The sequence below is a fragment of the Hyperoodon ampullatus genome, assembly GCF_949752795.1.
Source record: "Hyperoodon ampullatus genome assembly, chromosome: 5".
In the NCBI taxonomy this organism is placed as follows: Eukaryota; Metazoa; Chordata; class Mammalia; order Artiodactyla; family Ziphiidae; genus Hyperoodon; species Hyperoodon ampullatus.
In genome coordinates this window covers 61,681,535-61,742,482 of record NC_136918.1, presented here as the reverse complement: position 1 = coordinate 61,742,482, position 60,948 = coordinate 61,681,535, and the positions used below count along the sequence as shown (strand labels likewise).

General features: G+C 36.7%; 1 protein-coding gene across 1 annotated transcript; it reads right to left on the bottom strand.

Moving 5' to 3' along the window:
• Positions 1 to 2,767: 2,767 nt before the first annotated feature.
• On the bottom strand, positions 2,768 to 43,963 carry PDCD10 (programmed cell death 10). The gene is made up of 8 exons (XM_079704800.1): positions 43,945 to 43,963; positions 26,199 to 26,409; positions 18,781 to 18,834; positions 13,404 to 13,521; positions 12,103 to 12,229; positions 6,683 to 6,761; positions 6,301 to 6,383; positions 2,768 to 3,254 (listed from the first exon to the last, which is right to left on the bottom strand). Exons 2-8 carry the CDS (start codon positions 26,292 to 26,294, stop codon positions 3,173 to 3,175), a joined length of 639 nt encoding a protein of 212 aa, XP_079560926.1. The 5' UTR covers positions 26,295 to 26,409; positions 43,945 to 43,963; the 3' UTR covers positions 2,768 to 3,172.
• Positions 43,964 to 60,948: the final 16,985 nt, after the last annotated feature.

The following is a 60,948-nucleotide window of genomic DNA, read 5'->3' as shown; positions in this document are numbered from 1 at the left end:
CTCAGTAGCAATGACACGTAGTAGCAATGAGCCTACCCAGCAGCCAGCAGATCTATGTACCTGTTATCATTCCCCAGAGTTCCTTGGAGAAACTGCTGATTCCAAGATCCTGGGACATATTTAAGATAATGTGCTTTAAAAAAAAAAAAAGGTTCTGGAAGCTACAAGGACATATAGAAACAAGGTTGAAATTGAAGGTACTACTAACTGGTCAAATCTCAGACCATTTTAAGTACCTTAAGTACCAAAGTAAGTAATTAATTATAAGCCATTGAAAAAAATAGAAAACCAGGAGTCCAAAACAACAGTAACTATAAAAATTCACGTGGACAGATATGGACTAATGAATGGAAGTACGGGAGAGAAAGGAGGGTTCAGGCTTACAGAGAACGCTGTGTCAACTGGTGCATAAGAAGAAATGCTGGAGTTGGAAAATCACCATTTTGTAACTGTCGAAGTAAAGACTGAGTAAGCAAGAATCATCAATGGATGCTAAATATTGGGGGGAAAATGTTGATGTTAAGCATGGACTTAAAAAGAGCCTTCCACAGATTGCTTATCAGGTGTAAGGTAAAAAATAGTCACTATACATTGGAGAAACTGAACAACACCTTGACCAGTTGACCAAAATTAACAGTGAGGAGAAGATGGGACGTGTAGTTATTCTGACCAAGAATGCATAGCCTGAATCTAATCGTGAGGAAACCCAAAATGAGGAACATTCTATTATTAAAGGGAGGATAGGGGAGGAGACAGAAGACTGTATTTGTCAAAAACAGCTCAACACCATAAAAGACAAAGGTAGCCATGGAAATGACCCAGGGTAAAGGAGATTAAGGGAAGGTAAGCAAATCAACAAATGATAAAATAAAAATGGTAAAATCTTAACAATAGGTCAATCTGTTAAAAAAACAATTAGGAAGGCCTGACTTTGGGTTACTAACCTCATGTTTTGCCAAACAAGGTTATTACAATGCAATCATGAAAAAACCCCATACTACCACCATCTACAATTATATCACTTTGTTTAAAAAAAGTGTGAGAGGGCATATTAAACGTCCCAAGCATAGCAATGATCTTAAATAAAAGAATGGTCCTTTAAAATGAATAAATTTAGATTTATGAAAAAGACATCACATTATCCTAATTTTTCTCATTTCCCTGTGGACCAGGGACAGCTATGTCAGCTTGGTGTTAGGGAATTAGTATTCTAAATGGTGCATTTTCGACAATGGATGAAGTACAGTTCAGTGGAAAGAGCATGGAGTCTGGAGATAAATGCTGAATTCAAATCCTGGCTCCAGCAATTACCAGCTTTGTAACCTAAGCTCTCTTAGCCAGTTTCCTCAATTGTAAGGCAGATGGCTAAGTCACAGAGTGTTAAGAGAATTAAATTAATGTATCTAGAATAATGCTTGACACAGAGGTGCTCAACAAATGTCTCCTCTCTTCCTTTGCTTGGTAGCCACCTTTCTGTTCTCAGGAGTTGTGTATGACTGGGGTCACACTGGTCCTTTCCTCCTTGACCCAAAAACACAAACCCACGAGGATCATGTAAGAAACTGAATTATCCTGAGAATAAGCCTCCTTTTTGGAGGTAAACTTCATGAAAATAGAAGCCAGATATATTGCATAGTAGAATAAAAAGACAGAAGACTTATAAAAACAGATGAGTTGGGGCATGGATGGTAACTGATGAGTTCTCTTAAGGAGATAAAGACAAGAGGAAGAAAGACAGTACTTGTTTATCTTAGAAATGTCTGCTGCTCAAAAATAAGAAAAACAGTATATTTTTTCTTCATATATTCACATGTCTATTTTGCAAATAACCATCCTTCTACTTCCAAGAGTGAAAAATAGCTTATGCCAAAAACAAACAGTATTAAAATCGCCAATTCTTTGTTTTACTAGCTATGTATCTCTGAAGAAAAAAAAAATCAATTCAGTAAAATGTCCATAAATTATGAGATTTCATCCAATTGTCTATTGCTTTTTTGCTTCCCTCCACATATTTCCTGTTTACATCTAACAGGATGATTTCCTTTTATGTTGCTAATGACAGTAATTCTTTAAAAGTCTGTTTTTTAAAATGGGAGAAAGAATTTTAAAAAATAACTAAATTGCATCATAGCAAAAAAATTTATATTGCCAACAGAAATTTAGTTTAACATTTAAAATCTTTATAAAAGATAAATTCTGATTTTTTCCTTTATTTTATCATAATTGAAAAATGAAATCACTTAACATGAATACTTGATACATGATTTTCTTAAAACTTCTCTATGGTAAAACTACATATTTAAAGAGTGTATATAATATTATTAACACTCATGACAAATTCAAACCAACTAGCATTGGTATAGCTTCAACTTACTATTAGTTGTGGCTATTTATGGAAAAAAGGCGCAAAGCTTATTAGGGCCCAGCAAACCAGAAAGACTTAATCTTACATTGTAGAGTTCAAAAGAGGCAGTACAGTGTGAAGACACTATAAACTGCCATCTCCTTCTCATAAGTCTCTTAAAAAAAAAGGTTGGAAAAATACTCAGTACCTCAAATATAGTAACTAACAAAAATATTTCCATTAACTACTTTTTGCTCAGAGTGATTAAGGACAAAAAAAATAGGAATTCTTGTTGCTTTATTATCTGATAAACTGCTAATAAGCTCCCGTTAGAAGTTCTTTAGACATTACACCAAGTCGTCTTGGTCTTCTGATCATATATATATTCACATATATATATGCATTTTTTCAAGTAAAGAAATGTTTAACAGATGTAAACTATTTATTGAATATTTGCCACCAAATATTGTTAAATACATTATCTTGCAGCATATCGCTTTCAAGTTAAAATGTCAGAAACAAACACCAATATTTACAATTCTTTTAAGGAATGTTATATAATGACACATTAAGGCGTAAATTCTTTTGGCTTATAATTCTTAAAAGAATGATAATAGCAAAAGTGATGCAAAATCTTCAGTATGAGATTATGATTAAGCTACATTTTACAAAAATATGGTGTAAGATGGCAATAATCCCATTCAACATCCTGGATTATTAGATCCCTTCAGGAGGGACTGATAATTTATACAGTCAAACTTTAAAATTTACAGATAAAGGCAGTCCAATACTGCCACTGAGAAATACATCTCTTAACATATACAACTTTCAGGCCACAGTTTTGAAGGTCTGAAGTATCAAGTTGGTTTGATGAATTAGTCGGTTGGCACTTATGAACACATTTATTGCCCTGTTTCAAAAAAAAAAAAAAAGAACAATTAATTTTATCCCCCCCAAAATCATCCTTTAAAAATACTTTATACTTAAAATGCCCTACTAGCAGTAGCAATAAAATCAATTTAGGGGAAAAAAAAAAAAAAAGGCTAGTACTGAGTATCATAAATTTTATCCCAGCTTGGAATTGAAGGGTCCTGCATCATTTGAAACTATCTAGGAATTACTGCCCCCTAGTGGTTCTGGCTGGCAATAAGGTGTTGGTGGGCTGCTAATGATGGGTGGCACCTCAACAACCAGAGTTCACAAAAAATAACTGGCCAAAGAAGAGGATTCAAACATAGTCTCCAGCTGCAGTTTCACAAAAGTTACCAAAATAAGATCTGCTAAAACATTATATTCAGTCTCAAAATCTGTATATCAATGGGCATGATAAATACTTAAGAAAAAGCTCATTACTTTGAATCTGATTCATCCCAATCTCTCTTACCTTCTTTCAAAAAAAAACCCTGAGAATTTTAAATTACTTTTAGAATATACTTTTAAAACAAAATAATCATGTGGTTTCAATATTTATGAGTCGACAATATATAAAAATATGTTCTTAAAAATTACTTCATGCTGCACCCTATTTCCTATCAGTCCATCTTCATACGATCTGGAGCACAGAGGTGACGCCCTAGTCCCCTTGCGTGGCCTTATCAGTTTCTCAGTAGCAAAGCTAAGCTTGTACAGTTGTCCCTTGGTATCCAAGAGGGACTGGTTCCAGGACCCCCCACAGGTACCAACATCTGTGGGTGCTCAATACCCTTATATAAAATGGTGTAGTATTTGCACATAACCTATGCACATCCTCCAGTACACTTTAAATCATCTCTAGATTCTAACCTGTAATACCTAATACAATGTAAATAGCTGTAAATACAATATAAATGCTATGCAACTTTCTGGAATTTTTTTCCCCAAATATTTTCAATCCACAATTGGTTGAATTCAATTCACAATTGGTTGAATCCAGGGATGTGGAACCTGCAGATACTAAGGGCTGATTGTATCTTCATCCTAAACATCCCTCAAAAAAGGGGGACTAGGAAGAATTAGATGAATCAATGCAAATTCATCCTCCTACTGAAAAATGGCTCAAAGATCAGGCTCTATTAATAATTTTCAATTCTGAGGAAACAGGGACAAAACTTGTGGCACATTATTCATACGCAAATAATGGTAATTTAAACAAGCTGCTGAATGGAGAAAAAGTAGTAGAGAGCTTGAATAATCCATATGCCTGTTTAAACTGTTAAAAATAACTATGGCACCAAGGCACCAGGATTTTTAAAAACTGAACCCAAGTGATTCTAACGTACAAACAGGAATGAGAGTGAATAATTTCAGATTAATGAAAATTATGTTCCAAATGAATTTCTACCTTTCAATGTGCTTATTCCAGGATAGTTCTCAATTAATCAGTATCATAAATAATTTTCTTAATGCAAATTATTCTTTTAATGTGTTTTTTGGTTATTTGGGTTTAGCAGGGGAGACCAAGGAAAAATAGATGTAAGTTTATTTTCAGAACACACCTGCTAGTTTATTAAACTAAGTCAACAAGGTACATTTCCTCTAGACAACCTGAACAGTAGTATGAAATGAAACAACACAAAACCATTAATAATATTTAGCTCAATATCTTTAATTTAGAATAAAATGTAAATATTTCAACCTGTTTGAACTATTTAAAATAACTATGAAAATCAATATACCATTCTAATGTATTTTTATTATTTTTTAATATTACTACAATAATATTGTAATAGTTTGACATGGATATTGGGATCTTAAAATGTCAATGGTGGGATAGGATGTTAGAGGTCCCTGACAATTAGAGCTGAAATAATCACCATTTATTCTTCTGCTTCAAGCACTGTAGGAAATTGGTCTTGTCCACAAAACTCTACTTGAGGTACAAAGAATTCTCTGTAAGGTATGAGGCTGCAGAAGACATAGCCTCTGCATCAGTTTATACATTATATGTACATGTGTATTATACATAAATCACATAAGATTACTTGGCTTTCTAGAATGTTCTACAGCCAAGTGTATGTAAATTTTAAAATAATGTCCTATTTACCTTTTTAGTATACTTCCTGTCTTATAGAAAGCCCTCCCTATTCCAGGACAGTGGATCACAACCGTTTACAGCATTTTAAAAACACGTGAAGCACTTTTACAAAAACACACCTGAACCCTGACCCCACTCCAAGCCAATGGAGTCAGAATTCTGAAGGTAGGGCCAAGGCACTGGGATTTTAAAACACTGAACCCAAGTGACTGTAATGTGCAAACAGGATTGAGAACCACTGTTTTAACAATAGTGCAGCAGTTCTTAACAGACCTGCAGGATCCATGACATCTGGAAATTTCTCAGAAATGTAAATTCTTGGGCCCACCCTAGACCTACAGAACTAGAAACTCTGGGTGGGACCCAAAAGCAATCTGTCTTTAACAAGCCCTCCTCCAGGTGATTCTGAGGCTATTAAAGTTTGAGAATCACTGCTTCAGGGGTTGGTAAAGTAGGCCAGTAAGCCAAATCTCACTCACTGTATGGTCTCCGAGCTAGGAATACTTTTACATTTGAAACAGTAAAAATTTTTTTAAACATCAAAATATTATGATGTGACAGCTCAATTATAATTCAGTGTCTATAATATAAGTAAGGTTTTGTTAGAACACAGCCACAAAAATGCCACTTGTTTCCACACTGTCTACAGCTGCTTCTGCACTACAAAAGCAGAGGTGAAGTGCCGCAGCTGCAACAAGCCCACCAAGTCAAAATATCTGCCATCTGGCCCTTTTCAGAAAAAAGTCTGCAACTCCTGCTCCAGACTAGAGTTATGGCTGGATTATCAACCATTCCCTTTCTATTTTTAACAGTCTATCTTAGTAAGTTGGTGTAAGTATTAATAATATAGTAAAAGGGTTTAATTTATATGGTTTTAGTATCATATAAAACCACATAATTTTCTAATTTTTAAAAGAAAAGGATGATAAATGACAATACTTACTTGCCATCTTTAAAATAGGTTTTCAGAGTATCACTGAAACTTTTGGAGTACTTTACAAATTCTTTCTTTTGGTGTTCAAGTGCCTGCAGACATCAAAAATAATTTTTAAAAATACTAAATAAGAAAAGAGAAGTAACACAAAAGCCAAAGTCAAAGACAGGAGATTACACAGAATATGAATGTACCTTATATTACAGATAAGCATTTTTAGGAGTATTTACTTAAATATATGTAACAGCATATTTAAATGCAAGGACAAACCCAGTCATTAATGATACAAAACCATTTCCAATAATTCAACAGTCTTATTATTTAATTCAGTAAAACGAGAAGGTAAACCAATATCTAGAGTGGCAGCTTGCAAGGCTTCTACTAAACTTACCCTGCGGTTCTGGTATTGATATTTCTTGAAGACACTGTTCACTGTATCAAGAAGTTCTTTTATTGCACTAGCTATATCCCTGTTGGGTGAGGAAAAAAGAATCTTCTTAAAATCAGTTTCATTTGAAAGAAGTCTACATTTTTCTTTTAAGAATCACTGCACTGTTAACTACCATATGAACACTGTATCAAGCACAAATACTTGACTGGCTAGTTGAATGGGGGTTTTAGCCTGTACCCTCCTGTGATCCCAGATACTCTTGCACTGCTGACAAAACACTGCACAACTAACATCAGCTTTCCCAAATCAGTAACATTTCATTCAGCATTACTTACTCAGATTTATAAGAAAATACCTCTGCCTCTCACCTTTTCTGGTTACGATTCTTCCTTTTTCTGGCTCATGTAGGTGAATTCAAGCAACCATATCATCCACTTTTGCTATTTCATGAACAATTATATGAAATTTTGCTATTACATGTAACTCATTTCTGTACTTAAAACACCAAGTTACAGACCTGATGTAGTTTTGAAACATAGTTTCAAACATAGTTCTGATGTTTAAAATATTTCCTTCTCAGATGTAGCTCTTCTTAAGACACATCTATTCTCTTCCAAACCTTTGCTGACACTATTTCCTTTAGAAAATATATTTAAATTTCTGGGAGACAATATCAGAATATTCTTCTACCTTACTTAACCTTTTCAGCAATCATTCTTTGAGTATATATGTATCAGCACTTTTCTCCCCTTTCTAAAGAAAGAGAGAAGAAATCAATAATTCTCATTTGACTTGACTATTCTTCCTATCCATGTACCATTTTTTAAAAAGTCTTCTTATCTTTTGTATCTATGCCCTTTTCAATTTCCATGTTCTAACTTCATAGTAATATTTTGGCAAACTGAACTTACTGTAATTCTGCATTTTCAAATAGCCTCTAAGGCAAACCTCTTTTTCACATCCATTCTCTTAGCTGTTAATTGCTACAAAAACTTTTACTGTTCAAATGCAATGCAAGTGTGAAGATATGAATCAGTAAAACGTCAACCTAGACCACCCCAAACATAACCTTTTATTACCTACTTTTTAGTCATAAATCTCAGATTTCAGTTATTTCACACCTAAAACATTTCAGCTATACTATTTAAAGAAAACCAAAAAGCTCCGTGTCCAGATTTTTGTGTGTACGTGTGTGTTTCATAGCTTATTTCTAGTAAATAAGCAAATGGAAATTCTAAAAATTACAAATATACAGAATTTTGGTATAAAAAAGTATTTTAGCCTATTCTGAAGTAGTAATGATATTTTTATTAAATGTTTCCATAACTATTTCCTTATTACCTCTTGTATTTCAAATATCGGCATCAGGCTGAAACACTGAAACATTAGATATTCAAACAGGATAATGAATTTACATAATTACATCTGTCCACTCTTTTTGTTTTTTGGCCTCTAGTAATAACAATTTTAAGTTACATTAACTATTCCTTTCCTTTATGTTTTCGAGAAAGTTGAATCCTTCTGTATTGTTGTGATGGGCGTAAGCCCCCTACTGCTTAATAAAACGGTATCATATGACCATCCCATTATGTAAGAAAAATTAGTTTCAACAAATAAAAAATGTCAAATCTCTGAATATGGAAGATTCTTCAAACCCACAGTAAGCTTATTCAAAAGGGATACAACAAAGAAAATTACAGTGATCAGACAGCTGTTTATACACAACCATACCTTGTTGTGTACTTCAACGAATATTGGGAGTCTGTATGTACTTTAAAAGAAAAGGTAAAAAAATCTCCCCAGGTGATTCTGCTGATGAACCAGGTTTGGAAACCACTGCTTGGAAACCCAGAACCTAGAGCTAATCCTTGATCCACTATTTGCCATGGAGCTTTATAAAGACCAAGGCTGTTTATCCCTAGTCCTGGCCTTTTCTAAAACAATCTGCAGCAATTTATGTCAAATATTATGTCATCTGTATGTACATGGATCAGCATTTTCATTTATGGCACTAAGGTTTGCACCAGGGAAGCTAAATTATTTTAGTAACTACCCGAGGGTTTGTTTCCTATAAGAGAAAATACCGGCACACACACACAAAATACTTCAGACAATTAAACAAAATAAAGAACTGGGGAAAATCTGAGGGTAAAATAATTATAATGCAATTATATGCAGTTTGGAGTTAATGGATTCTGTGATACGGGACATATAGTATGTGTAAGTAGGAAGGAATTTTAGCAACTTGCAGGTTGCTAAAGGGGTTAAGGGGGCAACTCTGGGGAACATATACGCTGAAAGAGAGGACCACAGGCATCAGAAGAAATGTAGTACATCTTATTAAAAAAATTGCATGGAATAGTAGAGCTTCTAACTGTATCAACCAAATTTGTATAATTATGTTTATACAAACACTCTAAAGGAAGGAAATTCCTACACTGTATGTTTGGTTTGGTCTAGACTGGACACCTCTGGAAAAGCTATTTTGAGGCCAGCATCAAAACCAAAAGCTGGTAAATTTTCACCTCTGAATATGCAAATGTAGATTATAAAGAGTAAACAGGGGCTTCCCTGGTGGCGCAGTGGTTGAGAGTCCGCCTGCCGATGCAGGGGACACGGGTTCATGCCCGGTCCAGAAAGATCCCACATGCCATGGAGCGGCTAGGCCTGTGAGCCATGGCCCCTGAGCCTGCGCGTCTGGAGCCTGTGCTCCGCAACGGGAGAGGCCACAACAGTGAGAGGCCCACGTACCACAAAAAAAAAAAAAAAAAAAAGAGTAAACAGATAAATGCATAGCTTTCTGGACTATTAAATCACCAGTTTCCACTAGTCATCCATTAATTGGAATGTATCCTAAGAATTAATTTTATAAAATATTTGCATAAGCTCAAATGTAGTCAAACACATTCATTAATCAAAAGCACTTTTAAAATAATTTGTTTGCTGGATCATTTTTCCTAATCAACTTCATAGAGAGAGGGGAAAAAAAAAATCTTATTTCACAATGCTTTAGGTGCTGTGAGTGTATGCTAGGTTCTGTGCTAGGTGCCAGGTATATCATTTCAATTCTCACAACTATTACCCTCATCTTCACAGGCAGAAACTAGAATCACAGAAGCTAAGCAAATTATCCAAGGTCACACAGCAAAATGCTGGAATGGGAAGTCAAACCTAAGTCTGCTGATATATACAAAAATATATGGATATTTGTTAGCTGACAGGAATCTTTTCTCCTATAACATTTTGTACAGTACTTCGTATAGTAGGTATTTGATCCATGCTTATTGAAAAATATTGTTAAAGTATTTTGAAAGAAGAGGATATCCACCTTAAATATGAGAAAGTAAAATATTTTAAAGAAAAATAATAACTGTACAATATGTTGTGCTTGAAGGATAAACATTTTATATTTTGGTGCAATTTTATCCACTAATTTGTCAAACAATTAACACTGCTAACAATATATATCAAAAGTTATCAATATATATCAGTGATACAAATAATTATACCTTAGCCATCCATGCTAATGCACAGATGGTTGAATTTCAGTCTCAAAAACAATACATATTATCAACAAACTTTCCATGGCAAATTATCCCTCCATGGATACGAAATAAATTTTAATTGCCAATAATCTTAATTCAGTTGGCTGAGTACACTCCAGAAAACAGAAATGAAATATTACTATTGCCCCATAAATGAGAGACAAGACCCTAATTCAGCCTTTGTCAATGACTAAGGACAAGACTCTTAGGCTCTTCACCTCAACTCCCTTTTGATCAAAATGCAGCTATTAATAAATTGGTTTTCAAACTGTATCTCTTTAGAGCCACACTGGGTTTAGAAGAGACATCTCCAGGACTTCCTAAGATGGAAAGAGGGTATCAAAATCGCAGGATGAAGGCTCCGGACCTACCATCTCTATCCGAGCTTCAACTACAACACCACCATTCTGCCTCTTTCCTACTGACACCCTAGATAGGATGTCCTTTACCACACCTCTTCCAAACAGCAGAACATTCTTTTTTTCAATCACCAGATTAGATGAACATTATGAATCTATGATTGGGAAGCAGCAGAGAAGTCCCTGGAGTCAGTCTGCTTAGGTTCAAACCAAGTTATAGAAATGTAGCATACGATCACCAAAGTAAATTAAACCTTAAATTATTTGAAAATTTTAGAAGTGTTTAAACAGCTGTGTTTGAGATCACTGATAATTTATCCTTTTATGGGCCAAACATGTTCACTTTATACCAAACTGAAAATAAAAAGTTGTATTAAAAACTGTTAAAGAAAGTTGGGGCTTCCCAATAGAGGTAAAATATTTACCTTAGGGTTCATCCCCTATAACATGGATTTTGGCTAGTCAATGAAGTCTTTTGTACTTTCTGATCCTCAATTAGAGGACCAAAAAGAAGAGGGTCACTCCTTGATAGCTGGGTTGGTACCTATCACCGTTATTTTCTAAAATGGGTCATACTCCTCCCTCTAACCCACTCAAAACAGGTGGCCAAATAGCTAAAATAGAATTTTGCAATGTGAATTACAAGGAATACTCTTCCCCTGAGAAGTATGCTAATATTTATTCCAAGGCAGCCTCCTTCAGTTCTTTAAAGATACAATGTATGATGCAGCTTCTTCCAGAAAAAGATCTGTGCTAAGTTCTTCCTTTCTAGCAATTTCTTCTTGTGGTGTCACCAAAAGGTTGCATTGATAGTGCCACTACAGTTATTCCCGGCTTTCTCTGTTTTCTACCCATTGAGGCTGAAGAAAATTATCTGACTCTTTAGTTTGAAAATACTTATCTAGAAATTATGCTTGGAGCTTCCCCCTCATTCCTCCGCCCTCTCACCCCTGAGGAGAGTGCCCCTGGGTTGAGGCACTCGTGCCCCTGCTCGAGAATGATGACCCTTTCTGCTTGCTGCCCATCAACCAGCCTCCTGGCCTCACACAGTTCTCAATCTTTTTTAACCTACATCCCAAAGGCAAGGATTTTTGGAGGTTCACCATTTGGTCAACATTAGAAAGTGCTATTTATCACTAAGGGTACATTATTATGCTAATGACTTGTACCATTTCTGAAATAAAAACAATATTGGTATCCTTCGTTATCAATCTCTATAATTTATCCAACTCCTCTCTTCACTTTAATCTGACATTTACATTTTTCCATTTCTCACGAAGTTCAAACTGCATTCCAGTTTATGCACATTTCACTGTTTTTAAACATTCTAAAAAATGTTACTGTACTCAGAAGCCAAAGGCACAGTTTAGAAGTTAATAATAAAAATGTAGCAATTAAAATTTTCAAATTTTTTATTTCAATTTAATATTAATATCATACCAAAGTAAAACATACAGAATGAGTGGTTCCTTTGATGTACTTAAAAAAAAAAAGAACCAAACAAAAAGTTGCTTACTTGATTGTCTGCAGAAACCTCACTCTGTCATTGATCTCATCTGGGATCTTACTGAGAATTTGTTTAAGTGCTCGTGCCTTTTCGTTTAGGTCCTGGAATTCTGGCTCCGGTCGTTCAATCATATACTCTGATAAAATACATAATAAAAAAAAAATGCAACTTGCTGCCAAATTCAAGTCTAAGAATTTCCAATGTGTTGGTCAAGGAGGTGGCGGGGAGGAAGGGGGAGATAAAGGCCAGATAATTAGGGAAGACAAGGTTGCAAAGCAGAAGTCATTACAGTTCAACTTAGTTCTGTAATTATATTAGGGCTCCCTCCAAATAAAATATCAGAAAATGAAAGACTGAACATTTTCAATTTGGGGTAAATGGAAACCTATGAAACCTTAAAAATTAAAAAGATTAAAAAATATATAAATAAATAAAATTTAAAAGGGAGGCTTAATCAAGTTTTTCAGGCCTCTCAAGCTACATTTCACAAGGAAACCTTAAAGTAAGTAACATTTGTAACAAATACAATGGCAATGGGGAATATGAGTTTAATAAAAACCTCTATACTGAATGTACTACCAGATTCATTATAGACTTGGAAACATTACAACTCTACCAACTCTTCAATATAACCCAGTCTAACAGGCTACAGATGCTCAAATCTAGAATAATGATGAAGACTTTCTCATAATCTATGGGATCAGTTAAAAATATCTACATCTACTTTTGTTCTCCCTTAATAAACATGGGAAATTATACCTTTATGTTTTTCTAAATTAGTGGGAACTGAATTTAATTCAGTTAAACTAAATTTAACTGAAACCCATTTCTAATTATTTAAAAAAGCAAAAATGTGAAAAGAGGCCAAAAGGATGATTATTACATTGTTCTCTCGAATCTGTGTTTGAAAAAAAAAAACGCAATACTAAAGTTTAAAAAGAAGAAACTCATTACTTTCAAACTGGTATTTGCATAAAGTCAACACAAAATAAAATAACCATTCCAAACAGCTTGTCTCTTGGTGAAACTAGAACTCATCAAACATATTAATTAGTAGGGGAAAAAATTAAAGCATGCAGCATAAACACATGCTTTACTTCAAGTAACTAAATCTGGCAAATATAAAATAAAATTAAGAACTACATTTCTATTTTATATGGGTTTATTTTTTCCCACTTTCAAAACAATAACAATAACAATAAGAGGGAAGGGAGGAGAAGGGGAGGAAGTCCCTTTTATCAAATAAGAAAGATCTGGAGGAAAAGCTTTTCAACAACTGTAAGGAACTAAACAAGACTCTTTCTGATTACCTTCTACATCATCAGCTGCCATTCGAAGAAGGGACTCTGTGAAGTTGACTTCTACACTTTTTTTCTCTAAAATTTTCATAATGATGTCTTGTGTGAGTCCTGGATTTTCTTTTTCAGCCTATAAGAAAGAGAAAGCTAGTTTTGAAATATAGAAACTAAATCAGCATTTCAAAGCCAAAACCTAATTGTTTAGAACCTGTTGGGACCTCCTTAAACTGATCAACTTATAAATAAGAGCAGAAATCTTTGCAAAGCAGGTGTCGTGATGGCACTCACTTATGTTTGGGTACAGCTTGTGCATCCGTAACTTCTTATTACAGACACGGTCCCATTTTCCATTTCAACATAAAGTATTTAACATTTCCTACTTCTCATTTACACTCTCTTGCAATCAAACTATTAACAAACGTAGAAATAAAGATTATATATATACTGGTAGTTCTTCAATTACTTTTCAATAGGTTAAAGACTGAAGATTTTTAGCTTTTTTTTCATTACGTAATATTTCAACTTGAGGATCAAGCAGTAACTCATCTCACCAATTTTTTTTGCAGATTCTTTACATTTAAATTAACAGAATGTCAGGAAAAACAAACCAAAACAAAAAAATAACCCTTCTTTTGGAGGTTTTTTGTTTTTTTTTTTTGCGGTACGCGGGCCTCTCACTGTTGTGGCCTCTCCTCTTGCCAGATGCGCAGGCTCAGCGGCCGTGGCTCATGGGGCCAGCCGCTCCGCGGCATGTGGGATCTTCCCGGACCAGGGCACAAACCCGTGTCCCCTGCATCGGCAGGTGGACTCTCAACCACTGTGCCACCAGGAAAGCCCCTTTTGGAGGTTTTATTAAAGCTATGTGATTCCTTAACTACATTCCCACACAATGATTTTCATTCCCTATTTTTGCAGCAAGAGTATTTCCTTCACTAGCTTTCACAACATCATTAATCCTTTTACTACCTCCTGAGCTTGTTTCACTAATGAGTTTGCATTGATTCGATGTTACTTACACTCCCTATGGTACTAAAATCTTCTAGTCATTTCAAGATTGAGCGTAAAGAGTTCTGAGTTTACCAAAGTTAATTTGCGAGATTTTGGTTTTCCCTTGTAATTCTGTCCCATTTTATTTTAAAAAATTTTATAATCACATTCTGTTTCTTTTAGGATGCCTGCCAATTTTAATCATTATGCTGATGATTTCCTATCTTTTTTGCCCTGATATTAAATAGCAAACAGAGGGCTTCCCTGGTGGCGCAGAGGTTGAGAGTCCGCCTGCCGATGCAGGGGACACGGGTTCGTGCCCCGGTCTGGGAGGATCCCACATGCCGCGGAGCGGCTGGGCCCGTGAGCCATGGCCGCTGGGCCTGTGCGTCCGGAGCCTGTGCTCCACAACGGGAGAGGCCACAACAGTGAGAGGCCCGCATACCACAAAAAAAAAAAAAAAAAAAAAAAAAAAAAAATAGCAAACAGAAACACAACTTATGATCTATCAGATAGCAATCTATCTGCTTCCTGATGTGCCAATTATGTTTAACCTCTGCCTCCTCAATTCCATTCTGGTATCACTGCAGATTCAGCTTTATTTGGTTCCTATTGCTCTTCACATTATAACACCTTGTTTCTCATTAATTTCAAGTACCAAAAACTGAAAGGTTATGGAATGAAAGGAGAAAAAATATACACATTTATCTCAATCCTGGGATCATTTTAACTGCTGTCAAATGCTGTACAGGAAAATCATTTTGATAGTTGATTAATAATAATAAAATATGTCCTACTGAATTCCATTTCTTTTATAACCTGTTTTGATTTTTCCTCTCATGAATATATTTAAGGAAGAATCTACTTTAATAAATAAGATTTGCCATTAAAAGAAAAGCTGTACAAATATGGCTTAAGACGGTATCAACATTATTAATCTGGTAAACTGCCACAAAATAACATACAGTATACTAATTAAATAAGCCACTATTTGATAACAGTGGTTTATCTTCTCTAAGTAGCATTAAATTCACCTACATAATGAATTATCTTGGAAAGCAGGGGAGCATTCTCTATGTGCTTCCAGAGAATGCTAACAGAAAAATAATGCCTCTCTGATTAAGTTATAATAAGCTACTGAAAGAATTAAATGCTGAAAGCCTGAGAACAAAGTTTTCAATACCAAGTTCATTTGCAGTCCCCAAATGCCAAAGCTGGAGCATTACAGAGTTCTTACAGAGGTCCCTAACTTTCTTGTTCACAGTGTTCTCAGTACCAAAAGAAATACCTAACAGTGCTGCATATTAAGTGAAGTACAAACAACTTAATGAATACTTACATCCTAACAACTTAGGAACCTTTAAAATTACATGAATTGAAAGAAAAATATTTTATTTTATTCTTAAATAACCATAATCCCTAATGAGATGTGTGCACCTGTTGGGCACTGCACAATTTCTCAAATGTTGGAATTAGACCCTTCCACCCTCATTTCCTGTTGTACATTGATTTTCTTGTGATACTTGCATTCTATCAATAGCAGTGGCCAAAAGTCCAGTTTCACAAAGATATGACATCATTGAAAGGAATGCAGCCCAATCAAATATGCTGAAACTGCAAACTATTTCAAGAGAGTCATTCACACAGTGTCAACCTAATGTTGAGTATCACTGCGTTCCTTCAAATTTTTTTTTTTTTATATATATATTTTTTTTGCGGTACGCGGGCCTCTCACTGTTGTGGCCTCTCCGGTTGCGGAGCACAGGCTCCGGACGCGCAGGCCCAGCGGCCATGGCTCACGGGCCCAGACGCTCCGTGGCATGTGGGATCTTCCCGGACCGGGGTGCGAACCCGTGTGCCCTGCATAGGCAGGCGGACTCCCAACCACTGCGCCACCAGGGAAGCCCTCAAATTTTTAAAATATCCCATGACACCACTCTTGAGTTTGCTGCATGGTCCTGAAGTGCCTCAGCACATACTTTGGGAACAGTAGTCTAGCATCTTAGCTATTTTTTTTATCTTAAAAGCCTTAAATTTAATCAGTGATTCTAGTTGACAAAACAAATATATCTACCCTTAAATCAGAGACTCTATCTATACCTTCAAGATATCCCTCAGAATACAACCTTAAACTCTGCTGTCCAACTTTTCTGAAAAATCCAAGAGTGAGAGAAAACTATCCCAAAGGCAGTAACATTCACGCTTGTGGAGCAATGATTCTCAACACTATCAGAACCTCCCAGAGGGAAAAGGAATCAACAGCAGGATAGATATCATAAAAGACAATATTAACTAGTATTGTTTTATCTTTGGAAAAATTATTTTAATCCTTTTTCTCCAGATAACAAAACTAGATATTAAAGCTTGATAAATATCACTGTTGTTGTGGACCAAGAACTGGAACATGAATATATATATATATATATATATATATATATATATATATATATATATATATGTATATAAATATGGATATATGGCTGGGCAAGAAACATGAAACAAGGTTTTTTTAATCTTTTTCAAATAAGTTACAGTGTAAAAATTACAAAAATCTTAAACTTTTTAATGCATGTCCTCCTTTAAAGTCATTTGAAATTCTAACAAATTAAATATAGTAATTAAGAATAAATCAATGCAAAACTAATATATTTTCCTCCAAATAACTTCCACTATCCCCAATTAAGAATCAGTGCTATGGATAAAATTATCCATGTATTAAACCAGATCTATAATAATCACATACTTTAAACAGTTTGCTTTTTAACTGTACTTTAGAGTTAAAACATCAGCTTATATATAAGGATATTGTAAGAAAGAGCTTAATGAAATTCATTATTTTATCTCTTTTATGAATGTCATTGAGTATATAGCATATACTACTTCAGAGAGGGTCTTCTTTATGAAGACACACAGGAGAAATTTCTCTCTGTTCCTGATATCAGAAAAGCTAAAAAACTGACTTTTGCCTTATTGATACTACAGTGTGCAACAGATCACTTTTCCTTCTTTTCTTTGGCCACAAAGATGCTTAAAACAGTCCCCATCCTGCCTCCCTAATGACCAAATATACCCTTCCAAACCACACTGATACTTAATGGAAAGAAGAAAAAAAACACTAAGGATGGTGCTGCTTCACTGATTCTCTTCATTAACCCAATGATTTGGCAGGATGTATTTTAATGAAATTAGTATGTATGTGTACACAGGCACTGCATTTTAGAGTATTAAACAAATCAAAATAGCTCTAATCCAACACAACACACACAATGTAATTTCTTCTAGTGAAATACGCAGATGTCTAATGACATTATTTGTGCTATCAGTTAAGAGTGGTATAAATAAACTAATCTTTGCCATAAAAAGAAATCAAGCTGGATGGATTTATAGTTTCAACTCAAATGAGACTCAACTGTAAATTTTTTCTAGATTTAAACATTAAAATACCTTCCTTGAAATATAAGTTGTTTTAGCTATTGATGGGAGCAAACACACAAAAAGTAAATAAAAATTAAGACTTTGGGTATCTTCATGTGTATTTAGGATGGGATGAATTAAGTTTTACATGAAAGACTGTACCCAATATGTAAAGTAGGGTTGTCCAATAAATATAATGCAAGAAACAATGAGGAGCCTATGTAATTTTAAATTTTCTAGTAGCCACATTAAAAAGTAAAAAGAAAAAACATGTGAAGTTATTTTAAGAGTACATCCAAAATATTACCATTTCAACATGTAATCAACATAATACACTTATTACTGAGTTGTATACATTCTTTTTTTTGGTGTTCACCTTCAAAATCTGGTGTGTATTTTATACCTGGATTACAACTCAATTTGAACTCGCCGTATTTTAAGTGCTCAACAGCAACACATAGCTAGTGATTATCAATTGAACATCTCAGGTCTAGAGACAATGAAAAAATTCATTCGAGTGACTCAGCTGTATATTCTCAAAATATCCTTAATCTGACATACACAGAGGTCTTATTTTCCCACTCAAAAATACTGTTTTATACTTCTGTTCTATAGGTAAACAATATGAAGAAAATCTCTGAGGTATAACTTTATAAAAGTTTTAATAAGTCAAATAAAACAGAACTTAAAAATATACTCTAAAGGTAAACAGAGAACACTCTGAAAAAGTCAGTTTCAAAAGCATGAAGTGACAAAAGCTGAATGCTAAGGAAACAGCGCCTGTTCCAGCTCGCTCTTTAGAAGTGTTTTAAGCTTTAAAAAGTACACTAAAACAAGCACAAGATGACTGAAAAGGTTTTCACTAAAAAACAAAACAAAACAGGTTTTCACTAAAAAAATAAAGAAATAAACTGGCAATTATCACATGGTATTTAGATTTATATATAACATACTTTTTAATCATCATAATAAATTATCTGCATCTCACCTTAATGAAAGCCGCTCTCAGTGTCTGAGCTGCAGACAGATTTACTCGTTCTAGCTGCAATAAAAATTTTAAATCATTATTAACATCGATTTTCTTGGAAAAAGCATATTTCTGATATTTCATTCTGTAGTAAGCACACTGATATGCTCATCGATTAACAAAAATACTTGCTAATGATTCTAAATCACCAGAATTCTTCAAACAGACAGGCAATCTAAAATTTTCATTAAAATCATGAGAAATTAAGGCATGTATATCAGTCTCTTAATTTATTCCTTTAAAAAAAATACTGTACCTTAAAGATAGATTTATTTTAAGATAAGCACAGAATACAAAATAACATTAAGTCCCTATAGAAAGAATAAACATATTCACTTAAATTTCTGAAAACAGGGGGGATTCAAGATTAACTCTCAGTGCTCTGTTGCAAATAGATGGCAAATTATGTGTGTACTGACTATAAAATGACCAAAACAAAGAAAATATCTATTACTTAAGATTCTACCTTACTCTTTTAAAATTGCTTTTCAATACCCTCAGTCAGGCATTAAACTGAGATTAATCTTTTTTATTAATTAGCAAATAGCAGTGATAAAATGTTTGACAGCTAAATTGAAGACTGTGGATCATCTGGATTTCAGAGATGCTTTTATCTGTCCTCTATTTTTTTTTTACCAGGATAAAAAATTGTTACCTAAAATCATGAGTCAAAAGTTCAAATGCTTTTAATTCTTACATCAAATGTGTAAGGTTTACAATTCTGAAAGATAAATGTCCTTATTAGACACTATATAAGTTGCTTTTCAGTGAGCTGAGGAAGGCATGCAATTTCATTAAAAAACTCCATTTTTTGCAGAGTTAACTGCCAGGCTTACAATAACTAGCTTCAGTTAAGATCAGATTTTCTTAGTCCCTAAGAATTAGGCCGGTTAACTCAATAAAACTCAACATAAATATTTTTTATTTGGGACAATATTAAATGTTCAAAAACAATGTAACCTTTGTAGATTTTCATGCAAGTAGAATATTTCTACAAAACTCTTATGATTATATATCACATCATACAATAAATATTCCTTTCAATTCCTTAAGGCAATGAAAATGTTTCCCTTTATAAATGACATACACACACACACCCCTAATGAATCTCCAACAGTTTAAATCAATTTATTTTCTAAACAAGACAGAAATGCCAAGAACCTTATCTCCTTACGAGTTATCACCTTAAGCAAAAGGCAAAAACAACAAAATTTGCCAAGATAAATAATTTATCTCCAAAAATAAACAATGGGCCATTTAATTTAGTATTTAACTTGGCTTCTACAAATCTTGTAAAATCTAACATTGCCCTTGTGGGTCAAAGGAAAGACACAAGGGGACCCACGTAGGCAAAAACAGCAAATAAGCAACTACATAAGGTAGGTATATTAATTAATGAAGGTATATTTCCCAAAATTAAAATTTTCTTCTTCGACCAAATTCATTTACTCACAATAAATCCCAATGAATAGTAAAATAATAATACAGCTCTTCTGATCTCAAGTTCATGTTGTGCAAGGGAGGCAGGGGCCGACAGCAGGATGAGTGTTTCCTCCCAGATAGGAACCCATTTCCTTGTTCGGGTTACACCACCCTCTGACCTCTTCTGACAAGTCAAAGGTCTGAGTCAGATGTGTGCCTTCAAGTATCGGCATTATTAACTCATTCTGTACTGCCCTGACTGGTATGTGAAATGGTCAAGGGAAGTAAAAGAGGCTCCAAAAGTCAGTGAAGAACTATAAAATTGGTCAAGGCAGACATCTACATCTCTAGATTTCTAGATTAAGTTTACATATATATATATATACCTTAGGAAAGACAGAAAGGTCAGACTTAACATACTGAATCAAATCTGTGAGCTGTGAAGCACCTGACCAGGACTCTGCTAGGAGTCATTTGGGGATATATTATTTACCCACAACATCTTGCAATAAACTCACCAGGCTTTTTTACTCATATGATATCAACACTGCCCAGGAAGTACCAGGCACAGAGGCACATACATACATTCAAAAATATTCTGAATGAAACTTATTCTTTCATCCATAAATTTATCTAAATTGTTCTTGAATCTATTTATAATTTCAGCCTGTAATACTCAGGTAGCAAGATATGTTTATACATGCCCTATTAAAAAGTGCTTCTATTTTAGGCCTCTTACATGTGATAGATGATTTCACAATAAAATCAAGTTCATCTTACCTGTACCTTTCATGACAGTATTAGGTTCTGGTAATATACTAATAACAGCTACCATTTACTAAGCACATATTATGGACTATTATATAGAGTATTTTTATAAAGAGTATCTCTAATCCTCATAATAAATCTGTAACTAGCTATCAGCATCTCCATTTTACAGAGGAAGAAACTCAGTTTGCATAAACTTACCCAACATAAAACAGCTACTAAGTACAGAGACAGGATTCACACCAGATCTGTCTGGTTCCAAAACCCATACACAAGCCACTCATGCTGCCTCCCCGTGCTCACCCTTTCTGGACTGGAGTCTAACCTATTACCGAATCTCTTTAGCTACTTAAGAACGAACAAAATCCTGAGTCGCTACCATGTGAGAGAAGTCAGTGTGAGAGATACAAAGAAACAGACTATAGACCTGGAATCCCAGAAGATTAATTTAAGTAGGTAGCTACATGGAAACTGATGGGATCACTGTCAGCTAAAGTACAAAGGAAAGTACGAAGATGAGATCTGAACTGGTCCTTGAAGAATGTGGTCCCTTAAAATCATTTTCCTTAGTGTTTCTTCAGGGTAACACAAGGGGGTGTAATGATGTTATGTCAGTTTGGAACAGACAATAATATCCACTTTGTTTCCAATACTTTTACTAATGGGTCCAGTATTTTTCTAACTTTTGGGATAACGGTCTTTGACCAGGGTATGTTTAAAGAGCCAATGCAATCATTTTTCAGTGGTGCCTGATAGTGCATACACCATGTTTTAAGTCCAAAGAAGGAGGGGACATATGATAATGGATACTGGGACATGGAGAGGCACTCCTGGGTCTCTGCCATGTAGAACTTCTACGTCACAAGTAAAAAGAGTTTAAAAAAAAAAAAGAGAGAGAATCAGGGTGAGAGAAGAGGGCGCATAACATTTCCCCTCACCTAAAGAGAGGGAAGTGCAACTGGAGGGAAATGACAGGCTGGGTGAGCCCAACATTAAGGTCTCACCCCCACCTCACGTTCTGCCTACTCTCAGTTGTGTGAACTCCTCCTGCAACTGACTCTTCATAGATTTTGAGAGCACTTAACTATTAACTAATTGCAAACTTGTCAAATTTAACTTTCTGGGTCATTTATAAAAATATTTTAAAAGCTTGTAACTAATTTTAATTCCACAGAGCTCATTTATTATATTGCTCCCTCCAGAAATATCAGTTTATTCCTATACTTTATTTTCTAGTATCAAGCTGGTTTCTTAAACCCGTAATTATAAAAAAATATATCCACTTAACCCTTTGGTTGCTCAAGTTTTAAACAGTCTTGCATAAAATCTTTCAGAAGTTTTTTTGTTTTGTTTTGTGTTTTAGGTCAAAATAATTAGATTAGTTGGTTCCAAATTGTCTATAAATATTGCTTCCTCAAAATTAGGTATATTTTCCACATGCTGATATCCCTTACCCTTCTTCCCACCCCCCCACCCCCACGAAGATTATTGATCATATTCTTTAAAAAGAGTTAAACTGAGCCAAGAATAAAAAGAATAAAAACTCCACATACACCTCTTGTGATTCAAATGATAAGGAGGTGAGTTAGGTCAAAAAAAGGAAAAAAGCCAGAAGAAAAACAGAAGTAGATGGAATCAAGAGGCCACCCATTAAATTTTATGAGTCCACAGAGAAGGCAAAATGCAATCATCTGTTTTGTACAGATTGATATTAAGTCCAGTAACTGGTTCTATAAGAATAAGTTCCTGGCGTTGCCAAGTTGTCTGGCAAAAAGGTAACCAGAGCCATCTAACTAGTATAAAAATATTCCACTAAAACATTACCTACGAATATGCAAAACTCTAGGGTATGATCCCAATTTTATCAGAAAATTATGTGGAAGACTCCTTAATAATAATAGCTAATACTTACTACTAATAGTACGTGCCTGGTATTATTCTAGGCACTACAAAACATCAACTCATTTTATTTCCCAGAGTTGTGAGCATTAAGTAAAATATTGTTTATCCTCATTTTGCAGATTAGGAAACAAAGACAAGATTATATAACACAGTAAGTGGCAGAGGAGTAAATCAAATGCAATGCAAAATAGTAACTATGATGGCTTCCCGATGGTGGGATTGCAGGTGAAACCCATGCCTTCGTTGTGGAGAAGTGTATATTTACTATGCTCAAAATTTGAGGTTTGATTTTTTCAATAGGAAAAATTATATTTATAATTATATTTCACCTTAGAACGTTCCTTTAAAGTCATAGGAAAAGAAGATACATGATATGTCTTTTCCTGGAATGAAGAACTGAACCATATATCTTTCCTCCTCCATATACAAAGAATCAACAAAAGATAATACAGTACATAAAAACCTGATCTAAGACTTGGCATGAGGTTTCTATAAACTCATTATTCTATCATGCAACCAGGAGACCTATTTCACGGTACATTTACAACACATGCAATATACTTGGACTCTGAACTCTGCAGCAGCTGATTAAACGAGAAGCTTACTCCTCAGCTGTGCTGGCATAGCTTCATTAAGTTTAGCAAGCATCTAGGTCCCAGAATGCCATAAATAACTTTCCCCTGTGAGCTGCAGTAACAGTACTAAAATTTCCCCAGGTGTAAGGATGTCCTACTACCTAAAAATCTGTTCTGCAAAATGACTTCTGGGCTACCATTGTTACTATTATGAATGTAATGTTAAGGTGAGAATGCAAGCTTTTTAACTCTCACAATACACTGTGGATAAAACTGAGTGAATCAATTTAGCTTCAGAGTAAAACTTTACCCCTACTGTGGTGCTATTTTCTGTAAAATTAATTTGACATCCATTTTATCTTTAAATCTGCAAAGCAGAGAAAAACAGAGCCAAACTCAACTCTAATTTCCCCATGACTATTTATAGAAAAATCCATGTTTGAATGATAGTTAAATATTGTTTAACTGATTAGGTATCTTATTTAAGATGGTACATTAATACACTGGAATGTCAGAGAACAATGCTAGTATTTAAAAAAAAAAAAAAAAGAAAAAACCTTGATACCATGACGTTAGATCAGTAAATTCAATGTGAGAATTAGATCCTGACAATTTAACATAGTATCTCTCAGTCGGCCTCATCCAGCCATTTCATTTTCAAATTTCACTTCTAACAATTAGTTCTTGAAGCAACTATAAATCATTTGGCAACATGTTCTAATTCTGGGTCCATTAACCCATGTATGTTTTCAGATCTCAGATTTATAGAAGAGATTTACTATTACTAGTCCCTTCATAGCCATTTCTTTTTCTTTCAATTAATTTTTTTGTACACATGAATCAATTATAAGAGGTATACCAGTATTAATCCCAACAGTTCATTTTACCAGAATCCCGCATCTTTTATAACAGTTTTCCAAAGTCAAGATTCAAATAAAATCATTTTACCATATGTAGGAAAAGGTCACTCAAATTGTTAGGAAAAAAGCTTTTCTCATTCCCCCCTCATTAACCAGAGGATCAAATTGAAGTTCTGCAAAGTAAATTGCCCTCCCTTCAAATAAAGACTCAAAATACCAGATAAGTATAGAAAATGCCCCCAAACAACTTGATCCAATAGCCTACAGAGTTAGCTATATAGACATGAAAAGAGGGAGCACCTCTGGGTGGAAGTGTCATGATGGTTCTTGAAGAACATGGGAAGTTCAAACACTAAATGTCAAGACAGGTTACTCACCTACCCTTCAGTGACCCTCTCCTTACCTCATACCTGGTACAAGAATAATTAAGTAGTTAATAATGTATTTGCTTAAACATCTGTGTTCCCTACAACTCTTGGGAAGAAGTATGCCAACTTTTTCTCCTCCATATCTCCAGACCCTTGCTGAGTACCTGACAAATTAACAGTTGGCATTATATTCACTGAACAGCACTGAAGCACTTGCTTCCAACAATAACTGTAGTCTTGCAATGACTGGGTAAAGTGTTAGAACAAAATGGCAGAATTACTGGAGCGTAGGCTACAGCTGCCAGAGGTGGATATAACCAGCCCTAAAAGGGTGCCTCCAATGCTACCACGGTAGCAGGATAATAGGGACAGGTTTTCAAAAGATGCCTCCTCCTTGCTTCCTCTTTAGTAAACTTCTAAATTTCCTATCCACCCAGCTAGGTGTGGTCATAAATCTAAACTCATGCCAATGAGATGTAAATGGAAGTCTTAAGTAGGACTTTCAAAAAGGTTACTTTAAGGAAGCTGAATCAGCTGGAAATAACTCCCCACCCCCTGCTCCACTTTTTACCCCTTCTAGACAACAACTTAAGACAAAATAGCAGCGGCCATCCTACATACTGAAGTGACCTTGATAATGGAAGGCAAGCACTAGGATGATGAAACAGAAGATAGGAACCTGAGTTTCTGATGATACTGACTCATAATAATACTACTCCTGGACCACTTACCTCCAGAATTTTTTATGTAAAGAAATAAACTTTAAAGCAAAATAATTTCACATATCAGGATATCAGTTCACCATTAAAAGGAGGGGAGTAATTACTGGGAGTAATTCCAGTTCTAAAATTCTCTACATACCTTAGCATATAAACTAAAAAGAAAAACCTAAAATGTTTTGGTATTATTAAGTCCTGGAAAATTCCTCAAATAAAAAATCAACTATATATTCTCTAGATACGAAGAATGGTATCTTCCATTTACCAGTAAAATTATGTTTGTTGCTACTGACTATAACTCATTAGGATATTTTTGTGCCTGCTCTTCTGGCTGCCTAAAATGTGCTAATCCCCAACTCTTCAACACTTTAACCCTTATTTATCTCTTTCAGATGTTACAATACATGTCTCTTTTTCCAGTGAGGCCTGTCCTGGCCCCTAAAATAGGTCCCACCTGCTATTTTATTTAACACACTTAAAAAAAAAAAAAAAACTTCCTAGCACTTACCACAATTTTTCATTTATATAATCACTTGTATTCTTTTGTTCAATGTCTCTCTCTCCCACTATAGTGAAACCTCCAGAGGAGGAACAAAAAATCAGTCTTTCCCTCAATGTTTTATGCCCAGGCCTGGCACAATGCCTAACACATAGATGGAGTCCATTTATGTAAGTACTTATTATATGAAGGAACAAACAAATGAATAAATGAAGCAAGCATTAAGGAACTGCAGAGATCCTATGAAGCAATGTTTACCCACTTACCTCATTAAACACAGGATACATGACTGCATAGAGGGGCATAGAAACCATGGAAGTGGTCTCAGCTTCATTCTTCATCTCTTCCATTGTCATCCTCATTCAAAAGCCAACTACAGTAGAAAAAGCAGTGCTAAAATGCAGAGGAATCTTCATTCACTGCAGCCTTTCTTCTCTTTTTTGTGATAAAACAACAGGGCACAAAACATATGCTGACCTGGTTAAAGGGGAAGAAAGAACAGAGATTTACTATGCTAGAATTAATAATAAAAACTTAAGGTGTTTAACATTTTCATTAAAATTCTTTTGCTAATTGTTCATTGATTTTTGTCACCTAAAAAATAACCAAAACAGAGCAAGCATCAAAGATTTAAGGCAAAATTTTAAATTCTACCAAATGTGATCTATTTGGGAAAAAAATTGACCTAATTTATTAATTAAATAATTCGCTTAACATTATTTAATTTTGCCAGTGGCATTTTTTTGAATCTTTGTCCAAATCTGACACAGAGACTAAGAAGAAAAACCCACAGACACTGCTAGTTTGGAAATAAAATATCGAGAATTCAACAATATGAGAGAAATTTTGCTTTGAGGAGTTGAAGAAATGTGTTGCTTTTTAAGAGAAAGCAACTGTATTTAATTCCTTTGCTAGGCTGAAATATGAGCCTAATTATAAAGTGAAAGAGTAACAGTAGTAACATACCTATATATTAAATGATATACATGTTAAACAAAAAGCCATTAATTTTGAATAATTTCTACCATTTATAAAGCATTTTCAGATTATAAAACATATTTCACATGCATTTAGTCCTAATAACTTACCTTAGAGTAACTGTCATTCTAATTTTACAGATGAAAATGTAGACTCAGAGATGATAAATAACTTGCCAAAGATCACACATGCAGAGGCCTGTGACTTGATCCCTGTGCTCTGAATCCAGATCTGACACTCCCAAATCAGAAAATAAAGTATGAAGTGAAAACCCAGAACCTCATCTACCCAGGAAAATGCCCAGAAGTTATTCATTCACTGAATAAATATACGTTTAGTACTTACTACATGCAAGATACAATGGAGGATGAAAAAGATGTGGTCTTAATCATTAAAACATTATCTGAGCCAGACTGTGGAAGACCTAAGCAGTTTGAAAGCTACAAAGGCCAGTACTCATAGCTTTAAAAATTTCCAATAACCTGCCCCGTTTGAGAACTGCTTACTATTCTTCCATATATCCCTACCAGTGAAGGGGAACTCAACACCTACAAAAACAGTTTTGCCTTATTTCTGGTAGTTCTAAACATGGAAAGTCTTCCCTGTTTCTGAGCTTAAATCTGCTCCCTGACTTCACAGAACCAAATAATTAAATAAATAAATAATAAATAAAAGGAAGAAAAGGCCAATTCCTAAATTTTATTCTATAGGACAAGAGAAAATCATTACCTAATGAGACAATTGGTACTTAAGTAGACTGCTTTGGTCATAGCATTAGGAAAGAATGGAGGAACAGAAGTTGAAGGGAAGGAAAACTTAAGAAATCTAGTGTATCTAGATCAATAGGACCTGAATAATAAGCAAGAGCAAGCAGATAAATATCAATTCTGGCCCTGCTGTTCCTATTTGATTACTTAATAAGCCATTTGGTAATCTGCTTTTCCACTTAAAAATTAACTGTGAATACCTTTTCATAATAAACTTGGAATAAAGAAGAGGGGCTGAAGTGCTGTCAAAATGAAAATGATGGATACTGGATGTACAGTATAAGTAGTAAATAAAAAGCATCAGTATCTATGAAAAAAGAAAGTGAAAAATAGCAGTACAGGGCCAACAACAGAACTTGAAGAGCTATTTCACTGGATGACAGAAAAAAAAATCTTTTGTTTATTTAATAAATATTTACTGACTAGCTACACAATATTAGGCCTGGTACTAAAGAGAGAGCAGTGAATAAGACAAGACCTCAGGGATCTTATACTATGGAAGGAAAGACAGAAAATGAACAATTGTGAAGACCACACAGGATGCTATCCTACTATGGGAGAACTGGATGAGAGGACCAGCATCACAAAAACCAGGTGTTTCAGAGAAGGTGGTCAAAAGTTTTAGATGCTCTTGAATATGGACAATAACTTAAAAAATTTTTTTAATTTGATTTCTTGATGAGGTCAAGAGTACTGTCACTTGCATGCTGGGAGAGGCCACTGGCATACTGCAAGGGCTGAGGTGGTGAGCTGGTGAGAGAGGAGTCTAAGTTTTCAAGGATCTCAGTAAAAAGGAAGTGAAATATTAAAGGAGATAAAACACTGAAGTATGCTCAATGGGATCATTTTTGTCCTTCACTCTTTTGAACACATGCCTATCCCTGCATAAATAAGGCAGACAGAGTTGAAGGGATCAGTAAAGTGGCTAGAGTCACTTTCTGAATTCCTGCTGATACCCACCTATCTATCCCACTAAACCTGCTCACTTAATTTTCACTTTTTAAAATACTGGCATTGAATTTTTAAAAAAAAATTTTGTGTAATAAGTAGCATTGTACCACATCAGAAAATTTTCACTTAAAATATTTATGATTGGGCTTCCTTGGTGGCGCAGTGGTTGAGAGTCCGCCTGCTGATGCAGGGGACACGGGTTCGTGCCCCGGTCTGGGAAGATCCCACATGCCGCGGAGCGGCTGGGCCCTTGAGCCATGGTCGCTGAGCCTGCGCGTCCGGAGCCTGTGCTCCGCAACGGGAGAGGCCACAGCAGTGAGAGGCCCGCGTACCACAAAAAAAAAAAAAATAAATAAATAAAATTTATGATTTAAGTCAACTGTCTCTTCCTCTGTATATATATATTTATTTTTATACATATAAATATATATATATTTATTTCTTGCTTCTTTAACTTTACAGGACTATCAGCTACTATTTGTCATCAAAAAGATAATATTATAGCAACATTATGGGCTACATAGGTGGCTGGCCCACTCCACACTTAACCACCTTTTTAAATATTGTTCCTATGGGAAAATGTTCCAAAGAACCAATTTACATCTGACCTTTTCAGAACACACGTTCACAAGCTGGGGCCAAACACAGTTTCATTAGTGTTTACGTGAGATTAAAAATCAACAATTCCGGGCTTCCCTGGTGGCGCAGTGGTTGAGAGTCCGCCTGCCGATGCAGGGGACATGGGCTCGTGCCGCGGTCCGGGAGGGTCCCACATGCCGGGGAGCGGCTGGGCCCGTGAGCCATGGCTGCTGAGCCTGCACGTCCGGAGCCTGTGCTCCGCAACGGGAGAGGCCACAACAGTGAGAGGCCCGCGTATCGCAAAAAAAAAAAAAAAAAAAACAATTCCAGTAAGGCTTTTTAAATATTAAATTGTTTTGCCAATTTTAATTCAACTTCAAGTTATAATATGCTGTCATTCCTTCTACATGCTTCTTCATTTGAAACGGTTTAATGGACAACCTGCCAATTACTCTAAGCCACTCCAATGCCAAACTCAGTCTTAGGAGTTTCTGCCCTGCACTACCCAACCAACCCACAGGAGTCTGTTCATTTAAAGAACTATACTTGGGTGTATCTTAAGGCTCAGAATCAGCATTTCCTGAAACAGCCTCACTTTACTCCATCTGGGGACAACAGAGCCAAAGCTATTTAGTCAAGAATAAAATGAGTGAACAAAGGGAAGTTCCTGGTATTGATGTATGCAGTTCTTGGGGAGAAACAGAAGCTTCCTAAGTAAAGTAAAATTCTACACTTAAAAAATATTTGTAAGCAGGTCTATTTGTCTTGTTTTTCTCTATAGTGAAATCTAGTACTTAGCCCCCTTACATGGTCCTAAATTCTTATAATCCCTTTAATTTCCCTCCCTAAAGAGGGGAAGTTTTATTTATTTTTGTTGGCTCTCCGAACTGTCCATAATATTTAGCTAAAAGAAGTTTGTTTATTCTAGCAGTAAACAGAACCCATGAGTTCATGTTACAGTTTACAAGTGTAGTTCTTTTTTCCAATAGCCATTACAGTCAGCATAGCAGGTACATAGTAGACACTTTATAAACGTTTGTTGAATGAATAAATCAATGAGATAAGAGATGGGCAATTTATAAGTTGAATCAGTCTTGCTAATACTTTTCAAATATCAAGCCTAGCAAAACAAAAACAGACCCAGAAATCTAAATAATTTTATTAACAAAGTCTGGACCCAGTTACATTTACCAGTTTTTACTTCTTTTGGCTATCCCAAGCTCTTCCTACTATAGTAAGCTAAGAGAATATAAGCATCAGATAACTGCAAATAAAACCAGAATTCCAACAGAAATTTACATGAAAACCAAATAAAACCAAAGAAAATAAAACAGAGATTATAAATTCTAATGTCTCAATTTTATTAAGGCTACGAGGACATGATTCTAGGGACATAACTGGTGTATAATTTAATAGTTCACAAAATTCTCAAAGTGCAAACATTTCCAACATTTGTTAACCTTGCTTTACACATAAGAAAGATCCTAAAAATCACCCAACTCTTAGCAGAAAGCAAAACTTTTTCTATGAGAAAGAGTGGAAGAGTGGTGCAGTTTCCAAATGTTGGATGACCTAAGGCATCACAATCACTTCAGGGCCCATTAAAAACACAAATCCCCAAGACTACTCAATCAGAATCTCCAAGAAAGGGCCAAGGAAGCTGTATTTTAACAGCCAGCCTAGATGATTCTTGTGAACAGAACCGGCTGGAAATCACTGGTATGGAAAGAACAGTGGCTAGAGTCAGAAAAAAGAGCTGCTAAGGCCAGTCTTGAGACATGGGTAAAATTAAGTTTGACTCAGTACCTGAGACAGGGGTTTTTGGTCCTGACTTTGTAGAAGTTTCACTTAATCACTGACCTTGTTTCCTCATCAGAAACAGAAAGGGGGTAAAAATTATATCATCTTAAAGGCCATGGTACTCTAAAATTCAGTGATAATAAAATTTTACTACTGGTATCTCCTAAAGGTTCCAAAGTAATCTCGTGGGAATTTTTTTTTTTTTTTTTTTTTTTGCAGTACGCGGGCCTCTCACGTTGTGGCCTCTCCCATTACGGAGCACAGGCTCCGGACGCGCAGGCTCAAAGGCCATGGCTCATGGGCCCAGCCGCTCCGCGGCACGTGGGATCTTCCCGGACCGGGGCACGAACCCGTGTCCCCTGCATCGGCAGGTGGACTCTCAACCACTGTGCCACCAAGGAAGCCCCGTGGGAAATTTTTAAAAAAGAAAAAGATCTCATCAGATCTTAAAAAAATTCACGAATTCCAATAAGGAGATCCTCTTCAATAGTTGGTTGATTCAGGGTTTCAAATAACTGACAACCCCTTGCTTTCTCTTAAGCATCTGGCATCACGAATCACACCCAGAAACTGAATTTATTCCAAAGTGGGTATACATCAGTCTGGCCAATTCACATAGCTGGAAAGGTGGGCATCTGATATCACAACCTACCTTTTAGGGCCTTCTCATGCCAAAATATTGTAGCCACTTCCAAACAAGAGACAAAAGGTTTAGAGGAGGAAGCTAGGAAAAAGGCAGGCAGAGGAACAGGGTACTAAGTAAGAGATCCTACTTAGACCAAAATGAGCTTGAACCTTCAGGATACACCTACATCTCTCTCCTTCCTCTGCAAATTGTATTTTTTATAATTCAAGGTCCTCCATTCTACAGTCTTCTTCTTGAATAAGGTAACGTGGAACTCAACCTCCCTAAACATGCACTGCTGTCAGCTTAGTATTGATAGAATTTTGCATTTAGGGACCTCTGGGAACAATCTCTTCTTAATGGTAGGTGTAATATATTACATTTTGCCACTCTATCTGTTTATATGTATCAATTTTTTCTAGGCTTCTCCAAAATAATAAATGCACAATTTGTGCAGAGATATGTGAAAAGAGAGTAAGAACGATCTGAAAACATGGGCTCAAATCCTGTCATTATAAACCATCTTGTCTCTGAGCAAGTCACTTGACCTACCTATGCTTTAGTTTTTTAAGATGGACCAAAACTGAGCTGTATACTTGAAAGTGATATAATTAGACTGAAAGATGAAGTAATTTCTAAATCAAACCATAAAGCCTCTATATGAAATCACTTTAATTTACTAAGTTACTAAGCACTGTATTTTTGCACTTTTAAGTAACTATTTAAAGAAAGTATACATTCTGCAAAGAATTATCACTTCACTGGAAGATCTGACCTCAGTCAGATTTGTAAAGGCACCTCCTCTGTTATACCACAATTTCCAGGAATCAGATACCACCAACTGTTTTTTATTTTTTTTTAAAAAAAAAAACAAGGTCAAAAAGATATAATCTCTAATATCTCTGTAAACATGACTGACCAAACAAGCATTTACTGTTATTAAGAAATAATAGAGGTTCTAACTAAAACAACATCTGAAAATTAAGATGTTTTTGAAAATAGGTAACACTGGCAAATTAGCACACAATGACCCACGAAGGAAAAACGCCTAAATGTAAAATTTAGCAATTTAACTCCATTTACTTTATCATTCTTTGTTAAACTCCATATAGCTTTCACAGACAAGTGTTCCTTAACTATGAAGCAGATCTGGTTCTAAACATATACTTATAAATCACTCATTTAAAACGTACTGTTTATTTTTCTCTAGAGGGTTAAGTGAGGGTTAAGGTTCTAAGAAAGACTTCAAAGTTCACAATGTTACCTAAAGGAAAACAGTAATAGGGTTGTTTGAATTATACAGTGCCCACCCCCACCAATCCAGTTTCACTTACTTGAGGTCAACTGCGGTCCAAAAATACTAAATGGAAATTTCCAGAAATAATTCGTAAGTTTTAAATTGCTCGCCATTCCAAGCAGCATGACGTAATCTCACACCCTCCAGCCTGAGACCCCCAACCATAGATATCGTCTGCTCCCAACATGCAACCATTGACATCATCATGCTTGATGATCCTGCTTCTGCTGTATCATCAGAAGGTCAATAGTAGCCTAACACTATATCACAATGCCTACATCATTCACTTCCCTTCATCTTATCACTCAGGCATTTTATCACCTTGCATCATCACAAGGGTAAGTATAGTACAACAAGATATTTTGAGAGAGACCACATTCACATAACTTTATTACAGTGCGTTGTTATAACTGCTCTATTTTATTACTAGTTATTGTTGTTAATCTCTTGCTGGGACTTCCCTGGTGGCCCAGTGGTTAAGACTTCACCTTCTAATGAAGGGGGTGCAGGTTCGATCCCTGGTCGAGGAGTTAAGATCCCACACGCCTTGTAGCCAAAAAACCAAAAACATAAAACAGAAGCAATATTGTAACAAATTCAATAAAGACTTAAAAAATGGTCCACATCAAAAAAATCCTAAAAAAAAATCTCTTGCTAATTTATAAATTACACTTTACCACACACATGTATGTATAGGAAAAAACAGTATATAGAGGGGATGGTACTGTCTGAGGTTTCTGGCATCCACTAGGGGTCTTGTAACCTATAGCCAGAAAAAGGGGGGGCCTCTTATACTTAGTCAACATTAACAGCACTGTCATTAGTGAGGTAAGTGACAAGCATAGTGATTCTAGAACCAGACTCGCTTGGAATCAATCCTAGATCTACTAGTTCTGTGACCTGGGGCAAGTTATCTAACTTCTCTGCTAGAGTCTTCTCATCTATGAAATGAGAATAATATCTGGCTCTTAAGGTTGTGAAGATTAAACAAGTTATTGCAGATAAAGTGTTTAGAACAGTACATGGAACACAGTAATTATTTAATATTAGCTATTATGATTAAGTACATTTTAATCTAGGATGATGAGATCTCTTTCTAGAGGTCAGATCCTCTGTACAATCAACCATCTAGCCAGGGGAGTCAAGGACTCTTGAAAACCAGATAAATGGGGGAAGATAAGTGATTGTAAACCTTAGAACAGCAGAACTGTTTTGTTTTTCAAATAAATTCTTTTATCAAATCCTAAATGTGAGATAAAACACACTCAACTGTTCATTCATTCAATACATGTATTAAGTAATAACTATGGTTTACCAGCCCTTCCTCTCACAGGAGCCCTTAAACACCCCTCTCCACAATTTGAGAATCACTGCTCTAGGGACAATCACTACACAAGCATTATGAACAAAGCATCTTAAGAACAAAGGTGAGTGGTCCGAATAGTAAGGATAAGGACTGGCAAAAGATATCCGGACCCAGATTTTTTCCATAATTCAGATAGTTCTGGATCTCAATTTCTCACCAGTAAATTTATCTGTACTGTTGTCACATGCTCATGCATTTAAGAAACCTAAATGTTAAGACCCTAAAATTTTAAAGCGATAACAGCCATTAGTATACATTACTATATATTATCTAGTGCAATCTCAAAATTTCACAATTTAGAAATAAAAGTCCCCAGAAATTCACATTAAGAAACTAGTCACAGACATTTTAAACAAATATGCAATTGAGCTACTATAACCTATTGTACAGGACATCTTAGTCTGCCAAACTGATCTACTTCTAGGCTCACCTGCCCTGCTCTTTGTGTCCTCCACTGGTCCCGCAGATGAGAGCCAAGACCCCCAGACTCCTCGCAGAGTGTTTGGAGATGGAAGCCAGTGGGAGTGTGGTTCTGATTCAAGGTCGCCCTAGGGTACTCAGCAGCACGAGTTTGTGGATCTTCCATTGGCTGCTGCTGAGACCTCTGACTCACTCACTTGAAAAGGTACCTGCATCATGTCAGTGTAAGAACTTCCATATTTGGGGGAGTAGTTTCTTAATACAGAAATCATAAAACGGACAAGAAGTAATTAGGTTTTTCTACAGATGGACAGTACAGAGCAGTAGGTAAGTGCTTAGATTAGAAACAAAGGTCTAAGTTTGAATTTTGCTCAGGTGGGTGATATCATTTGTTATTTAATCTCTTTCTAAACTCAATGAGAAATTACTGGAAATAACGATTGAGGTACTCACCTCACAGGATTAAGAGTACAAAATGCATGTACTCATTACACTGTCTGACACACAATAAACATCCAATTCATATTATTAGTTATTAATGGTTTATCCAAGATTCTATGAACCTGACATGGCATCAGGACTGGAACTAGGGTGAGGCAAACCAGATGCCTAGAGCACAAAATTAAGCTCTCACCTGCCTGACAGAGAGTGAGCACCTTCTTAAATTTTGTACCCTAGACCCTCCCTGCCTCACCCTAGTCCTGTCCCTGCATAGCACACACAAGGATAGCCTAATACTGATATCACAATGTCATAAAGGTCACTTACATAGCATATTTTTAAAACCTTTTCTCGGGCTTCCCTGGTGGCGCAGTGGTTGAGAGTCCGCCTGCCGATGCAGGGGACACGGGTTCGTGCCCCGGTCTGGGAAGATCCCACATGCCACGGAGCGGCTGGGCCTGTGAGCCATGGCCGCTGAGCCTGCGCGTCCGGAGCCTGTGCTCCGCAATGGGAGAGGCCACAACAGTGAGAGGCCCACGTACCGCAAAAAAACCAAAAAAACCAAAAAACCTTTTCTCCCCCACTTGCCAAAATGGAGGCATATATAAATTACTTGGGCCACCCAAAAAAGTTACATATATCATCTAAAGCAAATTACATAGTTTAGGAATCCTTAAAAGAATGTGATCATCAAATGCAAGCCTGTGTTAAAACTACTTTTTATTCTCTTAATGTACATAGAGCAATTTAATAAAGAAAGCCGTGGCCCAGAAGTAGGCCCAGTAGCAGAGTGAAATCAAGATGTGATCAAAGATTTTCTCAAGATAATCCATAAAGGGGGATAATCTATACGGGAAAACCAGAAGATAATAGAATCAAAAGGCTTGCTACCTCTGAATTAGCTGATGGGAAATGGGAACAACAAAAATAGCAACAACTGGCTTCTAAGATACTTCTGCACAACAGGTTCAGGGAAAAGGATACACGTCTCTTTGGTTGTGACAATCCTCAATTTTTTTTCCTATTCGAATGCCTAAATTTTTGTTAAATTCTGGTCTGAACAAAATTTAAATGAAAACATTTGTTGGAAGGTAGGAAACAAATCTGTTCCCTTGAATGTGTTCACTTATGCCCATAAAGTTCTTAATCTAGTGGTTCATGAATTAAATAATGCCTAACTGAACAGTCATTTAGCATTTAATTGCGGTACATCTTTGCAATTTCCTTTTTATTAGTATTTGTGATGTTTTAATTTCTCAAATATAATGCTAAAGCTTTCCTTTAAAACCCCTTAGAAATTCAATTAAACTCAAGCTCTCATACTGTCCCTATGTTCTCTATGCTTGGAAGTACAATGTAAGGAGACTGTACCACATGGGTCAGGCTTACCTGCTCTGTAACACTTACAATCTTAGATACCTACTGTCTTACTTAATGACTCCTTACTGCTTAAGGTTCTCTACAGTATGCAATGTGTATTTTCTTTACCTTACCTTATCAAATTTCTTTGCACCACAACACTGCCACAAAGCACTTAAACGTTGATAAAATTATTAGCCTCAGATGATAAATGGACTCTGACTCATTTGTTTAACAGTAGATGCTAATAAGGACAAGATTCTATCATAATGATGAACTTTAACCTCACCTTTAGCTCCCAACTGATCTCAAATAAAAATTCTATTAGTCACAAGAAGAAATAAGGGAGATAGAATGGTATCTGCTTAAACCATACGCACAATTCCATCTGACCTTCACTTGCAAAACTGTAATTCATTTTTCAAGGAAGCACACCAAAATTAAGGTAGGACCTCAGAAATCTCTCAAGTTTTGAAAATACTGCCAAAATGTCAATTTTATTACCGATAAAGGCATCCACAAGTATCTACTTCTGAATAAAAGACCATATTCAAAATCCTTTGTAATTAAATTAGAAAGCCTTGCAACAACGTGAACTGGTACAGGGAGCAGCTGAAGTCTGGAGGCCATGTCTGATTCACTTACCATTCCCAAATGCCTTTGGTTGCAGCAACCTAATGAAGTCTAAGAAGGCAGCAGATGTGTAACATCTTAGGATTTTGTCCTTCCTGAACTCCAAACTCCACTGCAGTTCCAGTTCATCCTGAAGACAGGATGGTTGAATAAAGCAGGAAGGCATGTTTCAGTGCCAGCGACCAGAAGGTAACTTAGAGAAACTATCATTTCCCCCCCCTCCTATCAGCTCTGACCCAAAATTATCAAATGAATGGATGCATGTACAAGTATTTAACATAACAGAATGGCTAAATGTCCATATGATGGTCTTTCCATCCCCTACTATCCACCAAATTATAAACACTGTAGAGAAGTTTTATTCCGTTCTCTATTTTCTAGTACCTAGCTCAGTACTCTATATAGTCAGTCTATGTCAGCAGCAGTGTTAGAGATGTGATGATGAAAAGCCAGATATAGTCCACGCCCTTGAGGGTGTGCAGTCTTACAGGGAAGAGAGACAATAAAGAAATACATGTTAAGCTGCCACTTCACATAACTCCAGGGAGCATACCTGTGTCATACTATATATACACTTTTCTATGCAAATTCAATGAGCATGCTGAACAATTTTTTTTGAAGAAAACAACAAAAAAGAAAACTATTGAAATAGGTAGGTGATCATAATTCCATTCCACGCATATAAGCCCCAGAATGAAAGAGATAAAGACATGGATCTGCTGCCCCACCCCCATCAGACTGAGAGCCATAGTTGTCCCTCACAATGAGCAGCTCACCACACTGTGATTCCACAGAATCACACTGTGATTATGTATTATAATGTACATATTTCTTTTCCAACATGATCTCTGAATAACAAGTTAAATACCTGACCCAGCACTCAAAGGAAAAGTAATTCTATTCCAATGCTAGAGGAAAAATGTGTTGACGCTCTGTTAGTTTCCAATGTGGTAACTTCCTAAGTGTTTTTTTTAGAGTAAGCTTGAAGAGAAGTAATTTCTGCCTGCCACACCAACCTTAGCATCTAAGATACAACTTTTCTGTAACTGCAACTCTAACTGCCCTCCAATGGCACTCAATCACTAACATCATTTTACTGCCATGATTAAAAATATGGTGTCTTAACTTGGCCAGAATGGATTCAAATCCTAATTCCAAGCAATAGTGGTTGTGTGACCTCAGGGAAGTTACTTAACCTCCCTGTACTTTAGTTTTCTCATTTACCTTGAGGATAATAGTGCCTCTACATCACAGGGTTGGTACAAAGAAGATTTAAGGCAATTTTATACATAATATATATTCAATAAATATTTGATAAATGAATGAACCAAAGTATCATTATTATGCAATCTAACTTACTTCTGGTAAACTTATTTCCAAAGGACTGGCCTAAGTAAACAGTAGTGACTACCACTTAATAAGCTCCACTGCTGTTACCCAATAATTCATAAGCTTGCTGATAAAAAATCCTCTTTTCTTTCTTTCTTTTTTTTAATAGCAACACCTGATTCTAGGCAACTGCAGAGTGAGACTGAATATTTATTTCACTTTTTGGGTGGTTAAAAAAAAAGATTATACATACCAAAAATGTAAGGGTGACCTTGAAAAATAAGACTATAATATTACATTACATCCAAGATGCAATTAATTTTGTAGCTAAAATGAGAAAACTGAATTCTTCATCTTCATACAGACGAAAATGGACCATCAAACTACACTGTTTACCTTTCTGCCAATAAATTATTTCTAACTGCTACAATAAAGATGCTTTCAGTTTTTACATTGTGTGTGTGTGTATGTGTGTGTGTGTGCACGCGCATGCGCAGACTGCTAAAACATAAATCTCTAAGACTGCAACTTTCTATAACATTTCAAATGCAATAATACACACCATCGATGACACTATTTAACATCTAAATCACTTCTGCAGTTTATATTATGGAAAAAAATTGTTTATCATGGAATTAGCTTAAAATTCTTGGCATACATTACCAATCATATCAACCTTAATAACCAAACAGGATATAAGAAGCAGTACTTCAGTTTTATCTTTCACATATTAGTATGCTAGGTCAATATGAATTTTTTATCCAAGATTCAAACAACATAGCGACTTACTTTTTAAAAATTAAATTTAGGACTTATCAAAGACTTACATTTAAAAATAAAAACTGGGGCCTCCCTGGTGGCGCAGTGGTTGAGAGTCCGCCTGCCGATGCAGGGGATACGGGTTCGTGCCCCGGTCTGGGAGGATCCCATATGCCGCGGAGCGGCTGGGCCCGTGAGCCATGGCTGCTGAGCCTGCGCATCCGGAGCCTGTGCTCCGCAACGGGAGAGGCCACAACAGTGAGAGGCCCGCGTACCACAAAAAAAAATATATAAATAAATAAATAAATAAAAATAAAAACTGGGAGCATTACCAAGTTTTAAAGCCAAATATCAGCAATCACTTTTCGACAATATCTTGTGGAAGAGTAAATTGGTAAATTCATGAAGGCAGGCAAGGCTACAGCGACAAGAGCTGTTGAATTTATTCTATGCCATTATTACAGTACTGTGAAAGATCAGAGAATTTGTTTTCAGGACCAAAACCTGACACAATTTTTTCCTGAATTTAGTCTGCATGTTTTGAAAATAATATTTTTACTCTCATAAGTATCTAGGTTAAAGCAAACAAGATATTACCGTAAGACTCACTGAAATATGAAAACTTTCAAGAAGCACAAACTATAAGCTCCTTTGAAATAAGCACTACTCAATTTTACAGTCACCTTGCCTAAGGCAGGTGATACTAAAGGTAAAAACTCAAAGGAAGATACTGTGGTTAAAAAATGAAACAAAACAACAAAGAAAAAAGGAAAAAGGATGAATTTTGTTGAGGACAGAAGGAGATACCATTAGGGAAGAACAGAATCCACTGAAAGTTAGTTTCTTCCACGTCTGTATTCTGTTATAATGAATGCTGCTTGCAAAAGAGGGATAGTGACAAGGTCTCCAAAATGCTGTTATACAGAAATTTTGCTGTAATAGAAAATGATTCCTTTGCCATGTCCACATAGAAAACTACCCTGATTTTACAGATCTCTAAGAAAGAACAAACATCTTTCTACAATTTATATTAAACTTCTGAAAATAACTCCTTTTCATTCAAAGGTAGGGAACATGTCTCCTTTATTAATTTCTGTATTTCTGCCCCTAGTAGAGTGCTGGAGGCACTGTGCATGAATGCACTTACATTTGTTCATAAATTCAGCAAATAATTACTGAGTAGTTAACTCTGTGTCAGACACTACTGTATAAGTAGTGGGGTAAGGCACATGACAAATGAGGGCCCTGTTTAGGTAGCTTACAATCTAGTCAGCGAGACAGACATTTACCAAATAAACACAGAAATAATTAAGTTCCTCTTGTGATGATGCTACAAAGAATTACAGAGTATGGTGAGATACAGTGGGAACTTACTCTAGTTTGGGGAAGGAGGGGTCAATGGTCAGAGAAGGTTCCCCTGAGAAATAACATTTAAACTGACACTTGAAAATTAACTAGGAGTGGGCCAGACTTGGGAAGGGGAGGGGAAGCAGCCCAGGCAGGAGAATGTAACATGTACAAAGGTCAGGAAAGAGCTTTTGTAGGTAGTAATTGAAAAGCACAGTAAATGAGAAAGGCTGGGGTTAAGGATGGAGAGCTAGATAGGAGACAAGAGAAACTGTGAGCATTAAACAGAGTAAGAGGGTAACAGTATTTGAATATTTAAATCATTTTAAGTCTTTTTCTCATGTAAAATAAATAATCTAAGGGAACTGAGTCTTTATTCCACAATATTAAATATCTATAGTCAGAAGACCTGGATTATGCCTTGGTCCCACCAGTTACTAGCTACGTGATCTTGCACTTAACCAATCCGAACTTCTTTATTCTCTTTGTAAACAGGTACTCAATTATTTTACCTCCTGGGAAACACAATGATAACACAACAGTCCTGTTCTTACAGATCTTACATCCTTAAAGAAGAAAAGATCATGTATATGGGACACATCCTAGGCCCTATAAGAGATGAGGTCCAAAAGTCCACACAAGGCTTCTGCAAAACTCAAAATGACAACAAATGTGGACATTGGTGAACTTCAAACTACTATAAAAATACAAGTGTACACATCATTCTGTGAGCCCTAAGTTATTCAGTGTGCAGAGCTCCAAAATGAGCACAGTACTCCAGCATGTGACTGAAAGATCATAAATACAATAGAAACATTATCCCACCATTCCATTACTCACCATTCGCCATTGGTGAAATATCAATACTATAATGAAGCTCAGAGATGAAGAGCAGTTGGTGTAGAATCGAACCAAGGACAAAAACTAACACTCACTAGACAAGTGCATTATATTAATTTTACTAATTTCCAAATTTTCCTGACTTTTGGTTCAAAAGTCATTCCACAACCTCCTAACTGCATGTCAAAAATAAGAACTCATTTCTCACTTCCTCCAACAAAAAGCAAATGCCTACACGGCCATATAGAAAATACTTTCACATTCTTGCTTTACCATAACTGACTCATATTCAGTTTATGGTCTATTTAAACTACCGCACCCTTCTAACACAACACTGAGCCAGTTACCTCCTCATAATTTTCCATTTGTTCAGTCGGTCTTCCTTGTCTACTGCATTACTTACTTATGGTACTAATTATTTTTTTATTTTACTTCATTCTATAGTATCATACCTCTCTTTCATTTTAAAAGTCATATTAATTTCCAGACCATCTTAGTTTCAATCAAAGAGGAATGTAAGAGTATTTCTGATCCTATAAAGTGTTTTTGCATTCAAAAGTTAAACACATTGTGGATAATTTTAATAATTTCAGAATACATTCAAAATGTTGCATATTTAAATGGCCAACTTATACAACAGTAAACCATGACTGATTACCTGCTATCAGTAGATACCCGATTTTTAGCTATAAACTTATCAGGAAGAGATCTTGATGTCAATGAACATACTCCTAAAATTCTATTAAAGAACTGTCTAATAATATATGTGAACTGTAATTATAATTGGTCACAACAATGGGTAAGACTGGAACAAGCACACTGCTTTCTGCTCAATATAAAACACAAATGTCCATTTTTCCATTCTTTTTTTTTTTTTTTTTTTTTTTGCGTTACGGGGGCCTCTCAGTGTTGTGGCCTCTCCCGTTGCGGAGCACAGGCTCCGGACGCGCAGGCTCAGCGGCCATGGCTCACGGGCCCAGCCGCTCCGTGGCATGTGGGATCTTCCCAGACCGGGGCACGAACCCGTGTCCCCTGCATCGGCAGGCGGACTCGCAACCACTGCGCCACCAGGGAAGCCCCCCATTTTTCCATTCTTTAATGTAAAATAAGGATGAGTTAAAACTCATAGATGATGCTAAGAAAAATAAAATATACAAGAGCCTGATGTTATTAATTACACACACGCACAACACACACACGAGCCAAGAAAATGAGGGGAAGTAAATAAAGATCAACAAAAATGTGATGCTACCTCCAAGAAATGCAACGTATCTTCTTTTCTAGTAATGAGCACAACTAGAAATAAACTCTCTCTTGCTGCTGTATTATTTGAAAAAGTGTAAAATAAGTTTCGTGGAAGAATCCTAATCCCATTGTTCTCAGCTGAGAGTAAAAAAAAAACACAGTAAAGACTAAGGTAGGAAGGGAAAGGAATATCTTTCACCAGTAAGGATGAGCTGTATTGTTACCTGACTTTCTCCTGTCCTATCAACTACCCTTTAAAATGGTAGCACAATCCATCACTTAATATACGTCTAATAAAAGGAAAAAATAGGTAAGTTGAAACTGATTCTTCTTATTTTTCCAACGGGTTAGAGTGCGTGGTTTTCTTTTGCTGAGGAATTTCTCTCCAGCTCAAAAAAACTCTTCACCTCACAGATGGCTTCTTAGAAATATCTAAAATTCATTACTTTGCAACTTCCTCCACCTCTTCAAAAAAAAAAAAAAAAACAAACAAACTCCCTACTCCTTTCTGGTGCGGCAGCTCCGATGCAGAAGCTGTATTACAACTAGATTAGATTCAGACGATCTGTCCCTATGTGTGTGACCTTGGGTACGTCATTTATCCCCTCAGTTTCCTCATTAGCATCCAACCGTGAATGCTCTTTGAAAACAGTAAACAGTAAAACAGTAAATACATCTTAGGAATTACATCTTTATAGCGTTAAGCTTTTCTACTTAGGGTAAAATTACCTCCTTAGAGGGACCACATCATGAAACTGGTACTGAATCCGTAGGTCTCTGTCAACATTTGACTCTTTCTTCTACAGTTCTCCTCTTCCCTCAAAGGGCATAACCCGAGTCACCTCAAAAGCAGACTCCAAGCGCCCCTTCCTTCCTCCACTCCTTCCCTCTCCTATTTCTAAAGCAGGGGGAAAACAGCAGCCTCATCTCCCCGCCCCAAGCCGCACCTTCAGAGGACCCCACCCCAGACACATCCGCCCTCTCCCTCCTCCGGGGGGCACCAGAGGCCAACCTCGCCCTTCCCCTCCCGCCCCCACCTAGAGGAGACTTCCTGGAGGCGTTCAGGCCCGAGCAGGGCAGGAGGCATTTACAAACCCGCTTTACGCCACTCGCGTAGGGTAACCTCGCTTACGCCCATAGGGCCCCGTTCCCAGCCCCGTCCGCTCCGCCTGCCAGAACCAAGCCCGAGTGCCTCAGCCACGACCCCCGTGTGACCCCAGAGCTCTTCTGCTCCGCGCGGGACTACGGTGACTGGGACAGAACAGCCACACCTTACCGGCAACTGAGGCAGTGACTTCACTTGCCACCTTTGGAGCCCTCTTCAACTCCCAGATCAATTCACTCCGGCGACGCCGGAAGGACCCGAGAGGAACCAGGCGTTGTCCGGAATCCTGCCCTGCCGGAGTCGCGCAGGGGCCTATGGGGACTCGTAGTCCCACTCGCCGGCGTTGTCGGCAATTCCTGCACATCCAAGACTACAATTCCCGTCAAGCGATGCGGTGGAGCCTTAGGCGATGGGTGGGGACATCTTTAGCCAATAGTAGGAGAGTTCCCTGTCTGTGCGGGAGGAGGTGAGAAAAAGAGAGAGGGTGCACGGAAAGAAGAGGAAGGGAGGGGTCAGCTCTCACCTGCGCCAATCAGGATGCAGGGTCGGCCCGGCAGGCGACTCACCCATTGTGGGGGCGGGCTAGCTGAGCCGCGGAAGGAAGGGGGGCGGGGGAAGAACTCCAAGTGGGGAACGTGGGGCGGCCGAGCTGCGCGGGCGGAGAGGAAGCCGCGGGAGAATAGCCAGGGTGGAGGGAGGGCGCGGTGTGAGGATGCACCCTGGCTGGAAGAGCAGTTTCCCCGAAAGCGGCCAAGCACCAGGCACACCGAGCGGCGAGACCTGCGGCTCGGGCAGGGATAGGTTGAGCCTGGGCTCCTCGGGGAGGTGCCCGGACGGGGCGGGAGGCTGCTCTAGGTGTCAGGCCACTGAGTGAAGGGAGAGGGGTCCCCGGGGAAGGGAAGCGGCAGAGCAGCTGCAGAAGTGCGGGGAGCGCGAAGGTACCAAGGCAGCAGCTTCCCGCCGCCTTCAGCCAGGGAAGCAGCCGGAACAGCAGGGGGAGGAGCAACAGCTGCCGAATTCGCCAACTAGAGGAGGGGAGGCGGAGCTTAGGTCCCTGTAGCAGCCGAAGGCGCAGCCTGGACTGTAGTTTCCTGGGAGAGAGGAGAGCAGGAATAGGAGAGGAGCGCAGTCCTCGGAGCCTCTGCTCCAGCATCCCGCCAGGGGTTGCAGGTGTGTGGGAGGTAAGCGTGGGTGCCTCTTTGGGCGTCTCCTCTGCCCGGGAGAAGGCGTTTTCCAATAGGAATTTTATCAAGGCACAGCTAAAAAGAGTCTCTGACTCGGGTTAGGGAACTGGTGCAAACCCTTTTAGGTGAAAGATGTACGTTTTCGGAGTTTGCGGGGGGATAAAAAGCAAAAGGTGGCTTGACTCAGGGTATAAAGGGCGTGGTTAGTGTTTTTGGTTTGAGTTGTACCATTAAAACTATTCTGGGAAATTTTAATATTGAGGAAACTGCTAATTGAGGACAAGGTGAATGATATTTGGATAGGTGCGTAGCTGGTAAAAAACAAAAATTTTGTCACTGATAGAGAATTACTTCAGAACTGTTTCACTAGGCAAATAACTTAGCATTCTTCTTTACTATCTATCCTTCACGTTGTTTTATCAGATTGCCCTGCTACCGACCTGTTTTCCAGGGTGGTTATACTGCAGGTTCCTAAAATTGAAAGAGATCTCTATTAAAGAAGGAAATACAGTCAGGAATAATCACGATGACTGAACCTATCAGAAGTATAACTTTTGCCAGCAATAATGTAAAAATGTTTTTTAATGGAGACACTTCGCTTTCCTTCCAGTGGCTTTAAACTATCGGAACAAAGACTAGGACTCAGCCTACAGTGCGAACGTATGGTGTACTTCACAGCTGCTCCTTATTCTCTCATTTGTGTCTAGTAATATTTGTACATTTTAAAAAACAAAAGTACAAGAAAAGCTGTGCAAGGATCTTTTCTGTTTATTTAGATAGTGTATGCTAAATGATTTCCCTTAGTATGTGTTATGATGGGCTCAGACTTAACACATGTAATAGTGTCATAAAATAATAGTTTATTCTTAGTATTAAACCATGTGTGATTTCTTTGAGTGTAATTAAACACCAATAGGTGAATATATGTTTTAATACTAAGATGAAAGTCGCATCTACCTTTGTGTAACTATGACAAAATTACAGCCTTTTTCTAGAAAAAAACTTAAAAAGCTATTTGCCTAGTTCATTTTCTTTTTCTTTTTGTCACAGAGGTTCTCCAGATTACATGGCTTTTAATCATAGTAGCATATTGCAGCACATTTTGCTCTGAAATGCTTTCCTTGTGACAGTTGTATATTTCAGAGTCTGCCTGAATACTTTAATCTGGGTTTTTTTTTTTTTTTTTTTTTTTGAACTAGGGTCAATAAAATGGAGTAATTACCTTCTATTCTTGTTTGTTTGTTTTGTTTTGTTTTCATGGTTTGCTGATTTACTCATGATTTGGGGATTTTATTTCTGTAATACACACAAAATTCCTTTTTGAAAAGAAATGGCTGGAAAGAATTCTCTTCATAGCTTCAAGTCAATCCTACTGAGTGCTACTACTGATAAGCCTAAGTGACTTATATATACTCCAACACTCCAACACTCCCTCCCATACTCTCACCCACTAGAGGAATATATAGGGGGACAGATCTTAGAAAAACAGCTGCTTTTCGATTGTCCTCAAGTAGATCAGGTAAGTATTAGAAACAGCAAAGAGCTTAGAAGAAAGAAAAAGCAACAGTAGCCACTAAATTTAGCAGTCATGGTAAGGATGGGATTTTATCTTTGCTACATCACAGGAGAGTCTGTTAATCCACATAGCTGATATGACCCTGTGAAAATGATTTTAGGGGGAAAAATGGGTACTAGGGTATAGTTAGTTAGGCTTGGAAAAGATTGTGTTTGCCCTTGTTATTTCTGATTAAATAGATCATCCTGAATCAGAGTCTCAGATTCTCTCTCAGGCTCTGCTACTGATTCATTTTGTGAAATTGAATACTTGCTGTCACTGGGTCGTTTCCCCCATGTAGTAATAATAATTAATAATAATACTGGCAATGAAGTTCTTTCAGGGCCTTTATCAGAAGATCTTTTTGAAAGGGTTTGATTGGGAATCAGTTAATAATCAAGTGAGATAGAAAATAAATACCAAAACAGTCGAAATTCAGATGTACTTTGAATCCCAACTATTTATAGGTCTTCTGCTTTGAAGTATCAAAAATGATAGAATCTCATTAGGAATGAATGAGTCTGTGGTATTAAAGTACTGGATTTTTCACCTGTTTCCAAGATATGGATCTTTTTTATGGTGTCAGTGAAAGAGATTGGCTTCCTATAACATTTGAGAGTAAGAAAACCATGTTTTTATAAGGAAGAAAATCATTGGCAGTATGTGGCACTTAAGTATTTGTTACCTTGAACTCTTGACACATTTTAAATTGGTGTTCACATTAAATCGCAGATAATCTGAAGACTTCTTGTACATTACTGGTGTTGAAAATGTTCATCAAATGACAGTTTATAATTTTATGTGAAGTACTACCTAGGTTAAAAACATTATTCTGTGCTTGATTTTTACTCTGCATATGGCTATCAGAGTATGCATGTGATGAGAAAGAAGAAAATCAATGGAGTGCAGAATGTCTCTCAAGTGGAAGATGCTCATGAAATTAGTGTTCTTTAGCTGAAAGACTTGGTTAATTTCAAATTACAATACACTTTGGATTTTTTTAAAATTTATAATTCTAACTCTAAGCCTATTGAGTAAAAATAATTGAGTGGCATGGGTTTCTCTTTCTAACAGGAGGATTCACTGATGTATGCAGTACAAAAGAGCAAAACGTAAAGGTTCAAGATCAAATGGTTTTTGGGGGGGCGGCAGTCGGGGAGAGGTGGCGTACAAGGGGGCATAGATATGAAGAAACCTGTTTGAGACACATACCCTTAGCAAGAGAGAAAGAGATTTGATCTCTTTTTTGTTGAATGCCTATAAGTGATTTCAAGACCTGTTTTCCCAGTTATTAATTTCTAGAGGCTTATACCCAGAGTGGGAGACAGTACTTTCCTACATTGTCATTTTAACTGGAGTCAGACTGACATTAATTAATTAGGTTTTGAATAACTATGGGTTACTGAAGCAAAGTGAAAAGGATCCTGAATGTATACATTCACTTCTAAGTGAAACTTCATGTTATTTGGATATAATATTAAAAAGTAAAAACTGAGGTTTTCCCCCTTAATAGCAAAGGTACTTGAACCAGACACTAAAGATGAGCAGGACCCTCCCCTCCCAGCCACTGCTGCCTTTTAAAGTCATCTCCTAAGGTTAAACAGTGCTTTGGGGAGCACTGTACATAAAAAGGTAAAGATTTGTTTCTGTCTTATTTTCAATCTTATGTCCAATGTTTTCAGAATTTAGTCCTTAAAGTTTGGATCAGTGTGTTTTAAGTTAACAATTATTAGTTCCTAGACACTATGCTTCTTTCCTATCTCCTGTTTGTTCTCAGCGCCTTATATAATGCTCAGCAGAAAGAACTTGCCCTATAACCTTACTGAATTAGAAGTGGGGACCAATACTTCTTTAATGTATGCATTGATACATCTTGCACTTTGATAAACGAGAGTCAGTTGCCATCACAGAATAAGTACTATACATTAGGCCTTCTGAGAATGTCCTTGTGCTGGTTAGCCTTTGCAAAAGTGTTACTTGAGGGCTTCCCTGGTGGCGCAGTGGTTGAGAGTCCGCCTGCCGATGCAGGGGACACGGGTTCGTGCCCCGGTCCGGGAAGATCCCACATGCTGCGGAGCGGCTGGGCCCGTGAGCCATGGCCACTGAGCCTGCGCGTCCGGAGCCTGTGCTCCTCAACGGGAGAGGCCACAACAGTGAGAGGCCTGCGTACCGCAAAAAAAAAAAAAAAAAGTGTTACTTGAGCCCAATTTGATTCAGACTATGTGGACTGCAAAGACTTACCTACAACTTCATGTGCCAACATTTCTAAATTCTTCCACAGACAGGCAATGATAGGTAAGGAAAAGGGCTCTCCCACCAGTGGTACTCAAGGTCTGCATTCTACAGCCAAGGAAGCCTGTGGCTCACCACTGTTTACTTCAAATAAGATACCTTTGTAGAAGCTTATCTAGTAAAAGCATACTTTATTCTATAAAAATTGAATTTGCTCTTCCATTTTTCTAATTGTTCTTAAAAAAAAAAAAAAGAGCCAGACGCATTGTATTTAAGCGCATGTGGAATTTGGCATTTATTCCAGAAACAAATTAATCTGATTAATGTTAGAATTAAGAATTCAAATGTGATTTTTCTTTTATTATTATAAGACCTGGAGAATTCTAGTTAATTGTAAATAGTTCTTTAGTCGTAAATTTAATAATAGCAGATATTTAACTATCATTTGTTTGCTTTTTAATATGCCTTTACTAGCATGCTGATAGATACACTTTGGCTTAGAACTGATGTTTGATTAATCCTCCTTCATGGTTCGTTGGCGTTACTCTTTTTTTTTTTTTTTTTTTTTTTTTGCGGTACGCGGGCCTCTCACTGTCGTGGCCTCTACCGTTGTGGAGCACAGGCTCCGGACGTGCAGGCTCAGCGGCTATGGCTCACGGGCCCAGCCGCTCCGCGGCATGTGGGATCTTCCCAGACCGGGACACGAACCCGTGTCCCCTGCATCGGCAGGTGGACTCTCAACCACTGCACCACAAGGGAAGCCCCGTTGGCGTTACTCTTAATGCTTAGCATAGTGCCTTGTATAGAGTTAGCTGAGTTCCTGTCTTCTTCACCAGATGCTTAGTATCTTCAGAATTAAGACTGAGTTTCATTTACCTTGGTATTTACTTTGAGAGCCTCACACATAATAGTTTAACAGTAACAGTTATAGTTGACAACCTGTAAAGAAGCATCATTTTACATTTTTCACAAGTACACCTAGAAAAATGAATTTTTTTAAACAGGTATTTTAGCACTAAATTCAGCCCTCTGCCCACAACAGTTGCTTATATTGAGCTAAATATAAATATCACTGTATTTTGTTGGATTTCTGAATGGAGTAAACATTGCTATTAACTACAACCTTGCATGTGTGTATACTTTAAATATAAATTTATTAATTCAATGCCATTTGAAATTTGTGTGGTCTCTCCTTGTCTCTAGAACTTTGCTGACTTAAAGATGTACTTTTAAGTAACATTCCGTACTATGTGTATATACACACACTTTATGACTTTTTTTCTTGACACATAGAGACTTAGAGAAAAGTATATAAACGTAACATAAGGCTTTATCTTAACTAAAACTTAACTGCTCTTGAATGTTCTGTTTTCAGTGAAATGGTTACAATGGGAGACCTTATTCAGGCTTATTAAATCTAAATGATTCAGGTATTTGTCATCTTTGAGCCAGCATGGGGAAGAGATGAGTTCTGAGATTTGGCACTGACAGTACTCAGTGCTGGCCTTCCGAACAGCATAGCTGATGAAGTGTGCATGGGACCTCCAGCTCTAGCCAGTGCTTCAAGGCCCCCTTCTGGTTCAGCCTAGGAAAGGAGCCTTTTGAGCACACAGCTCATAATTTAGTGTGAGAAGAAAGGCAGATGGAATTTACTTTAATTTAATAACCTCATTTGCCTAAGTGTATTGTTTTTCCCAGATATACCAAAGTTCCCAGTAACAGTAACTCAAGTGTCAGAAAGTGATTTCTATTGCACAATCTAGCAATTCAGTGAGTACCTGTCAACCTATACTCTATTTTCCCCTTAGTGTCTTAGCTTCTTTTGAATGGACCCGAAAGAGCTCACCAAGATACTTTTGATATTTTGCCCATATTGGATTGCTTCTGCCATTTTCTTGATAACCTAAATTTTGTTCTGAACCTAAGTTTTATTTGAGGTCTTTTAATCCTATGTAACATGAAGAGTTAATTTTATTGTTTTTTCACCTTTTAGTAGTATGCTATAAATACTGTATTATGATGTATAATTTTTGCCATTCACTTGAATTAAATCAATTATCAGAGCATTTAATTGTTGTGTACTTCACAAAGCAATTTAAAATCATTGAAGCAATTAATGTTTTTTAGATACATTCAGCCTTCCAGTTAAGAAACCTTCACAAAGTATCCTAAATCTCTTGTTCTATGTCTAAGGCAGGTTAAATTGTATTTATACCCTACGTCATTTGACATATAATACTGGATGAAATTTGTACAATACCAGTATTCTGACAGCTATGTAACAATGGTATAATTTTTGTCCTTGCTAAGTCGGGGAACTTTTAAAAATTATATTGTGAGGTATTGAGCACAAGGTACGTTAACTAAGTCAAAGCCAGAAAAGTAACTTTTTCTGTATTTCAAAGTTTTTGATTTGTTCTTTTAAAAATAAAATGTCAATAACAAAATTATGAAGACCTAATAATAACTATTCATTTTTAAATATGACAGATTTTGTTAATAATTATTAATATGAAATTAAACATTTTGAAAGAGAAAGAAATCCTATTGTCCAAGGTTATCTTAAAAGCCAATTTTTACTCACATTATGTGGCCCAAAAGTAACTGACAATTTAAAAAGTAGTTTTCAAGTATGTATCAATTAGAAATGCTTTCAGCTGCAAGTTTTATGTACAATGACATAAAATAATAGGGATTTATTTTTTCCAGGACAAGAAGTCTAAAGGAAAGCGGTTGTGTCCTTTTTGTTTAGAGGCTTAATGTTGTCAGGGTGTTGTCCTCACAACACCTTGTGCCTGATGCAAGATGGATGCTTCTGCAGATCGAGACATCATATTCTAGTTCAGGGCAGGAAGAATGAGGAAAGGCTTGTGCCTACTGAGTTTTTCTCTTTTAATCAGGAAGTAAAAGCTTTCCCAGTGACCTCTAGCAAATGTCGACTGTGGACTTATTGGCTCATGGCATGTAGCTGTCCCTATTTTTAAGGGATGTTGAGATATCAAGGACTTTGGGCCTTGGTGGTGGATGAAGCAGGGGAACAGTGGTTCGAGTGTGATTTTGGGGTAACCAGTCAATAGTTTCAGCCATAGTCTGATAATTAAAAACATGCTAACTTTAAATTGTATTCCTTCTCGTTCCGACTGATGTTTATGTTTCCTGTTTGTTCATTTGTTTGTTTGTTTCCTTCAGGTTAGAAAACTCTAACCTTCTTACACCAAGTTTTCACTTCTGTGACTACCAAATTTCAAGTCTCTGGGCAAAGGCATTTCTCAGAGACTGATGGCATCTCTAGTTAAAAGACCCTGTAGCCCATACCACATATAATACTTGTCCTGTACTTTTCATTACAGATGTATTCAGTAACACTTGAAAGGACAATTCTGTTTTGTTTGTTTGTTTGTTTGTTTGTTTGTGGTACACGGGTCTCTCACTGCTGTGGCCTCTCCCGTTGCGGAGCACAGGCTCCGGACGCGCAGGCTTAGCGGCCATGGCTCACGGGCCCAGCCGCTCCACGGCACGTGGTATCCTCCCAGACCGGGGCACAAACCCGTGTCCCCTGCATCGGCAGGTGGACTCTCAACCACTGCGCCACCAGGGAAGCCCGACAATTCTGTTTTAAATCTGCTTTGAGCCTCAAGGTATCAAAGTATCTTCTTATAGACTGAATTAAAAATATGGGTATAATGTAAATGAAAGAACAATTGAATATTAAAAAAATCTTAAAACAAATGCTATCTGCCCAAAAAAGCCAAAAAGCCATTGTTTCATAGAAAGGAACTCATTCTAAAAAATTTTAACCCTGGAAAATGGTGTTATTACCCATTTCTAAAATATGAAAAATATTATCAATATCTATACCTTGATTATTATCTAAATTATTACTCATTCTTAGAATAATACATCATGGACTTATAGTTTTGATAAATTAGGATTCCTTGAGATAGGAAAGTCTGAAAAGAAAATTGAAACTGAGAAAATGGAAACAAATATTTTTTGTACTTTAAAAAAAACTGATAAAGATGTTGGCCATAGAACCTTGGCTATACAGCAGTTGTCTGCATTTCCCTATCAACATCTTTATTGTCCAGTTTTTACATTTCTATTATGTGAACTTAGATGAATGGCTTTATAGAGGCAAAACTCTCCAGATATACTCAAGTAAATTTCTAAACTACTATAATCTGTAGCATGGGGTTGGGTGTTACAGAGAGATACAACAAAATATTGCAATATATAAAATCACTTACTCCTTGGCATAAGATTTTGTCAATATAGTTAACAAAAGAAGGCGTCACAAGACATATATATATAAACAAGGATATATGATTTAGGATGATGGTATTACAGCAGTTACTATGGTCGATGTCCAGAAGCAGAAGAAATTGATCTATGTGGTAATCAGGGAAGGCTTTGAGAAGGAAGTAGGTCAGTGTGGTGTGCTGGTAAGAGCAGGGGACCACAACCTATGGCCTATGGCATGCTACCTTTTTTTGTAAATCAGATTTCTTGGAACACAGCTATGCACATTCATTTACATATTGTTAAGACTGCTTTCTTGCTGCAACAGCAGAGTTGAGTCACTGTGGCAAAGCCCATGTGGCCCACAAACTTAAAATATTTCCTATCTGGCCCTTTAAAAAAAAAGTTTGTCAACCACTGGTTAAGAATGTGGCTTCTGTTGTCATACAAAACTGGGTTCAAATTTGGTTTTGTAATCTGTAACTTGACTCCAGGGATGTTTATACTGATACACAGAGATTTCACATACAGTGCATTCTAATACCTGGTGTGTGTTATATGCTTATTAAATGTTATTTTATTAAATGTTAGATTTTATTTGATTATGATTTATTATTTTAAGTGAACTATAACTTTTAATTCAAATGGGGATTAGAATCTCTAAATTTAAGTACTCCCTACCCCTAAAATAAAAGTTCAAGAAATTGGGAAGGGTATCATCTTATTGTAAGAAATTTTCAAGAGTTGCACAAAATATTGTATAGGGACTATGATATTGATGTAAGAGCCAAACAACATAAATGTACTGAATAGTAAAGCCCAGACTTTAAAATACAATTAATAAAGACTGAATAGTGTATTAAATATTGTAGGAAGCCATGACAGTCAATTAAAAGTGAAATTAAGATACTTTATTAAAACTTAGAGGAAAATGATATTTAAAAGTGAATATAATAAAGAGGAGACATCACTACTAGCCTTACAAAAATAAAAGATAGGGGCTTCCCTGGTGGCGCAGTGGTTGGGAGTCCGCCTGCCGATTCAGGGGACACGGGTTCGTGCCCCGGTCTGGGAGGATCCCACATGCCGCGGAGTGGCTGGGCCCGTGAGCCATGGCCGCTGAGCCTGAGCGTCCGGAGCCTGTGCTCTGCAATGGGACAGGCCACAACAATGAGAGGCCCGCGTTAAAAAATAAATAAATAAATAAATAAATAAAATAAATAAAAGATAGCATTAGGGAATACTATGAACAATTATATGGCAATAAATTAGTTGACCTAGGTGAAATGGACAAATTAGTACAAAAACACAAACTATCAAAACAAGAAGAAATGGAAACTCTGAATATAGACTCAAAAATCCTTATATCAAACCTGACAACAAATAAAAACTATATACCATGATCAAGTGAGATCTAGTCCAGGAATGCAAGGTTGGTTAAACATGAAAATCAGTCAGAAAATCTATTGATATACCATATCAATAGAACAAAAGACACATGATCATCTCAATAGATACAGGAAATCATTTGATAAAATCCAACACATTTTCAGGGTGAAAACATGAAACTCAACAAACTAGGAATAGAAGGGAACCTCCTCAACTTATAAAGGACATCTGCAAAAAACCTACAGCTAGCATCCTTCCTAATGGTGAAAGACTGAATATTTCTCCTTAAGATCAGGACATAAGCCTAATAGAATTGGAGAAAAATAGGTCTACGCAAGAACATGTACACAGATGTTCATAGCAGTGTTATTCATAATAGCCCCAAAATGGAAACAGCTGAGTGTCCATCAATAAATGAATGTATAAACAAAATGTTGTATAGCCATGCAATAGAATGTTATTTAACCATAGAAGGGAATGAAGTACTGATAGATGCTACAACATGGATGACTCTTGAAAATATTATGCTAAACAAGAAAGTCAGACACAACAGGCCACATTTCATTTTATATACAATATCCAGAGTAGCCAAATCCATAAAGACAAAAAGTAGATTAGTGTTAAGGGACAGCAGGAATGGGGAGTGACTGCTAATGGTTATGGGGTTTCTTTCTGGGGTGAAATGTTCTAGAACTAGATAGTGGTGATGATTGCACAGCTTTCAAAAACCACTAAATCGTACACTTTAAAAGTGAACCTGTAAAAAGTGTAAGTGAATATAATATTAAATGATTTTTAAAAACATAAAGAAGAGTTATAGAAGATAGAATTATAAGGAACCCAGATAAACCCAGAACTAGCAGATAAAAGGAAATACTCTCATTTTATATCTTTTGTCCTCAGAACACGAGGAAAAATTAATGGAGACTGCAATCTAGCCACACTTTGTTAAAGTTGTTTTGTTTTTTAATTTTAAATGAAGGGGAAAAAAAACCTAAAGAACTCCAAACAGATAAAAAATAAAGGGAGTGAAAATATCAGCTTGTGATCAGACTTCTCTTCTGTGGCATTTAATGACATAAGGAATAATGTATATGGAATTGCAGTGGAATAAGTTTACGATTCAAACTTGCTTTTCCAGCTGAGCTAGCATTCAATATGCATAAGAACCAAAGAATGATCTTCTCAGCCATACAAGGGCAGACATACACATACCACCACCGCTGCCAATGACAACAACAAAAAATGCATACCCAAATAATTTGCTGCCCAAATAATCAAAATCAAGAATTCAAGTTTGAATTCAAGGAACTATAAAATGATGAAACAAATGACATTTAAATAAGTTGTTCCTATTTTGTTTTTAAACAATTCAGACGTTAAAAATAATTCTTATAAGGTGCCTTATGGTAGAAAAAATAATAATATTCTGGGTCCAATACCCCAGATCACTTCAAAAACACAGAGAGATGTATAAGAAAATATCACGTGCCTTATTTTACAGATTGTGGAGTCAGTAAATGTTTTATTCTTCACATTCATAGAAAAACTATATTTAAGAAAAAAGGAAAAAATGCGATCAACACAAAAAGAAAAGAATAAGAAGCATGACAAAATGCTAAACAAACATATTGCAATTATCAATAGTTTTAGTCTCCTATAGAAAGGTAGGATCTGCCATGCTGGGTGGAAAACAAAAACTTAAGTTTTTTAGAGACAAAGCTAAGCAAAATAATATCAGTTAAAGTAAAAGGATGGCAGTGCAATAATAGACAAAAATAAATTTAAAAGTGTAGGTGGCATATTTGTAAGATGACAGAATTCAAAGTAAAAAGCTTTAGTCTGGTCAAAAAGGATAATTTATATTGGTAAAGATGTAATCCACACTGAAGCTTTAATAGCCATGAATCTGTTTGTACTGGGCATATAGAATTAAAATACATAAAACAATCTGAAAAAGAAAACATGGCCTTTGGTGTCAGATTTGGATTCAAGGGAAACATGCAAATAAACATGTGATGTTAAGAATAAGGAAAGGACAAAAGTGGACTTGGGAAGAAGCAGAAGTGATGACAGTGGCCCAGGGGTGATAGCAACAATGTTGTAGATTCAAGATTTGGGATACGGAATCCACAGTTCTTGTCCCTTTATTAGCTCTAGCCCAAGGATTACAAAACAAGTCAGAAGTCAGCCCACAGGTATGTGTGTGCGCGCACGTGCGCGCGCTGCGCGCGCGCGTGTGTGTGTGTGTGTGTTTAAATGCCAGTTCTCCACAGTCACCGCCATTCTCTATTGTCTTATATTGAGCTCGTTGGGGCCATTTACCTTGCCCCTGCCCGCCCCCCACCCCAGCCTCTGTAGGCATTTCAGTGTGTGAACCCTGGGATGAGGTAAGGGAGATGGCTAAGGAAAAATGGCTAAGAAAGTTGTGAGTCTGAGTAATAAGAGGAGAATGAATAATTGTAGTAGTTCAAAAAGAAACAATTGGGCTTCCCTGGTGGCGCAGTGGTTGAGAGTCCGCCTGCCGATGCAGGGGACATGGGTTCGTGCCCCGGTCCGGGAAGATCCCACATGCCGTGGAGCGGCTGGGCCCGTGAACCATGGCCGCTGAGCCTGCGCGTCTGGAGCCTGTGCTCCGCAACTGGAGAGGCCACAACAGTGAGAGGCCCGCGTACCGAAAAAAAAAAAAAAGTAACAATTGTATACACTTAAAAATGTTAAGATGGATTTTTTTTTTACCACAATAAAAAATAAGTTTAGAAACCTAAAAAATGTAGTAACAATTATAAATCAGCTGAAGCATTTAAATCTGTTTGTCTTAAGAGGATTGTGTTCACTCACCTGCATTCAGTTTGCTTCATTTTATAATAAAAAGTAATGGCTTATTGAGACATTGATACATCACTATGTAAAAATTGTCCCCTTGCTTTTAGAGTAAGGAAGTCAACTTTAATTAAAATACTGTCTCATTTCCTCTCTTTTCAGTCTTAAAATTTTTGTAGTTGCTCTAGTTTACTTTCATATCACCTTCCTTTTTCTGTCACCCTAATTGGAAAATTTTAGTTTTTGGTTTGACACCTGCTTCTTAACTGCCACAAAACATATTAATTATGCTTTTTACTATTATAGAAACATAATATTCTGCTAGCTAACTAGCATGAATAATCCATCACTAAGAATCATTAACTATAATAATTGCTGTCTTTAAACAAGGAAAGACAGTCTTCTCATTATGTGGTTGACAACTTAAAACCATAAACCCACTTTCACTTTAAATATAATAGTGTGCCAGCTGATATTTCAAGAAATGTTTTCTTCTTTCTCCCTTTTAGAATAAGTTGTAAGTGAAAACCCTTAACAGAAAGATCTCACTTTTCAAATGGATCCAGAATCCCAACCAAAACATACCTTAGAACCGAGCTTTCTAAAATCCAGCCAAATTTCTTACTGTAATATTCACTTTATGCATTCATTAGCCCCTTCATCCCTTATTCAGAGCCTGTGTACTTTTAATAAACTGTTTAATTTGTATGTTTAGCAATGATTCAATAATATAAACTCTCTCAGTATAAATGGGAGGGGGGAAAAGAACAATGGAACTAAAAAAGCTTAGTTATCTGAAAAGTACATGTCTTGAGACCTCAGTGAAGTCCTGTGACACATGAGCCCTAGGACAATGGGAGATGCTAAGTGGGTATTAGTTGGATGAATGAAGAACAGTAAGTTCAGAGTGACAAAGAGGATAAATAGTTATGTTTCCAGTTTTCTGAGAAAAAAAGTAGATTACATGTTTTCTTTAAGTTTCATGCAAATGGTAATAGAAATTTTGGTGCATAAGTAGTAAATTCACATCACTGGCAAAACACCCAGCCAGGACAACTTATTTTCAGAGAAATTAAGAAAACCAAAGTTTTGCTTTTTATATGTATAGTTACATATATGTATTTATCTGAATATCTAAAATAATGGTTGTTAATGTTGGGATATTTACTTTAGACATGTGCATATGACGGCTTTCTCTTTTCCTGGTTGGGTTTAGAAAGCTCTCCGAGAAGTATTATTTCATCAGCACAGTTAGGTGTGAGAAAATAAGAACAGGATGACTGCACACAGAAATTAATGAAACAGAACAGGCCACTGTTCTGAGCAATGAGTTTGCAATCATATGTTCCTGATACTTGTTTGCATATCGTGTAGAGTCTGTTATTAGTGTGTGAAGATAAGGTGAAAGCTTTGAGGAGGCAGGGGGTGTTGTGCAGAGGGAGATCCAGAGTACTTTACTGTTTTTTGAGACTAGACTTTTACCTCAACCTATGCACTGTGCTAGTATGTTTATATACATACACTATCCCTCTTAATTTCTATAATAATCCTATGAGACAAGTACTGTTTTAGTCCCCATTTTACAGATGAGGAAAATGAGGCACAGAAAGTTGTGTAGGTTATCTCAGGTATCACCACATAGGACAAAGTTTGCATTTTTTTTTTTTAGCCTAAGCGTGGCTTATATTCATTACTTCAGAAGTGACCAAAATCCTCTGTGTTTTTCTATAGACTTCTCCACAGTTACTGCATACCGTTTGTGTCATGCACCTTGCATTCTGCAACTATAAAGTCTCCAGCATTCTTAAAAAAAATGAGAACATTTACAATTACAGGTCTTACCATTTTAAAAATAACAAAAGCAATATTTTAAAATTCTAACTTCAGACAAAACTGGAGGATGCCCAGTGATCATACCAAAAAATCCACTGCGAGGTTACTTTAAATCAGATATCTCAAACTTCCAGCTGGACAGACTGAAATCCTCCCACCTCACCTCATCCCTACTGAATTGTTTTTGCAGAGTTTATGTTTTAGAAAAAACTTCTTTTTCTTTATTTGCCACAGATGCCACTCCTCTCTGTTACACTGGCCCAATTCACATATCTGACATCTAAGTTTGTAATCCTGGCTTTAAATCATGAGTCCTTGGTAAATTGAAAATATATTGAATTATTAACATTTTTTTGGAATATGTCTGGTAAAATGAGAGAGACCTCTGATTATACAGAGTAACTCAAGCTATATGAGAATAGTTTTTAAAAGCATAGTCCCTACAAACTAAGGTTAGATTATAGAGCTGTCAACCATGTCTATTAATTTCCTATTAATGTTTTTTTCCCTGTAGAAAGAAGCAGGAAGTCAGATTTTTTTTAAACCAGACAGAAAATTTGAGATGTGTGAAACTGCACATGCTTACCCTGATGGATGTGTAGATTTCCCAGGGAGTAGTAGTATTGGGGTTGTCAGTAGTCAGAATACAATTACAAATTGTCAATGGCATTTTCAGGCTGTCAGCTTGCTTGACAGGGTAAAATTATTTGGTTAAGTGCTATGCAACATTACCATGTATGATTTGTTTTAATAACTTTTATAATATCTAAGGTAATAAAGAAGCTTCTAATGTTAGCAAAAGATTACTCTTCATGTGTGAAAGGGCAACATTTTAGAACTGTATACTGTCCTGTGATACAAATGGATTTTCTTCCAACTTATGTTTGTATAAGATTGAACTTTATAAAAATGCCAAAATTTGACTATTTTTGACCTACAAGAAAGAAAAAGACAGTTCACATGGTTTAACATAGTACATCAGCTATTCCAACCTAGATATAATTGTTTCAAACTAGGAAAGTGTTTTTCAACAGAAACTAAAAGCTGGTTTTGTTTCTAGGCTAATAATAAACACGCATTTTGTCCTTACTTCTGCTAGGCCCTGTGCTCACATGGATGATCATTTTCTTGCTCCATCCTCCTAAGTCTTACAAATATTGGAATTTTCCAGAGCTTGGCCATAGGCAGGCTATTCACCACACTCTCCAGGAAATCTCATCCATCCTGATAGTCTTAAATGTGCTGACAACTCCCAAATGTCTCTATCCCAGACCTCTACTCTGAACTCTAACCTCGTTTATCTAACTGTACTTCCTTGCCTCTTCAAGTGAATATCTCATAGGCATCTCAGATTTACCTATCCAAAACAAACTTTCTGGTCTCCCTCTCTCACTCCTCTCTGTTCTTAGTTCAACCTCTGCATCTTGGTGAAGGGCACCTCCACCCACCTTTTTGGTCCCAGAGGAACCAAGGAGTTGTCCTTCCTTTCCATTACCTATGTCCTATTCAGTCTATCTCTTATATAAGAATATTGAGACTCTGTCTACTTCTTTTCTATCTCCATTGTAGCCACCTTAATCCAGCCACTAACTCCCTTCACCTAGATTGTTGCAATAACCACCCAATTTGTCCTTAGGCTTCTACTCCTAGACTCCCTTGAAATCCATTATGTAAATATCAGCTTCTTAAATTGTTCTGCGTTTAGGAGAGAATGCAACATCCTTGCTGCCTACAAGACCTTGTATGTTCTGGCCCCTACCTATGTAAGCCAGCCTCTTCTCTCCCTTTTGTTCAGTGATTTCTGTCGGTTCCTCACGGTCACAAAGCTCTTTCCTGACCTCAGGGCTTTGTGCTGTTCCCTCCACCTAGAATACTGCTTTCCTCTTTAACTCTTACTGATCCTTCAATGCTCAGCTTAAA

Bases quoted from the DNA above. Each gene is read 5' to 3' on its own strand.
- PDCD10 (XM_079704800.1), bottom strand. From the start codon at position 26,294: ATGAGGATGACAATGGAAGAGATGAAGAATGAAGCTGAGACCACTTCC. The intron at 13,522-18,780 runs GTGAGATGCAGA...TCTTTCTTATAG, and splicing joins TGAGAGCGGCTTTCATTAAG to GCTGAAAAAGAAAATCCAGG. The intron at 12,230-13,403 runs GTAATCAGAAAG...GTATTTTATCAG, and splicing joins GGCAGCTGATGATGTAGAAG to AGTATATGATTGAACGACCG.